Source organism: Parasteatoda tepidariorum, chromosome X1 (assembly GCF_043381705.1).
Source record: "Parasteatoda tepidariorum isolate YZ-2023 chromosome X1, CAS_Ptep_4.0, whole genome shotgun sequence".
In the NCBI taxonomy this organism is placed as follows: domain Eukaryota; kingdom Metazoa; phylum Arthropoda; class Arachnida; order Araneae; family Theridiidae; genus Parasteatoda; species Parasteatoda tepidariorum.
Window position 1 is genome coordinate 14218180 of NC_092214.1, and position 72089 is coordinate 14290268.

The following is a 72089-nucleotide window of genomic DNA, read 5'->3' on the forward strand; positions in this document are numbered from 1 at the left end:
AGTATCAAGAGTTCTAGGCAGTCATTAGAACTTCATATAAAATACTATAAATTAAAGCTCATTTTCTAATAAATATGATTGAAATTAAATTGGACCTATGTTTCTTTACAATTTTTACCCACATTCAAATTCTGGAACAAATCACTGAGGGTTGAAAACCCATAAATAGCTGTGAAGAAAATAAATTGGTAACCTAGGAATTGCAACATCCATATTCTTTACTATTTTTCATGGTCAATCTTTCATGTCAGAAGTACTGGTGACCTGTATATAGATGGCCTTTTAAAGCTATTTATTCTGCAAATTTTCCAAACAAATAATTTTTTTTCACTCGAACAATGGCATAACTGTTCCTGTCTCGACCCCTCTTTTCATTTTGTTATGAAAGATTCATTTCAGTTTGGCACGTTAAGATATCCTGAATTGTGCATAATGATTTCCTATGGTATGGTAGTTTAGTATGTTATAATGTAATGCCTGACCGAGTTTGAATATTATGCATAGGGCGTAGCGTTTTCAAAAAGTGCTTAAAGGTGCTTATTTTCGTTTTTTAAAATCCCATAATGGTGCTTTTTCCATTGGGTGTTTTTAAAAAGTGCTTATTTTTCCTTTTCCGAAAATAAGTTTGTTTTTCTTTTTGCCCTGTCGAGTTTCGCTGCGTATTATGCAAAAGCGTGGTTTTCACATTGTTCTATTCAACGTTTTCACAATTCATTCAACCATAATCCATTTCGGCGTACCATCGGTCAGTAACGTAGGATATCGCCAATCATGTTGCTTATTTGATGAAATACTTGGGAGTCCGCATGTGCGCCTAATGAACAGGATTCGGTGAGATTCTTGCACTCTCATGTGCAACTCTACTGCATTTTGCAAGATATTCTCAATTTTAGGTTTCATTTTCCACTCTCTGAAATCAAACCGAAAAACTCTTTCAGTCTTTTTATGGTAGCTAATATAATCAAGAAAAGAGTACTTTGCCAGAAACTAGTTATCTTATCATGAACACGTAAAGTCTTTGAAAATTGTTTTGCATTTTGTTCATGTATAAAGTGCTTAAAAACATTTTTTGAGTGATTAAAAAGTACTTTAAAGGTGTTTATATTTTCTTGAGAGATACGGCTACGCACCCTGTTATAGCTTGATATTAAGAAGAGATATGGGACAACACAACCCACACACACACACATATATATGTATAGTTAATAAGCAATACTTTCTTCATTTTAACGCTTTTATTGTATTACACACTTAAAAACCAAACTATGTTACATTGTATGATTATTTCCTTTAGTATTGTAGTATAGTATGTTATAATACAATACCTAACTCTTCAGGTAGAGTTTGAATATTGCAGGTTAATACTAAGGAGAGATATGGAACCATATATATGTACAGCTTTTATTGTGATGAGGCCTCCTCATTTTTCGTATTTCCTTTGATTCTTTGCCTCCCAATTTGTTTATAAATATTTCCTTCGGTATGGAAGTAGAGTATGTTATAATATAATGTTTGACAGAGTTTGAAAATTATAGGTAAATATTATTTCACCGCTATTATGTGCACTTAGAAATATATACTTACATATTACTTCACATTGTGGGCACCCTAATTTGCGTATTTTGATTTCCTTTGGTAAGGTAGAAGAGTATGTTATGATATAATACCTGACCGAGCATAAGCACTTAAGTTTCATATTAAGTGAAGATATGGTGCCATATATATGTACAGTATATGAGCAACAATTTCTTCCTTTTAACGCTAGTATAAGCACTTATATATGCCTCCATATTGTGCTACATTGTGACCTCCCTAATTTATCTATAATTATTTTCTTTCGAATGGTAGTTTAGTATAATATAGTAAATATCTGACAAAGTTTAAAAATTATAGGTTAATAATAAGGTCCTTACAAATACAATATATGAGCAGATATTTCTTCATTTTATCGCCATTATACGCACTTAGTGATTTACACACGCCTACATAAATTTTGTGCCACACTGTGGGCCCCCCTTATTCGTTTATAATTACTTCATTTGGTGTGGTAGTATAGCATCTGACCGAATTCGAAAATTATAGGTTAATATTAAAAGGAGATATGGGGCTATATACAGTTTATAAGCAATAATTTCTTTACTTTTAGCGCTTTCATTGTATTATACACTTAAAAAACATACTATGTTACATTGTGGGCCCCCTAAAATAATTTCCTTGGTTGGGCGCTATAGTTTGTTATAATATAATACCTAATAAGGAGAGATATAGAGCCATATTGTATAAGCAACAATTTCTAATTTAACGCGAATATACGCACTAGAAATAGATACTTACATATAGTGCCACCATGTGGGCCCCCTACTTTAAGCATAATTATTTTCTTTAGTATAGTATGTTATTATATAATACTTGACCGAGTTTGAATATTATAGGTTAATATTAGTTTTAGGTATGGGGCGTTGCATATGAGCAACAATTTCTTCACTTTAACGCTTTTATTGTATTAAACACTTGGACTGAATATTATAGGATCGCTATAAGGAGACAACCACTGCGTTATACGAATAGATGTTATTTAACGTTTTGATTGAAATGTTTTGTTATAGGAAGAAGTTTGCTGTTAGGAAACTTTATGGGACGCTACATATTTAGTTAGTTCATAATTTATGTACATTAATAATCACTATTTCCTACTTTTAGCTCGCGACAAGAGATTTTTCTAATAATTTGGATATAGAGCACCCTCGTTTACAGTGAAATTGATTTTGTGCTTCAGCTGTGGTGGAGTTGGACAGTATTTTTCGAATTTTTTTTTTTAAACAAGTAGTTTATTTATTAAATTTATTACATCAAACAACTATATTTTGCCTTAATGTGTTTGAAAATCAACTTGATGAAACTGATTGAATTTTTTTTATTTCTACATCAAGTTAGAAAAGAAATACAAAATGATGAATGTGCTTCTTCATATGGAATCGAAATAGAATGCCATCATCTGAATTTTCTGAAAAGATAAATAGGATAATTAATATTTCACTGTGTTATGTAGCCATTTTAATTTGTCTAAACTCAATTTATTCATGAAAAAAATACATCGATAAGCAATATTCATTGAAATTTTGACTTATTTCATAACATGTTTTAAAAATCAATCAACAGTAGCATTGAAAATGTTGATATGCTTTCGTATCTTTTTCGTTTTATATTAGCATTAATAAACTAATAATTTAAGCATAAGAAATGATACTTTAATAGACAAGACGCCTCTTAACTATTTGACTCATGAGCAACATATTGCAAGGAAAGAGCTTCTTTGTATATGTTTGAGAAAAGGTTTATATTCAGTACATTCATTATGGTTCCGTTAATTTAGCTAAGTCACAAAATAAAAATTTTATCTAGTTGTCCATTATCAGAAAAAAATATTACTATAGCAAAACAGTGTGTTATTCATTACTTTTTGCTTAGCCCCTTCTCGATTGGCGGAAATAACGCTTCACACGGTATCCGAGAGTATTCCCTCGAAAGAATATGTATACCTACTAATATGATATACGAGAGTACAGAATTTCATATCATTTATATTGATTTGCCTTATCTTGACCAATGATATTGTTTAAAAAAGTTCTTAGAGATTAACAAGTAGTTTTTAAAACCGGTATTTGTTTAGATTTCAGAATAAGGTACAGTTTAAGAACTCCTCTAGCCATTCGTCTGGACCCAAGGCGGTAACTATGGTAACGAGGATTAATTATTGCAAGTAGGGGTTTTCACTGTTTAGGACAGGTTTTGGCTCTGGTCGGTGAGAGAATGTGAATCGTTTTATTCAGTCAATTGTGTTAACCCTAGAATTAAGAGAAGCTACCCTCCTGAAATGCACTATTCTTGTTTCCATAGCAGCAGACAGCCTCAGACTTTGTGGTTGGAGTAGTTCTTACCGTAGACAAACTAGAAAGGCCCGTTTATAAAATCTAAGTTCTTAGACGAAGATTGACTGAAATTGATGGAAACTTGTTTTACTTGAAGCTTGAATCGTGTAAACAATCATCCAAGTTCTTGGTCCTCGTCCTGGGATGATAGTAGGATTCCCAGGTATCAAAAAGATATGATCTAATATTAGAAAGATGCAATATAATACTGCCGTGCTTGAAAACGCAAGACTCTTGAATCCTATCTTCTAATATTAGAACTAATATTATATAAAATTAAATAGTATTCGATCTAGCATTTGAACTTTCAAAATTATCATCTATTTCATTACTTTTGGTCCAGCGCCACATTTTTGCGAAAGGTTATCCCATATTATTAATAAATAAACATTTATTTATGAAAGAAAACGATAAATTAAATATTACTTAAAATATCATTTTCAGCCAATGTAATTTTATGGCACTCTAATATTAGTGGTAGTTTGCGAACGATTGAACTCGAAAAACTTTTTCAACTGTTGATGACCATCTTGTTTTCGCTCAGCAGCTTTCGTTTCAACTATTTAAGGTATTTATAATTTAGTAGTTTTTCGTAAACTTTATAAATTTCAATGATAGTTACATGATAAAGTAGTATCGTAAAAATTGTTTTTTCCTTGAGTTGAAAATCAGCTTGAAAAGTAATTTAAAGCACGATGTGTTTGAGATTGTAGATGTTGTAGAAACATTCAGTGTACTTAATAAACTTGACCGCTAAATTGAAACATTTAAGAATTAATTTATTGATCATGCATCCAATAAACTAAGTAAATATGTGATCATTATTGTTCACTCGTAGTAGTAGTTAACTTCTTTGTTGAAACGTATTGTCTGTAAACAAATTAGTTGCGTTAAATCAAATTATATATATANTTCTTCAAACAAATCACTTAGCTTACAAAATCCTTCAAATATTTATCCTTTAAAGAGATATATATATATATATATATATATATAATCTGCTACTTTAAGCGCAGATAAAATGATTATATTGTTGAATGTTTAAAGTTTAATACAAACAATATTGATAGCATATTAAAATGTCATGCTTAAAATATTGTACAACAATGAATTAAACATTTTTATTTAAATATAGACTGGTTTTTATTTGAATATAGATTAATCTGTATGTTTTTGATGCATCATTATTTATATTAATTTGTAAATGATTAAAAAATAAACAATAATATGGTCTATTCAAAATCATGATTATGGTGAATGTAGAGCTTTGATTAGATTATATTTTTCAAATAAATTCCCATTATAAATAATCTAATGCTGTAAAAATTTAGTTAAACTTTAAGAAAAAAAATATTTGACAAATGTTGGGTATGCATACTGACTTTTAAAGAATGCTATGTCAAAATATTTGGGGGAAGGGGTGAACTATATTTAATATATATTTACAACTTTGAAATCTGTGCATTGTTAGAGAATTTTCCTTCTACATGATATTTTCAACCATGAATTGATGATTTTGAATCCTCATAGCATCTTTTTACATTGATGTTCTTTTACATTAATCGAATTTTAAAATAAGTAATGGAAGAAAATAAGCAATTGTTTATTTAACACTTTTCGCCACTTTTTTATATATAAATAATAAGTAATGTAATTGGTTCAAAATATGCTCGTAAAACAATGTTTGCTAAGCAATTCGACCCTGACAAAGTTTTTCTGCAACAATGAAAAAGATAAAAATAATTGTCTGTAAATAAATTAGCCAAGTTAAAACAATTAGAAAATTAAATTAATGATCTGCTACTTTTAGCTCAGTTTAAACCATTACATTCTAGAATGTTTAACAGTCAATACAAACAATATTATCACCGTATTAAAATTCCATGACTAAAATATTGTTAAAAAAAAGAATTAAACAATTTTATTTAAATTTCTTGGGGATATTTCAGTATTGTGATCCGTCCCGCCAACTGCATTCGCCAAATAGATTTTAAACTTACAATTTTTTTTAAAAAATATGTATATGTTTGCCTGGGGTTATACCGTTCGAGTTTGTCCTATTCTGTAATGTTTCTTATAGTTTAATAAATATTTATTAAATAATTATTATAATAATAATTAGTCTAATAAATAATTATTGTTTAATAAAGTTTTTAAATAAATTTCTATTCGATATAATCTGAGAGTAAAAATTTAACTAAACAAAAAAAAAATAAAAATATTATGCATACTGACTTTTAAAGAACGTTGTGTAAACATATTTGGGAGGAGGGGCAAAATATAATTAATATATATATTACAACTTTGAAATATGTGAATTGTTAAAGAATTCTCCTACATGGTTTTTTCAACCATAAATGGATGAATTTGAATTCTTATAGTATCTTTTTATATTGATGTACTTATGCGAATTTTAAGATAAGTTTATTTAATATTTTTTGGCACTCTTTTTGTTGATTTGCCACATAGCGAGTAGTTATTTTCTGGTCTAATAAAAGAAAGTGAAATGTTTTGTGATTTGATTTTCTTTTTAAATATATGATAGATTTCTTGGGAGTGATTATGAGCTAAATTCTTTTAGTTGATCTCCTTCCCTCTGTGTTATTTTTTGTGTGACATTGACGAAATTTTTTTGACACTGGTATCGATACTGGAATATACCATTTAATTTTGTTGTAAAGGATATTACAATTTCTAAAAAACATTTTCAAATTAAATAATTAAAGTTTCAAATAAATATTCAATGTTTAATAGTTTTTTTTTTCACTGCAAAATCTAATTTATTTTCCTTTTAAATTTCAGTATAGCTTTTCATCTTCAAGGAAATCTACTATCAAGACACTACAAATGGAAATTGCACACTCTGATGGAGTTTTAAGTTCGATCCTTACTGCGAATGAATTAACAGTGATTATTCAGCAAGGACTACTTTAAATCTGCTGTGGCAGAAAGTCATCATGTTGAAGAAAGATGTTGTCATGTTGAAGTTTGGAGAAAGAGGGAAACTAGTGTGAAGTTCATCCTTGTTTTTTTGTGGTGCATTCAAAAACTGTTGCTGAATTATTCATAAAAGCATTTAACGACCACTTGGAAATATATTTTCAAGCAAATATAGACTAATAATTAGAACTCAAACTGTATCAAACAGTTTAAAGTTATGAAAAGAAAATGATTTTATTAATAACAATTAAGTATTTTTAACTTTTGTTTTACCACAAAGTTGTCGACGTTAATTTTGAACAATAAAGGTAATGTATTACATTTACAATTGGATGAAATTTATATTACAGTGTGTTTTGTTTTTAAATAAAAGTATTATGCTGTAAAATAGTTATATTCATTATGGATTTCTTTTTTCTTAATTACTGTATCAGTTGAATATTTAAATTTTGGTTATTTTTAATCTTTCGGTATGATATCGGAAGCAAATTTTTTTAACGCTGATTTTAAAGTATAACTGAAACTCTTGAGGATTTTCATGATCAACATTAAGTTTATTATTTTAATTTTGGAAATTTTCACATAATTATTCATTTGAAATCTGAGACAAAAATTTATGCTTTTTTATTTTTTCATGTTTAAAACCATATAATTGTAAAATAATTATAATCGCGAAAAGTTCTTTTGACTGAATAACATTTATATTATGATAAAAATTCTTAAATTTTCATCTTGAAGGTCTTGTATATTCTTTGTGAAAACGTGCACAATTGCATCTTTTTCTTTTTTTTCTTTTTAAAAAAAGTCCCATTCAGGACATTTGCCTATAATGTTATGTTTGTTTTCATTATGTTTATGATGCATAAACTCTTATCAGCGAAATACAAACAATGAATTGATTGATTTTAGAGAAAAATTTTGTGATAGCAAGGTTTTTAAAAAGTAACTGATGGTAGTCAAATTTGGATTAATACAAAAGCAACTTATAGTAAATAAGTATGTTATGTTTTTTCGTCTCATTCTTGTATGCAATTAAATGTTCGTGAAAATTTAATTCTGATAAAATACAATATTTACAACCTTTTTTTTTTTGATTCTGACATTTAAATGTTATCTAAACTTCAAGTAAATAAAAGTACATAGTACCTTTAACTAAATATTGAATCGTTAAAAATTTCGGATGTCCCAATGTAAAATTATTTTTACATTACAAAAAATAATTTCAAATTTTTTTAATTAAAATTCATAAAAGCTTTTTCTGTTTCCCCTCCCTGAAAATATTTCTACAGGTGCCTTTAGGTTTTGTTTCTAGTGTTTTGTAAGTAAAATTTCAGATTCTAAAAGGATAAAGTTACGTAAGTATTTCTCTATTTAATTTCGGTGATAGAAGTGAAATAATTTATGCAAATAAGTAATTTGAATATTTTTTAATTTTCTTTATTGTCTCAGTTATTACAAAAAATAACAATTTAAAAATTTGAGATATAATTTTATTTTAATATTTTTGGAAATGAATGACTTAGTTATATCGTAGAAAAAAAAGTTAAGGTAAATTTTCAACTCAATTCAAATTAAATTTAACTTAACAATTATGTAGTGTCGTTTTCTTAATTTACAATTTCAGAATATAAATAATGAATGATAATTGTAAAATTACAAATGGCTTGAATTACACATTTTAAAATATATATATATAGTATATTACAAACTAACAAATTCAGTTGAGATTTTGATAAAATAAGCTCATTTTTTTTAAAATTAAGACTATATTTTAAAATTAAAGACTTGAAAATAATTAATGATATAAAATTTGTTTGAAAATCCACTGTATGAAGAAAAGAAAAAAATATCAATAGAAGTTGTGATATAGTATTATTTCTTAAATAAATTTGAAATATTCAAAAAAATCAGCAGAACATAAGATATGCTTTGGAGTAAGAGGGAGGAAAATGGATGGTAGCAAAGTTCGCTAAAATAATTTTATTTAGCATTTCTGTATTGCTATGTAAATATTGCATGGAATGACATTATAAAACTATTGTTCTATGTTTTACTGCTTCACAGCAATACAGAAAATTAAGTAAAATTATATCGCCGAATTGTTCTACTACCATCCAAATCCTCCTTCTGCTTACTCCAAAAATAAAGAGCAAAGCAAAATAATATCAGAAAATACAAAATCTAATATTACATAGCGTTAAAACTAATGCAAAATAATATGACGACGAATGCTAGATAATATTAGTTTGCATAGAATCCAATATTATATAATGCAGAGCAAACAGCGACCTCTTGTATCTTTCTAATATTAGAAGTTATGCAAGATAACGTTAGATTTTACCGATTTTCTGATGTTAGGTGATTCGGTACTATTTGGGATGTTCTACTTTCCACCCAATTTTTTCCTCTTTTAACCAATCATCTTCTAAAGTTTTGTGACGTTAACAAGTAGGCATCAGATTATATTATTTTGTTGTCCGTTTTCATATATTTTAATCCAAATAAATTAATCTGTTAGGGTCTATTTGTGTTATTATGATTTCATTTGAATTTATTTACTAGTTTTAAATATATGTAAGTATGATTTTATAATGTTGAATATGAACAATGCGCATGCGCAGGTTTTTCATCCGACCAATTAGTGACACTCAAGAACTTGGATAGTATCAACGAATCATCCAATTTTTTGGAGAGAAAAATAGGCCTTAAGGAAACTATTATGTTTTGGATGCATCCTCGGTTGGTACAAAATAAATAGATGTCCATTGACCTCCGCGTGATATAGGGTCTCTAGAGTCAGAAAAGCTCTTTTCAGATAAGATACCGTGGAGTGAGAATTTTGGATCTCGGTCCTAAAAGTAAATGAAATGCTTGTGATTGTTTTCTTCTTTGCTAATTCTTCGATTCACGGAGTTACGCTTTCAAAGGTCAATTTTGACTTTTAATCCAGTTTTTGAAGTAACCTGCATGCCTCGAAGTTGAGTTGGCAAAAATAATATTTTATGCTTGGGAACCATTTTCCAAAAATTCCTCTTATTAGATTTCTCAACGGAGAATAACCAAAATCAATTTTCTGAAGATTCAAAAAGCAAATCATTTCCACCGTGAACAATAAAATATTTAGAGTTATTAATTTGGATATATTCACCGTATTCACCGTTAACTCTGATCTAACGCACAACTTCCAGTTCCGAAACCTCCGGTTGGGAAACTTTGACCGAGAGTTCAAAAGCGATTCCACCATTATTTTTTGACCGTCGGTTTCTTAACTGCGGGTTACTTGACTGGCAGTTAAAGGCATTTTCCTATTGGATAATTACTTGCATCCCGGCGGTAGATTTATAGCTGTATTGACAGTGTTTGTTTTCAATTTTCGTTGCTATTTTTTAAAAAAAATTTCAATTAAGAGAAGAAAAAAAAACATATTGCATTGAGTAATTAAATTTAAATCCCTCTTTTACTGGTCAAATGGAAAATACGTTTAGTTTTGTTTTCCTAACTGACTTGTATTGATGAGCAAAAGGATCCGAGCTTTATTATTATGAATTTAGATATTTTATTATTATGGATATCATAAAGCCGCAAGCAACCATAGAAATGTAACTGAAATTAATTAAAAATATTTTTATTTCACACAATTATTTAATACTTTTATTTTATACTATGATCAAGGGGATTATGCTAACATCATTATCATCCTTATTCGTGTTTTAATCTTTCTTTTTCTTCCCCTTCATAACTTTAAAATTTCCGATAACTTAAACCATTGAGAAGAATTTTTAAAATTTTTTTTAAATGAAATTGTATAAAATAAACTTCTTAGTTCAGATAAGTATAAATCAACACATTCATATTATTCAGAAGTTATAAATGACTATTACTGTACTGCCATCTGCCGATGATAAAAGAGAATCGCCGTCAGTGATATGGTGAATAAGATAACATTTTTTTTAAAGGAAAATGTCATAATCGGAACAAATATTCCAAAACTTTAAAATTTGAAAAAAATCATGCCTTCAAAAATTTAATTATTTAGATAATTGTACATGGAAATATATCAGTTGGTATGGTTGTGCCCATACCCAAGTAGCACAGGGATATTGTCTACATCGACACAGCTTTAGTCTACATTGACCACATNCTTCAAAATTTGAAAAAAATCATGCCTATAAAAATTTAATTATTTAGATAATTGTACATGGAAATATATCAGTTGGTATGGTTGTGCCCATACCCAAGTAGCACAGGGATATTGTCTACATCGACACAGCTTTAGTCTACATTGTCAACATTGACCGACATTGGCGAAAATCGACATTGTGTGTACGATATTGTACGACTCCCGTCGATTTCACATTAAAAGTCTGTTAGTAAAACTTTTCATTTTAAACTTTATTGTGTTCTTAAATCAAAATTAATCACTTAAAAGACAAAAAATGACGTCAAATTGTTGTAATTCCAAAAAATAAATTTAAAATATAAATTTAGAGATATCCGAACAACACCCGGACAATATTTGATATCAATATTGTAAACGTGTTTTTGACACGACATCGATCGTTTTTTCTAAATACTGAAATCTACGATATACCACTCAGAACAGTAACCCGTTAAGATGCTGATTATCATTGTCCGCCACGCTGTTGTTTATCATTGTCTATTTATCTTTTGTCTTCTTATATTTAAATCTAATTTCGTCTCATAAATTTTATATCTTATGCATAATGTAAGTGAATTGAAAGTTGTTTCGATTAAGCGAGCCCGAAAATTCAAACCAGCTGAAGATGAATTAATGCACCTTGTTGAAGTAAACGAATTCTCTGATCTTGGCAGGTATGTGCTGTTTTTAATATATATAATTATATATTGCAAGAATTACATCGATTTCCTCTTTTTACATGTCCAGGCTGCTTAACAATTTAATTATATCACATTATTCAATTCTCATATTCACAAGCAGTGACATAATTTTATAGTATGTTTGGAGGTGTTAAGCCTTCTGACATGCTTATGCTTATATTTTTTCACATCTGCCAACTTGTACGTTCGATGAAAATTATTTTTTTATGCTTAAACTAATTAAAAATGTAAGAGCTAAGTGAGCTAACAAATAGATCATATTTGCATATTTTTTAATTATTAGTTTGTCATCATTGAAATGTTTTTTTCGAAATTTTAAATTGAAGATTTAGTATGTCTACTAGATTGATTTAATATGTATACTGAAGATTTAATAAGATCTCTAATGTTGCTGCTAGTAAGAAGTTTTTTTCTCAACCATACAAGTTTGCAGATATACATATATATATATATATATACATGTCAGGGATGAGATTTTTCAGCTTTTTAGCGGATTTCCGCCGTTTTCGCTTTTGTCTCTCGAATTTCAGCCTTTTTATAAAAAATTTCGATTCTCTAAAAGTTTATATGTATATATATTCCCCTTTTTCTGAAAACTCAGCCATTGAAATAAAATAATTCTATCTATTTCCGATTTGATTTTAATATATCGAAAGATATATAGAAAATTCAAACTGCGTTGCTGCCAACCCTTCCGCATACTACTTGTTTCAGCTATTAGCTTTTAAGAGCAGAAAATAAGATTTTTCTCATTTTTACCCGTCCCCTAGATAGCTCGTATTTGCCTGATTTTTATTCACGCAATTTCAATATCGTTCATTGCAGTTCTTATTTACGAGATTTAAAAATCCAATATCGCGATTTGTATTGAGGCATTTTTAAAATTTTATGTAACGATTCGATTTAAAATCCAAAATCACTATTTGTATTCACGCAATTTTAAAATCCTTTGTCGCAATTCTTGTAAAAGGTAAGTTTTTTTTCTTGAATTAGTTATACTATAAATGCGGCAGTTTTTCTATCTATGCTGTTGCTGTTGTTAATTTACGTCGCACTAGAGCTGCACAATGGGCTATTGGCGACGGTCTGGGAAACATCCCGGAGGATGATCCGAAGACCTGCCATCACAATTTTGATCCTCTGCGGAGGGGATGGTACCTCCACTTTGGTAGCCCGACGACCTGCGCGCGAAGTCGAGCACTTTACGGTAGCACAGTTTAACGAGGACCAATACCGCACACCCTCGGTCCTTACGCAGACTGATCCAAGTGGTCACCCACCCGCACACTGACCGTAGCCAGTGATGCTTGACTTCGGTGATCTGCTGGGAACCGTGTCTTAACGATCAGTCCACTGCGGGACTTTTCTATCTATGATTCTTGCTATATATAGGCATTACAACATCAGCGAAACTGGATGAGAGTATGTTACTGATAGTTTTGCTATAAATCACGTATGATTTACTGGCGTGAAAATTTAGCTCTTTTGCCTTTTGGCCAATCTCATCCCTGATGTGTTTAATTATTATTTAATATTATATTTAATGTATTTAATTAATAGATAATGTTTAAATTACAAAAAAAAAAGAATTGAATCATGAAAGTTTTATATGTCTACATCTTACTTACTGAACCGAATAGCTCATTAATCAAGTAATGCATAATTTTGGAAGGGGTTTTGATATGTATATATATATTTGCCAGAATTATGCCAATTTCCTCTTTTTTTTAGTCCAAGTTTGTTAACTATTAAATTATATCACATTATTCAATTCTGATATTTCCAAAGATCTTGTTTACTTTTATTGGTTCTGTGCACTATGACAATTTGTCTGCTCCTCTCGCACTAAAAAAATGTCTGAAAGACTTGAAATATGACGAACTTGTTCAATGTTTCCCCCATATGCTCATGTTAAAGAATAGGGTATCTCTCCTGATACTATTCTTTGGGTACATACATGTATTTATTAGGGTACATATAGGGTATCTACACACCTAGAAAGTCATGGATTTCATTATTGAACAAAATTTGTCATGATCTTAACTATTTTTTTTTAAAAATTGCGGATTTAGGTAACTGAAAAATCTTAATTTTAAAAATGGAATCCCCCTAATTTCATAGCGTTCTGAATATCTGAATTTGTAACAAAATATCCAATCTTAATCGTATTTTATTAAAATATAAAATGTTTCGATTGTGTTCTTTAAAAAAATGAAGGAAAGAACATTCTTTCTAGAGCGAATAATCTTTTAAACTTCAGTGATTTCAGAATCTTATTAATTTTTTTATTTGTTTAATTTTTTTTAATTTCAGTCAATTTAAAATTCTTATTTAGGCTTTTTATGTTACACTTACTTTTAAGTAGAAAAAAAGCAGCTTTAAATAACTATATAAAAGTTATTTGCTTTTGTATTTTTTTCCCAGCTATTTAAATGCTTCAACTCTTTCTTTACTCAATTTATTAAGTTTAATATCAATAAAGGAGAAGATTCAGAGCCCCGTGACAGAAAAGCAGAGACACAGCAGCATTTTCGCTGAACGTTACAAAGATCTTGCAGAAAGATTTTTCATTTGAAAAGTAACAAAAAATTACCTTTATTTATTTTTTTAACAGAAATTTGCGAGCTATATTTGAATCATACATTTAAATAATAACTTTTTGACGTACTCAATATACGCCGATAGTGGCGTAAATTGATGTATTTTTTCTGTTGTGATGCGAAATCAACATCAGTTATTGATGTTGATTTTCACTTGGATTTTAAATATAAACAACCTGAAAAATTCAAATCTTGTATTTGGGTATTTACTTCTTAAGTCAATAATTCTGTCGAATTTTATCAGTTATTGATATTTATTTCTCCATAGTTTTTAAATCTGATATTTTTTATACTTTATTTTTATACAACAGCCTAATCAAGAAACGAAACACTCATTTGAGGTAACCGATTCGTGTGAATTTGTCGTAAATCTTTTTTTTTTCTCGCCAAGTACTACTGCGGATTTAATGATTTGCAATTTTTTTTATTGTGATGATTAGTTACAAAAGGCGAAGGAAATAATTTCTGTGTCCCCCCGCCTCCCAACAAAATGCAAAAATGTAATGTTATTATAAAAATTACACGTTCAATTTAAAAAAAGTTATATATAGTTTTTTTTTTTTTTTTTTACACACAGCCTTGNTTTTTTTTTTTGTAAACACAGCGCTTTTATTATTTTAAATTAGTAACATACGTGTTTATTATTATGAAAAGTATCTTACAGAAAGATATTAGTGCTAGAGAGTTTTGTTGCAGGTAGCTCGAAAAAATTCTGCCTCAAGGATTCAGAGTATAACAGCTTTGGTTATACCTATCATTTCAAGTAATGTTATTATAATGCTTTTTTAAATTTATTGTTGTGTTGTGTTTAATTGATGATGAAATATGAGATACATTTTGTAATGGTTATTTAAACATTTCATGCATATATATATATATATATTCAGATATGTTATTTTGAAACCATCTGTAAAGGCTATCTTATGCTCTTTTACTTCACCATCTTGGAACTGGCGATGACGTATTGTAAATTAGAATAAAAACGAAACAGTGTTTTGAAAGCCTCTCAGCGGTTACGAACGCCATCTTAGGTAATTTTATACACATAGAATTTTAAAGTTTGTAATAAGACTTTACTTTTTCATGAGTCATTATCTTGCACTAAAATGGATCAGTTATTCCTTAAATTAATTACCCTGGTCCTTCCTGTTTTATTTTGCTTAGTTTGTATTCTAAACTCTAATACTTTCACAGTATTTTATGTTTCAAAGTTCAACAGTTAGCCACTCTAAAAGTTTTGTAATGTTTTTCTCGGTGTTTTTTCTCAACTACTAGCTATCAGGGTCTGTTGATTTAAATCAACCTGATTTAAATCATGATAAGCTGTAAAATAAAAAGCTGTAAAATTAAAGCTGTAAAATAAAATAAAGTATTATAAAAATAGATTACTAACTATTTTGAACTAATTTAAATTACAAACAAAATAAAATAATGATCACTATGCACTTGAAGAATGTCACAAAAACATACATACACTACTAGTCAGAAAGAAAAAATTACAAAAATTTTCCTTATAATGTATTTTTAAATTTTGTAATTCTTTTGGCTAAAACAAAATGATCACCTCCTGTGATGCGTTGATGGTTATGACTCAAAAGTTTTTAAATCACTTGACAGATAATTTTTTAAAACTGATTTTAATTAATTTAAAAAATCAGAATGTTGTGAATGTTTTTTAATCTCAGAATATTTAGATTAATATTTTTTTAAACTCCAAAAGAGTATTATTTATCAAAGAATTTAGATAGTGTTGATACAATTGAATATAATTTAAAGGTTTTCAATGTTTTTCCCAAATACAGCAAAATCATTTCCCAATTGTCACTTTCATGCAAATGATGCATTAATCATTTAATGATATTTTTTTAATAGTTATGACTTGAACTCACCGATTTTAATGAAATAAAATTTAGGTAATATTACTAGTTTAGACTTCGTTTGTAGTTGTTTAACGTAGTTTTAAAAACATAATAATTTTTTTGGTTGCATTTTTTTTAAATAGTGCAATAGTTTTTATAAGCATCTTTTTGTGCAAAAAATGTTTAAGTATAGCATTAATTTATTTTTCTTTCATAGTGTAGCTGTAAACTAAGTAGTAACTTAAGTAGTTTTGAATTCTAAATTTATTTTCGGCTTTGTTAGAAACATAAACTCATAGTAAGAATTTGATAGGTTATTCTAATAATTATTGCAATAAATTTTACGTATATATTATATTATCAATATTCAGTTATTGCAATAAATTTTATTTTAGACAGTAACTTTTTTTAAGCAAATTATTTTTTTAATTATTAAGTTTTAAATGTAGCCTCTGAGTTGAACATGCCTTGAAATATTTTATTAGATTATCAGCTCTCATAAAAACTTTACAACTGACCAGGAGAAAATTAAATGCAACGAAAAGTAATCGAAAAATATGATTAGTTTTAATTTAGACAGTTTTTGATAGGACTTCCGTCACAGCAGAAGTGAGTGTTTGCAGTCGATTTGGCTGGCTACGTAATCTGCTCTCTAATTTGACCCAAAGGTGTTCTTTGGGCTCTGAAAAGGCAGTTTTTGAACACCCATTTCGTCGTCTGTGCAAGTCTCGATGTGTAAATGCTGGACGAGGCCTGCCATTACAGTGTCCACATACATCTCAGAGTTCCCACCACTGGAACTAACGGGCCACCACGAGAAACACACCACCACGTGTACGGATAGTAAATCCCTAGAAGCCCTCATTGAACCAATATTAACGGCTCAATAAGGGTTCAAAGGGCCGTTATTTTCCGACAAGGTATTTTAGAGCCACTTTTTAACCAATATTGGCCCTACATAGACTTTTCGGATTCACCCGATATTTTACATTAATTATTCAACAAATATAGTTTATATATTGGTTGAATTATGAATATTGGCTGTATATAGCCTATCTACACTATCTGACACCCGGTTGCTATGGTAGTGGAACTCTGAGCTGTCCATTCACACAGACTTCTCTCGATTCCATAGAACACGTTTCGGACTATTTAGAGTGCTGCTATCACGATTTAGAATGCTATCACTTCAGCTGTGATGAAAGTCCTATCAAAAACTGATATTCAGGCAGTCATCGAAACAAAAGGGGGACCAATATTATATTAACATGTGCCTCTCAGAACAGTCCATACCACTGGGTGTACGGATACATATGGCATTATTAGGATATAAGAAGATACTTACGATTAACTGGATCGTCAGGCTCCTTCTACATCTAAAATATGACAAAGAATGTTTTATATTAGTAATTTAAAATGCATGAAATATAAAAGGAATTAAAAATTACTTCAGTTTTTTACAATAAAACTAAGTAAATAAAACTACATGCATATTAACAACGTATCCACTGTTTACATTTAAAGTTGTACAGCACTATTGACCGAATACAGTATAAGCTTGCATTATTATTTTTCATGTTCTTTTCTATGTCACAACGACCACAAAAGTTGCTCAAAGAGTTTATATTCATTAAATGCATGCACTTTATATTTGTTTTTTTTCTAAATTTTTTGTTGTGTAAACCATCTGAATTTCTAAGCAATAGTCAATTGAATATAATATCTTCGATGTTAAACAACCAGTGTAAAATTAACATCAAATCTCGTATATAATTTAATGTTAAATCTAAACACCCAAACTGGAAAAAATCTACCGCATTTCGCATAACACATGAAATATTTTCAAAATGTTTTTGCACTTAGGATGTTTTCTATTTGTTGGGGTGAGTTTCTGTTGTTTTTCATATGAAGGTATTGCGGCGGCACAGCCAAATGGTGGTGCTGTCGTTAGTGAATGTCGCTGTGGATGTGCCGTACTCTACCATTTTGATGTTTATTACTAATTATTATGTAACCTTCTTTAAATATTAAATTAAACTTAAATATTATGGCTAGCTGGTGATTTTGCATTATTTTATTTAAAAACCTACTTTCTTTTTTTTGGGCACGATGTACCCCACGTGCCTCAGTATTTTATTTACGTCGTACTAGGGGCTATTGGCGAAGATCTGGGAAACTTCCCTAGGATGATCCGAAGACATTTTGATCCTGTGTAGAGGGGATCCGCTTTGGTAGTTCGAGGACCCGAAGTCGAGCACTTTACGGTTGAACAGTTAAACGAGGACCGGTTCCTACACAGGCTGATCAAAGTGTTCATCCACTTACTGACCTCGGCCAGTGATGCTTGAATACTGGGAACCATGTCTTCTCGATCATTCCACTGCGGGACTGTTTGTCATATGTACTATACATCTCCAGAAACAATTTTTTTTTTATTTGTGTAATAAGGCAATCTCTCTTACCGTGTTAAATAAGTTTATAATTATTATCCGCTTCTGTTCTGTTAAGCCTAGTTCGAGTTTGTCTTAATATTTGTGTTCGATTTACAATTTTAATTTAAGAATTAGTGAATCCTAAATTAATGATTCTTATTTTACAATGTTTCGACTGATTCTTTTCTTTTTGTAATTATAAATTTTAGACAATGGTGGCAGCTGCATTGCACCCTACTGATTCTTAGTGTCTCGCTGCATCAAGAACTATCCATTGTTCCTGTCGAACACCATTTTTGATGTTAAGATAAATTAAAATTTTTTAAATGGCAGAACTGGTTTCCTTCAAAATTTGTAAGCTCTGGGAAGTCCCTAAAAATAAACTTTCGCATTTAAACCCTAAAAATCCCATCTCTGTGAGCAATAATTCCTCAAACAAAATAAATCGATGAATGCCTGTTAATAACTTAAATAAAAATGAATATTTTTTTACAGAAGTATAGCAATTTCGTATTACCTTGACAGTTGCAAAAAAATCTTAATGTATTAAAAATTGGAGGAAAATTTTCCATAAAAAAATTAATAAAAACCAACTTGTCGGTGAGTTTTTAAATCTAAACACAGCCCGAAATGCATGTTTAAAAAATTCCTATATTGAAGGTTGTTCATTCTAATATTTGATTTCAAAGATACTATGATGGACATTTGTGACGATCCGTAATGGTTCCAACTATACATTTTTATAATGGTTTTATGGGAATTTTTGTTGGCTCTCAGGCCATCAAAGCGACTTGATTTTCCTTATGCTGGCCCATTAAAAATCACTCCGAATTCCTACATTGGGAAGATGGTTGTACATGATCGTTCCAACATTTGATTTTAAAGAAACTATGATGGAAATTTCTGATGGTTCGGCATGAACAAACCATCAAAACAAGTTGATATTCTTATGTTGGACCATCATAAATCAGTCCTACATTAAGGTTACTTGTGCTGGTTACTAGCAAAAAATATAATGGTTCATGATAGAATTATTGATGCTTGTCCATTAATGGAAAACCATAAAAAATGTTGGGTATAAAAGTGTATGCGCCTTAGTGGCTTTAAATTTATATTTTTTAGGTGTGTTTTCCGTTTTAGTTTAGTGTTGAAGTCCAGATATTTGCATGTGTTAGATCAGGTCATGTAAAATAGGAGAGTAGTTTGGCCCTTTACTCTGTGTTTATTTTTATCTCCATTTAATGAACCGTTCTTCAACAATGTCCATTATGATATAAAGTTAATCTATTAATGTGTTGTGAGCACGCCCTTCCTCAACATTTGGAAAATCAGGGTTTTGAGAAAATATTTTTGTTTTATTTCCACATCAAGAAAAACATCGTAAGAAATATTGTAGTTAGAGCTAAGTTAATTTGACGTGAGAATACCGTATGCATTATGTTTCACGCATTTATTGAAAAAAGTTTTGTCTGCATAAATATCTTTGATTTACAAGAGATTGAGAGATTCCATTATTATAGACAGAAAATGTGATTTTTGTTAAAAAATATGTAATAATGTTTGTTATTAATAATAATTTATAATAATTTGTTAATAACTGTATAATAATTTTTGTTTAGAGATATGTAATAATATTTATTAATAATAATAATTTATAATAATTTGTTAATAATTGTATAATTTTTGTTTAGAAATATGTAATAATATTTATTAATAATAATTTGTCATTAATTGTATAATAAATTTTATTTTGAAATATGTAATGATATTTGTTAATAATAATAATTTACATCAGTTTCTTAATAATTGTAAAATCGTTTTTGCTTAGAAATAAGTAATAATATTTATTATTAATAATAATTTTTCAATAATTGTATAATAATTTTTGTTTAAAAATATGTAATAAAATTTAATAATAATAATAATTTATAATAATTTTTTAATAACTGTATACTAATTTTTGTTTAGAAATATGTAAAATAATAGCTAAGAGCAGAAAATTATTTGCTTCAGTTAGAAAAAGAGTGCAAATACAGCCACTTCAAGAGATTTCTTTAAGGCATTAAATAAAAGTATTTTTAGATTGTTTTCTTACAGTGTTTATCAAAAAGTTAAATAAACATTTAGTTTTAAAAGCAATCAGGAAAAGCGTAGGTGTATTTTAAAAATAGTAAAACATCTGCATCTTTTAAAAAACGACTGACACTAGCAAGAATATTTGGGATATATGCCAATGCGAGCCCCCACCCAAAATAATCTTTTAAGAGAAGTTGAAAATATTTTTAATAGCGTAAAAAAGAAAGTCTTAAATTAAGATATCTAAATAGATTATAATGGTAATTTCGAGGAAAATCTGTTTCAAAATTATATTATCGATGTATGCTTTTTTTTAATTTTGGGTTAATTAAAAGAAACATTAATTTGTACTTTGAACTTAACAAACATGTAATGATAGAGTACTTTTGTGTGTCGCCAAATTTTAAAAATGATTTATAATGTATAAAGAGAGAGATCAAGAGATACTTTATTAAAATTATTAATTAGCAAAAAAGCAAGTTAACAAGGAATCACAAAAAATAACAATTAATGCAGAAAAACTAGCAATTAATTGATATAAAAACAAGCTAACAATAACATAAATAACAAGCAACAAAAAATAATATCGCTTCAAAAAATAATATCGCTTCAATAAAATGTGTCGCTTCAAATGAAAAAAAAAAAAACAGATTTAGAATCATGGTGATGGAGAGTCATTCGATAGCACTATACTTTTCAGAAAAAAGATTTAAAAAATTACTTTATTGGAATACGATAAATAGTGCTGTATAATTTTTAGAACTTTTACAGATTTTTTTTTCATAAATGCAAAGCAATAAAATGATGCAATTTGTAAGTAATTTAATGTAATTGTCTATTTTAATATACTTTTCAAAGCTTCATTTTATTTCACTTCAATAAAAATCGAATTAGATAATGGGGAAAAAAAATCTTAACGAAAAAATAAGCAAAGACATTTATCAAAAAACAGACAAATGTACGAAACTACCTTTTCTTAAAAACTTTTTTCGAAATTGTATGATTTTATGAGTAAAAAAATGAATTTGAAATATCTCAAATTTTGATCAGTCTTGATATGTTTCTAAAGATACTATTTAACCCTTTGCTTACGGTATACCATGTTGTACCTTCGTATTGATCCACATGTTGTACAAGAGGCAAGCAAAAGGTTTAGCAAACAAGTTCAGTAAGAAGGAGAAACTTATTCACTCAGTAAGTATATAAAATATTTGAACATTGCTTAAAACAAAACTCCTAAAATTTTGAAACTTTAGTTATTGTGGTCCCGCAGAGGACTAATCGTAAATGCACGGTTCCCAGTAGAACACCGACGTCAAGCATCACTGGCTGCGGTCAGTAAGCGGGTGGGTAACTACTTCGATCAGCCTGTGTAGGGACAGAGGGTGCGCGGTATCGGTCCTCGTTAAACTGTTCTATCGCAAAATGCTCACAGGCAGGTCATAACCTCTACAGAGGAACAAAATTGCGAGAACCTTGAAAATCACTACAGTAGACAGCGCTGTCTCTTAAAGAAAAAACATTGTAGAGAGTACCGGGCAAGACACTGCCGTTTTATTATCCAGGCGTACTGCTAAAAATTTATGATTTTCTTATTAAAAACTTTGATACCTTCAATTAATACAGATCTATACTAGTATTAATATTTGAGCCGTGATGTCCCAGAGGATAGAGCGTCGTCTTGCAATGAGGTGAATCGGGTTCGAATCTCACCGATTGCTGGTTAATACGAATTCCGCATCTGGTTTGCACGGAGAACAGTGCTGACGTAAAATATCGTCAGTGGTATCACGAGCCCCAAGCCCATGATCCTCAGTGGATCATGGGCTTGGGCCATGAAAAAGGGCCCCTTCCATCAGGGGCCCCTTGCCATCAGGCTAACCATGGGGTTCTTTCTCTCCATGTAAAGAAAATGCGTGTTAGTTCAATCATAAAGTCCTCTACGAAGTCAAAATTTGTCCCAATATCTCCCTCGCTTTCTAGATTGGGTTCAAAATTACAAGGCTGCGGAGTTGAACATTAGTAGTCGTAAACAAAAAAAATTGGGTCGGTTGCTTAACGACGGTTATAAAATAAAATAAAATACTTTGTATTATTTGTATATATAATACAGTAGTATTAGTATTAATTGCTGCGGAGTTGAACATTAGTAGTACAGTAGTATTAGTATTAATTGTATACATAATTTGTATATATATACTGGATACTTTTCAATTAATATAAATAAATCATAACGATAATAATTAAAAATATGAAATAATTACATTTCATATTTGTCATCGCATCCAATTTCTAGGCAATGTGAGAAATTTTTATTCATCTCATCGGTTAATTTTTGAAATTCTATACATTTCCATCAGATTCCCAACCCTGTAGTTATTAAAATAAACATTAGCTAATTATCAAAAATTGCTTAAGATTTTGTGACTCCTAGTTCTCTAGCAAGATTTGAATATTTTTGACATTCTAGGAAATGCTTTTTTGACTAAATTTAGAACTTCTTGTTTTGACATGTTTGATTACATGATTTCAAAAAATAATATCCTTTCAAGCCAAAACTAAATTGTATTTCTTTTCCAAGAAACATTTTAACATTCACATATTTCTTTTTTTTTCAAAAAAAAGATTTTAAGTTTAAATATTGGCTTATTAAAAATTGAAAAAAATATATTATATAAATCTTTATGTTCTTCTTTAAATTGATTTTGAACAAAAAGTAAAGAGTTTTTTAAACAAATATTTTAGGAATGAAATTGTGTAAAAGAAAAATAGTAAAAATGGTTCACCCAAAATAACTTTCGATCTAATGATCGCATTTTCACGTTTTAGGACTCAATCTCAATTGTTCGAGGGTGTGACACCAAATATGCTAATTAAAATTTGCAGACGATATTTTAAGTTAAGAAATCAGACACAGAAACTTACTTTCTCTTCTTAATAAACATACCTTTTTTTTTTGATGGATTTCTGAATCTCAAATTATAGGGGGTTGTCGCAATCTGGGAAATATGGTCCCAAAAGTTAGGTCAAAAGATCGTTCCAAAGTTTGGACCCTTTAATGTTAACTTTACTTTTTTGTGTATTTCGCTATGTCTCAAAAAATGTTTAGGCGAATTGAAAAATTTTTGCACACAGTTATAAAATTCGTTTATCCAAAGATAATTCCATGCAAAAAATAGCTTTTAGTAAATATTTATTATTTTATTTAATGGTGGTCGAAAATGTCTAAACGAATTTTATAATTGTGTGGAAAAATTTTTCAATTACCTAAAGAAGTTTTCGAGGCATAGCGAAATACGCAATAAGTAAAATTAACAATAAAGGGTCCAAACTTTGGAGTGTTCTCCTGACAGAACCATTGGAACCATATTTCCCAGAGTACGGCTACCCCCCACACTCTGGGGGTCAGAAATCCAAATTCGTTGCAAAAAAGATGTGTGTATTCAGAGAAAGTACGTTTTTGTGCTTGATTTCGTAACTTAAAATATCGTCTGCACTTATTTTTCAGCATATTGAGGTCACCCGCCTGAACCATTAAGATTGAGTCCTAGAGCATGAAGAGGCGGTCATTGTCAAAAGTTATTGAGGGTTTATTGCGTACTATACGTTCATGAGATAGTTCAAATAAAGAGACAAATTTGTAGCTAGCAATTTTCTTACTAAATATATATTCTCTTTAAATGTCATTAAATGATTTGAACTTTTCAGTTTTCAACTCCAATGATTTAAACCTTTCCGTCGATATCGATTTAAAACGCACGATCGACATAATCGACATAATCGATTTAAAACGCACTTAATTAATTTTAGGTGACGAAAATTTATTGTTATATAAGAATGCTTTATTTTACAGTCTGAAAGTTCACTTCACGAGAAATATTTTGTAAAATGGCCTTAAAAATCAACTTATATTTGAAAAAAAAAAACAATGGAATCTTGATTAATAAAGTTACTTCAGAAGACAACGAAATTAATGAAAATTTAAATATTATATAATTTACTTCATTAATTTTACACACCGAATTTCCCTAGTTATAATATATATATATATATATATATATATATATAACAAGCAAAATATAATTATTCATCTCAAAACTCCCTCTTATAAATATCTGTGTTCTCGAAAATCATTGAAACTACTGTGTTTAGAATAGAGTAACTATAGTCTTTTTAAATGAAAGGATTATTTTTAAAGTTTATTAATGCAATTAGTTTATGTTGATTTAGTCTTTTTGATTAAATTTTTATTTTGTTTCTAAATAAATTTTAAATATTCTCTCATTTTAAGTAATAATAAGTTGCAGTCAAAATAAGTTNAAGATTTATGAAAAGAGAAGGAGAAAATTATTAAAATAAAATATAATAAATTTAAGGAAAAATTTTAAAAATATTTAAGAAATATTAATTCAAAAGCCGGAGAACTAAAAAAAGGATCTAAACTCTTCATCAGCTAACATGATAATATCCGCAAAAATTTATTGTTTATTATATTTTATTTTTTTCAATTTCTTTCAATTTATTTTATTTTATTTTAATAATTTTTCTTCTTCTCGTTTCATTAATATTTAAAATTTTCTCTGTTTTCTCTAAATTTTTAACTTATTTTATGAGTTCTATATACTTACATCTTATGTACAGTAAATAAAACTTATTAAGTTTCCTAATTTCCTTCGTTTTTCTCTTTTTCCTTTTTATCCCTTTTGTCTCTACATTTTGAACTTATATCTTACAAATATTTTAATAGAAAAGTTATTTTGTATACTGTACTTAACGCTTTTTATTTTTAAATTAAGTGCACGTTTGCATTTGTTTTGATTAACAAGAACATAATTTTTCGTATAATATCCTTACAGATTATTCAAATCAGGATTATTTGCATTTCTTTTTTGCTCAATAAAAAATGTTAGTATGTAGATATCTATAGAAATTACTTACCCCTAGATATAAAACCCAAAGTATTAATAATAATAATATGAGTATAACATAATTCATAACCAAACTACTGGCTTCTTTATCTCCAAACATGATTTCACAAATCGAGTGATTCGAAGTTTGGAAGAAAAGTGAAGGAAATGGGATTTGTAAAAATAGAAAACATCACCCCCGCATCCAAACCTTGAACATTTGCTTCCTTGTTGATTTCTTCGGAGTATTTTGGACAGCGAAAAAATTATATTTATTCACGTTCCGCCGCTTACATTTATTTTTCCTTGAAATTAAATCTTAATGAATGAGGTTGGCAAATAACTTCTCCACCTTTAATTTTTTTACTTTATTAAAAAATTTGTAACGTTTCGCTTGTCATTAAATGTTTTTAGCATAATGTTTTAGGTAATTCAAAGGAGCCCGTTTTGATTTACCAAAATTTTTGTTTTGTTTTGTAACTATGCTTTTTTTTAATTCAAATTAATTTACTTTAATTTTCCAATCATTTAACAAAAATGTTTTATTTTATTTTATAACCGTCGTTGAACAGTCTACGAAATTTTTTGGATTTACGGCTACTAATGTTCAACTTCGTAGCTTTGTAATTTTGAACCCAATTTAGAAGACAAGGGAAATTCTGGGTGAAATTTTGCCATCGTGGATGACTTTTTGATGAAATTAATCATTTGCGTTACATGGAGAGAAAAACCACGTAAGTCAAAGGGATTCTGACACATGATCCGTCTACCACTGAGGATAATTTACGTCAGAACTGTGGACGGTGCAAGACGGATGCGAAATTCGTATTCGAATCAGCTTCACCGCATTGGAAGGTGAATAGAAAATTAAACATTTTCAGCACCATCTTCGTTTAACCTTTACTAAAGGTTCTATGGCTACAAAAGTTGCTCGTGATATTTGTGCTATATATGGAAAGGATGTCAAAGCCTGTGACTGCGGAGGTTTATTAAGACTCTCTCCCTCCCTGTATATATATATATATATATATATATATATATATATATGAATAAATAAAAGAATAATAATTAAAATTAAATTAAAATATTTAAATATTTTTTTTATTTATCTTAAAAAAATATTAAATATCCGGAAAACAAAATAAAGAAAATATTTAATATCTTCATCAGCGAAATCTGCGAAAAGGAGTGCTTTCTAATATGAAGAGATTATTCGAATGTTTAATAATTTTTTTAAGATAAATAAAAAATTTTTTTAAAATATTTTTAAAAACAATTTTATTTTAATAATTTTTCTTCTTCTCTTGTCATTAATCTCTATTATTTTCCATATTTTCTATCTTTTCTTTTTATCCTTTTTCTTGTTATTTTCCTATATATATATATGTAATGCAAAAGTTATAAAAATACTTTTGTATTAATAAGAGCACTGAAACTTTTTCGTGTTCATAAAATGCAGATATTCTATTTTGGGACTTTAAGGCTGAAAACATGCCAATGAATTATAATTAGATTTATGTTTCAAAAGAGGAGTTATTTTAAGATCTTTCACTTCCATATAAGGAAGGATTAAACGATTTTCTATGAGTAATAAATAATTTTGATGAAGCGTCAGAATACAGAGAAGGCAATATGACTGGCCTCTTCACACATTTTAATTATCGTATAAAACGGAGGAGCAATGGTTTTTACGTGTCTTTTTAGTGTATAATGTTTACCAACTAAACTCCGTCAGATTTGACTGTAACTCTGCCTATCCCCCTCTAATTGGGAGAGGGGCTCTGAGACTTCTGATTCACCATCGATTGCTAAATAAAAGCTTGTGCAGAATATGGCCTCGTTACTCATGAAATTTTGACTCATAATTAACTAAAAATATCGGGGTTTTTGCCCTGATATTGGATATATATATATTTGTATATAAGTTCAAAATGAAGATAAAACAAAAGAAAATTATAGACATATGAAAAAAAAGGGAGGGGGGGAATAATAATGAAAAAAAAAATAACGAACAACTGATTAAAAAAAAGGGGAAAAAAAGGATGACATTTTTTTAAAAAAACGGAAAATAAGAGACATAATCTTTTCATCAGCCCACACGATTATATCCGCAAAAAAGAGTGCTTTCTGATATTGTATTAATATAGCCAAAACAAAATATAAAAAATACAATAGTGTGAAGAGCACTCAAAAAAATTTTTTTACAAAAATTACAACAAATAAAATAGAACACAATAAGGATGACAAAAGGATGAAATTTTTTTAAAAAAACGGAAAATAAAAGACATAATCTTTTCATCAGCTCACACGATTATATCCGCAAAAAAGAGCGCTTTCTGATATTGTATTAATATAGCCAAAGCAAAATATAAAAAATACAATAGTGTGAAGAGCACTCAAAAAAATTTTTTTACAAAAATAAAATAGAACACAATAAGTAAAAATAACAAGTAAAAACAGAAAATAAAATAAAATAAAAAGAAAAAACAATATAAGACAAAATCTATAAAGCGAGTAGCGAAATCAGATGTACTTACATGAACGGAAAATTTTTCAAGAATGATTTAAAAATATTATCGCAACACGATTGCCAGATAACAAAATATGAAAACAAAAGCGCAAATTGAGTGTAACTAGAGGAATTTAAAGTGCCGNATAAAATGCAGATATTCTATTTTGGGACTTCAAGGCTGAAAACATGCCAATGAATTATAATTAGATTTATGTTTCAAAAGAGGAGTTAAGATCTTTCACTTCCATATAAGGAAGGTTTAAACGATTTTCTATGAGCAATAAATAATTTTGATGAAGCGTAAGAATACAGGGAAGGCAATATGACTGGCCTCTTCACACATTTTAGTTATCGTATAAAACGGAGGAGCAATGGTTTTTGCGTGTCTTTTTGGTGTATAATGTTTACCAACTAAACTCCGTCAGATTTGACTGTAACTCTGTCTCTCCCCCTCTAAATGGGAGGGGGGCTCTGAGACTTCTGATTCACCATCGATTACTAAATAAAAGCTTGTGCAGAATATGGCCTCGTTACTCATGAAATTTTGACTCATAATTAACTAAAAATATCAGGATTGTTGCCCTGATATTAGATATATATATATTTGTATATAAGTTCAAAATGAAGATAAAACAAAAGAAAATTATAGACATATGAAAAAAAAGGGAGGGGGGGAATAATAATGAAAAAAANCAAACAACTGATAAAAAAAAGGAAAAAAAAAGGATGACATTTTTTTAAAAAACCGGAAAATAAAAGATATAATCTTTTCATCAGCCCACACAAATAAAATAGAGCGCAATAAGTAAAAATGACACGTAAAAACAGAAAATAAAATAAAATAAAATAAAATAAAAAGAAAAAACAATATAAAACAAAATCTATAAAGCGAATAGCGAAATCAGATGTACTTACATGAACGGAAAATTTTTCAAGAATGATTTAAAAATATCGCAACAAGATTGCCAGATTACAAAATATGAAAACAAAAGCGTAAATTGAGTGTAACTAGAGGAATTTAAAGTGCCATTCTTACTCCATTGCTGAAGTGATTTTTTATGCTGTGCATTGATTTGTTAGTTACCAAGGATGGGCCCGTAATGGATGTGTGCAAGGTAATATTATACTGGATAATTTAAAAAGTAGACCGTAAATAATTTTAGAAAATAAATATTTATTTAAGAAAAAATATAAAATAGAAAATAGAAACATAAATTGCCTGTTGTGCAAATAATTTTAGCCACGGATTTGCCCGAAATGGATTCGCACATGGAAAAATTTTATAAATTATCAAAAAAAAAATTTTAGCAGATAATTTTAACACGAATTTGCCCGAAATGGATTTGCACATGGAAAAATTAATAAAGAAATTTTTGGTAAATAATTTTACCCTCGGCAAATCCGTGGCTATAATTATTTGCAAAACAGGCAATTTATGTTTCTCTTTTCTATTTTATATTTTTTCTTAAATAAATATTTATTTTTTAAAATTATTTATGGTCAACTTTTTAAATTATCCAGTATAGTATTACCTTGTGCACAACCATTTCTGGCCCATCCTTGGTAACTAACAAATCAATGCACAGCATAACAAATCACTTCAGCAAAGCAGTAAGAATTGCACTTTAAATTCCTCTAGTTACACTCAATTTGCGCTTTTGTTTTCATATTTTGTAATCTCGCAATCTTGTTGTGATAATATTTTTAAATCATTCTTGAAAAATTTCCCGTTCATATAAGTACATCTGATTTCGCTACTCGCTTTATTGATTTTATTTTATACTGTTTTTTCTTTTTATTTTCTTTTATTTTATTTCCTGATGTTTTTACGTGTTATTTTTACTTATTGTGTTCTATTTTATTTGCTGTAATATCCGTAAAAAATTTTTTTTGAGTGCTCCTCACACTACTGTATTAATATATTTTGCTTTGGCTATATTGATACAATATCAGAAAGCACTCTTTTTTGCGGATATATTCGTGTGGGCTGGTGAAAAGATTATATCTTTTATTTTCCAGCTTTTTTAAAAATGTCATCCTTTTTTTTTTAATCAGTTGTTTGTCATTTGTTTCATTATTATTCCCCCCCCCTTTTTTTCATATGTCTATAATTCTTCTTTGTTTTATCTTCATTTTGAACTTATCTAATGAGTTCTGCTTACTTGCAGCTTATACGTAATAAATGAAACTTATTGTTTTTCTTAACTTTCTTCGTGCTTTCTTGTATTTATTTATATTGTTNTATATATATAAAATATTCTTTGACTAAAACATATTTTACTCTCATCCCTATGACATTTGAAACCGATAATTTTCAATTGTTAAAAATCTCCGACTCATTTCCGACACTTTTTTGCCAAAATGAATACGCCACCAAGTGATTAAACCTTATGATAAATGAGGAGTAATTCTAAAAGCAAACTATGGACTTGTGTTCTGAGAAACCCAAATGAAATATTAAAAGCTTGGGGTTAATAAATTTCAAAACAAATTTATTGTTTTCTTCTCGCAATTATTTAAAATGAAATTTTAATTCTCGTAAAATAAAATAGTAAAAATTGGCTATTTTCAAAAATCTGAAAAAAAAAGAAAAAGAAAACTTAAAATCTGTCATAAAGTGAGTTTAATTAATGTTAATCCATCTAAAATTTTATTTTAGAAACGAAAAATAATTAAATATAACAATATCCGCTGAAAAATTCTAAAAATTGCAGCTGTCTTCGATATAGGACGATGGCAAAATACGGGTTAAAAACAAAATAAAAATAACTGCTTCATTCGCAATGATCCGGTATAAACGAGAGAGAAATTTTGTTGTTCTACTAAGAGTGTAGAGAAACAATTGTAGACTAAAGGGGAAGACTAGGCACGAAGGCAATAATGATATTTGGCTGATAAGCGGATAAGCAGAGAAAATCCTTTATGAAATGGAAGTTTTTTGATATTTTGTTAATGCAAAATATCTGTTAAATTAGCATATTTTTTTTCCTCGAGCGTATTGCAGTTATTTAAATTATAACTTTTCACTCATTTTATTTATCCCCTCTGAACTTATGGTTTTAATTATTTAGTTGATTGAATTATTACATGAAATAAACTATAACATTAAATAAAAAATTATTAATAAGTTATCTCTTTCGTAAATTTCCTAAACAAAGGAGTCGAGTTTAGAGAATAAGATGTTTTCCCATGTACGACTGCACATATTGATATACGTGTAATATATGTTGTTGATTTTGCTCAATTTCAATAGTTCGCTCAAATATATTTTTAAAATTTTATTTCTTCCACAGTGAACATTTAAAATTATTAAATGTCGGTGATGAAATTTCAGAAAAGTCAACTATAAACTCCAAATTTTTTATAGTTTTTCATTGATGGACCAACATAATCTTGATCGTAACCATCAATGATCATCACCCCAATGTAGGAATTCGGATAGATTTATGACTGCCCAACATAAGAATAGCAACTTATTTTAATGGTTTTTTCATGTTGAACCACCAGAAATTTCCATCATATTTTCTTAGCAATCAAATAGAATGATCATGAACTACCATCATCCCAATCTAAGAATTTGAACTGATTTATGATGGGTCAACATAAAAAAACTTAACTGTTTTGATGGTATATTCCTAAGAGCCAACAAGAATTCCCATTAAACCATCATGGAATTAATTGGAGCAATCATGGACCATCAAGGATCACCATAGATTGTTGGTCCAGGAGAATCAAACTTTTCTTGATGGTTAACCATCACAGTATTAAAGCAACATTTTCCATCATGGAATGATGGAAGTTTGTTGACATATCAAAAAATATGGACGAATAATTTAAAATGTGGGATGATGGTGACCATCATGAATCTCTTGATGAACAGATTCATGATGGTGACCATCATGAATCTGTTTTGATGGGATTATCAAGAATTTTCACTTGAATAATCGAATTCAGAGATAATGCCAAAAAATTTGACTTAGCCTGGTTGAAACATTTTGTTCAGTTAATCAGGTTGCTAATTTTAATATTGATTAAAATTTCAATCGTGTTAACGTCAATTTCTTTCAGTGGACAAAAACACGTGCTATTAAATATTTATTTTGTTCAAGTAATCATTTATTTACTAATCATAAATGAAAATATGTTACACAAAGAATTATATTTCGTTTTGAAATTAATAATATTCATAGAGGACAGCAATAGTCACACATCAAATTTTAATATTAGGTGGTAATCTCCGTGTCTTTTGATACGATATGCATCGTTTGAAACGTGTCTTTGAGAACAACCAATGACTGATAGTTTGGCATACCAATCACTAATAGTTTTTCTCAGCTGTGAGGCATTAGCCTCTTCTATAAATGAATAACTCAATATTTATGTAATTAAATTTAGAATTAAAAAAATAAATAATTTTTGTGTCTCTATTTCAAACAAGCTTTAACATTTCCTTGGTGATAACTGAAATGAAATCATCCCTTACTTATCCCCCTGCTGATAAAATATATGCCCTGATTGCTGACAGATGGGAATAATATTCTTGGTTTCATAGGGAGAAAAATAAAATGTCTTAGTCAAATAATATTATACGAGTATATACATACATATATATATAATATATATATATGTGTGTGTNTATATTTGAGCGAACTATTGAAATTGAGCAAAATCAACAACATATATTACACGTATATCAATATGTGCAGTCGTACATAGGAAAACATCTTATCCTCTAAACTTGACTCCTTTGGTTCGGAAATTTACGAAAGAGGTAACTTATTAATAATTTTTATTTAATGTTATAGTTTATTTCATGTAATTCAAGTTCAGATGGGATAAATAAAATTAGTGAAAAGTTATAATTTAAATAACTGCTATACGCTCTATGAAAAAAAAATGTTATTTCAACAGATATTTTGCATTAACAAAATATCAAAATACTTCCATTTCATAAAGGATTTTCTCTGCTTGTTAGCCAAAATATCACTACTGCCATCATGCCTAGAATCTTCCCTTTTGGTCTACAACTGTTTCTCTACACTCTTAGTCGAACAACAAAATTTCTCTATTGTTTATACCGGATCATTTCGAATGAAACAGTTATTTTTATTCTGTTTTATAGAAGACAGCTGCAATTCGTTGAATTTTTACAGCGGATTTTGTTATATTTAATTATTTTTCGCTTCTAAAATAAAATTTTAGATGGATTAACATTAATTAAATTCATTTTTTGATAGATTTTAAGCTTTTCATTTTTTTTCTTTTTTTGATTTTTGAAAATAGCTATTTTTTACTATTTTATTTGACGAGAATTAATATTTTATTTTAAATAATTGCAAGAAGAAAACAATAAATTTGTTTTGAAATGTATTAACCCCAATCTTTTAATATTTCATTTGAGAAAAAACTGAATAAAATAATGTATATTTAAACTGGTTTTACAAGTGATTCAGATGTTGTCCTATGTAGAGGACAATAGTAAAATTCCCTACTACAGGCGCCCACCTGAAAAATCTAGGTTTCTCAGAACATAAGTCCATAGTTTGCATTTAGAATTACTCTTCATTTATCATAAGGTTTAATCAATTGGTGGAGTATCCCTTTTGGCAAAAAAGTGTCGAAAATGAGTCGGAGATTTTTAACAATTGAAGAGGCTCATGACTATTTAATGCTATTGAGCATTGAATTTGATGATAGTGACATTAAAGTGGTAATACTGCCGCCTGATCTAGAAGTAGTCTCTGATGATTAAGGCATTGGTGATGATTCCTGTATTAGCATTGAGCATGGACATGCTATATTTAATGAAAAACCACAAGAAGAAACTGTAGTAACTATTGAAGTTATAAGGGAAAATCTACTGTGTGAAAATCTACTCTCAAATATTTTATCACCAAAATGGAAAAAATCGGAAATTTTCGTCAGCTCCTGAGTTATTTCATAGCGAACGTTTTCAAAAAATAGTAGTCATGATTTCAGGAATGATGGCTAAAAATAATATTGCAAAAATAATACACGAAAGTAATAAGTATGCTTGACAAAAAAAAAAAAANNAAAAAAAAAAAAAAAAAAAAAAAAAAAAAAAAAAAAAAAAAAAAAAAGGTTATCACATTTTGCGTAGAAAAAAAAATGTGCTGGTAAAATGCCCTTGATGTTGGAGCAGCACTCGTCAGTCAAAAAATGTCGAGTATATCAAGAGGTATTTACACTTCAATGATAGCTATTGATTCATCAGATTGCTATAACAAAGTTCGTCCAATTTATGAGCTGCTGAATGAAGAACAATTTAGTGGATTTTCGGAACACTTAAATACAGATGAACGGAAAACACGGTTGCAAAATGTTTATGAAAGGGAAATACGTGAAATTTGTATACAATCTCTGGATGCTCGCACCTTTCGATGTGAGCATCCCTCGTATCGAAAATTACGAGGTGATATCAATATCAATGACGAAATTCTAATAAAAGTTGTTAAACGTTTAAACAAAAAACATAAAGCATAATGCTTTTTTATTCACAGAAATTCTTTTAGTACATTTTACAATTCATTTGATGTCAGCTTTATATTTTCTGAAGTAAAACATTGAAAATTATGTTTTTCGCATTTTGTGTTTTATAATAATTCTTGCCGGTAGCTATCAGATGCTTGACTACAACTGTTAAATTTTTGCAATCAGATGGGAAGAAAATAACCTCAAAAAATAAATGAAAATATGGAAAACAATGAATGTAATGAAATAAGCTTTTAAAAAAAAGAATGCAAGTTACATGCGAACCAATTTATTTTTAGGGCGTGAAATTGATGCTGCACCTCCGTGACGCCACTGACTGAAATCAGAAGCTCAGAGTGGCACGAGTCTCTTCAAAAAAGTGACCTTTAATTCATTCTTCAAATTCATTCTTCAATTAATTCAAAATTTGCGTATCACGCGATTTCCACGGGGATGCATTTTTTCCGTCTATCTAACTGTGCAATCTGATCTTTTCCCGTTCATGGTTTCATTTTGGCTTTGATGTCATATTTAATTGTTTATTTAAGGCTACACAGTACCCTAAAATTCGTAAAAATATGCAAAAAAATATTTTTGCATTTTTGGGTGGCTAATGTGGTTGGGAAGCAAGTTGAAAAATTTCGCATCTGAGATCTAATTAGTTTTAGAGATATTAGGATTTTTCCGAGTCGTGTCAGACTCGCAATTTGACAAGCGAGGGGGCGTGGTTAGTTTCGTTTTCTTTTAAATCTAATTTTAAACCTTTTTTTTTTCAAAAAAAGACTTATTTTATTTCGATGATTATTAATTTTCACTTTCTCCAAAAGTTATCAAATTTCACTTTCACTTCTAGAAGCATTGTTGTTTATTTATGTTCGGTGTTTGATGGATGCGTTCTAAAGTTGTGTTTTTACTAAATTTTTATTTATAAAAAGTCTTTTTTAAGACTAATATTTTTTAATTTATAAATACATTCGNATGCAAGTTACATGCGAACCAATTTATTTTTAGGGCGTGAAATTGATGCTGCACCTGCACCTCCGTGACGCCACTGACTGAAATCAGCAGCTCAGAGTGGCACGAATCTCTTCAAAAAAGTGACCTTCAATTTATTCAAAATTTGCGTATCACGCGATTTCCACGGGGATGCATTTTTTCCGTTTATCTAACTGTGCAATCTGATCTTTTCCCGTTCATGGTTTCATTTTGGCTTTGATGTCATATTTAATTGTTTATTTAAATGTAGATTAGCTGGTAGCGTTAGTTGTTTATATTTCTGTTAAATATACAAGCATGTTTTACAACATTTTGCGCTCTCAACGATGTCTGGCAAGAAACATTTCGTGGGTGATATAACCTTCATTACAGATAATGCTTCACCGATAGTAAATCTGATACTGATTTCAAGAATATCGAAGACAGTTACAGCGAATTCCTCTGCGGCAAGTGTACGTAAATATTCTATAAGTAATTTGCATATTTTCGTTAGTATATACTTCTTACCTTTGTATTTCATAAATAACTATCAAAATTTTGCTTCAATTTTAATTTTTTTAAATATTTCTTTATAATCATATTTAAAAAAAAACAGCTTTACAATAAATTTTTGTCTATTTTAACTTTAAAATATGTGTAGATGTGAAGCATGTATTAAACAAAATACACAATTTTTGAACCTATTTTGATAAGAAAAAAAACCACCGCCATCTTTATCAGGAGTTTACATCCACTTTAAATGCCTTCGTAATAGTTTTTATACGAGCTGTGATGCCCTCTTTCCTTTATAACTTATGAATGTTATGTTTCTAACGCTATCACAGGTTAAAAACCTTTTTATCAACAAGAGATTAAATGATTTTGTAAAGAAAGATTTACTTGATGAAATGAAGTCTTCTTAATACTAGATGAGATACTGAAAAGAAAAGAAAAAAGATTATTTGTATAAAAGTTGATGAAATGAATATAAAAATAATGTTATAAAATAAATTTTAGAACATATTGAGCATTGCTGTAAACCATCACAAGTCAAATTTTTTAATGCTTTTCTATTGATGGACCAACATAATCTTGATGGTAATCATCAATAATTCCATCAGAACCATTATATTTTTGATGATAACCAACATAAGTAACCATCACACCATTGTAGGAATTCGGACTGATTTATGATGGTCAAACATAAGAACATCAACTTGTTTTGATGGTTTGTTCATGTTTAAACCATCAGAAATTTCCTTCACAGTTTCTTAGAAATCAAATGTTGAAATGATTATGAAAAACCACTATCGCAATGTAGGAAATCGGGCTGATTTATGATGGGCCAACATAAAAAGAGCCCAATTGTTTTGATGGTATATTCCTGAGAACCAACAAGAATTCCCATTAAACCATCAATGAAATGTATAGTTGAACCAACATGGCTGGTTCAATAGATAGCTGGTTCATAAGAATGACACTTTTCTTGGTGGTTAACCAGCATAGTATTAAAGTAGCATTTTCCTTCATGGAATGAGGGAAGTTTGCTGGCATATCAAAAAACATGAACTCATAATGGAAAATGTTGGAAGATTATGACCATCAAATGACGTTAGACCATCATGACTTGCACTGAAACCAGCATGAACCATTAAAATGATATAATAGAACCATCAAGAATTTTGACTTAGCATGTTATCGATCCTATTACTAATTTGATTAGTCTACTTCTATTGATTATGCTTTTAATGACAGTGATTATTTATAAATGACTCTAAGTTTTAAAAATAATAATTTTATTAATTTATTAAATTTCATGATATTTCGGCATGTTTTCCTTCCAGGGACAGAAAGTTAGGAATTTTAGTAAGTCTCTGAAATGAAGGTTTCCAACTGGGTAAAAATTGTGGGTAAAATGCCACCAGAAAAAAAAGTATTTGCAGTAAAAGTAATAAATCTTTGGATCAACAACAAGGAGTGTTATGATATCTAGTTATTTTATTAATCTGAAATAATTTGTTTTTAACCTTTTTTTTTGTTGGAAATTACCTATTTTAAAAGTATTTTCTGGAAAATGTTGATTTCGAGAAAATTTCTCTAAGCTTACTCACATAACAAAAAAGTTATTATAGAATTCATTGAAATTGCTTCTGTAAAATTTGTATTAAGTTAGATATGTTTTAAAATAAAGGATATGATTTAAGAACGAACTTATTATTTTTTTGATGGTTTAAAAAAGAATGCTTAGAATTTTCTTTAGAAAGTCAATATTGAACAGTATTTTGAGTTCTATTTCATTGTGTTTTTGATGTTTTTTAAGTATTTTAGTTCAAAACACTGACAAACATTTAATTGATTTAAGAAAAAATTATTTTGATATTTATGCATTATAATTTGTTTGTTGAACTTTTAGCATGAAATTAAAAACTTGTAGACCTTATTAAGAAAAAAACATTTTATAAATTTTTAAAGTTTAATTTAGATTTAACCTTCCCAAAAATAAAATTATGCCTGCTTTCCAAAAATAAAATTAAAATTTTAATTAAGGCCTTCGTGTATAAAACTGAGTCAGACACCTTCATTAAATCAGCCAATGTGGGGCTTTTTCTCATCCTATCAGCGACGTAACTATGGGTGGTTTGAAAAGAGGCAAAATGTTAGCAATTAATAGAAAGAAATGATATAAGGATGATTACAATTACATTGGAATGATTTATACATTTAGTAAGAATTTTTTTTAACTATATATAAAAAAAGAAATATATGCAAAGAAAGAAAAAAAAACGAAACGGCAAAGGAACTAAAGAGAGCTTCGCATGCTAGCATACTTCTTAAACCAATTTTGAAAACTTTGAGAGCTTTGCATCCTCACAGTAACTGAATTCGATGTCAACTGGGAGCTTTGTATTCTCACTATAACTGAATTCGATGTCAACTGAGAACTTTTTATTTATTTATTTCAAATTGCAGAGGTGAATTGACATGTTTAAAAGCAAAACTTTGTATCATCATATAAACTGAATTCGATGTCAACTGAAAATTTTGTATCGTCATATTAACTGAATTCGTTGTCAACTGAGAACTTTGTATTGTAGCATTAACTGAATTCGATATCAACTTGGAGCTTTGTATTGTCATTATAACTGAATTCGATGTCAACTGAGAACTTTGTATCATCATATAAACTGAATTCGATGTCAACTGAAAATTTTGTATCGTCATATTAACTGAATTCGATGTCAACTGAGAACTTTGTATTGTAGCATTAACTGAATTCGATATCAACTTGGAGCTTTGTATTGTCATTATAACTGAATTCAATGTCAACTGAGAGCTTTGTTTCGTCATGTTAACTGATTACAACTAAAAACAATGATTTCTATTAATTAAAATACAAAAGAATTTTCCTCTTTTAAAAATTTTATGGAAAGTGCAGCTTATAAATGAATAGGAACGTTCTTGAACGTTTCTTCAAGAAAACCTTATCGGGGTGCGAGAAAATCGGAGGTAATTTTACATCCCACTAAGTTCTAAGAAAAATTTGTTTTGTGAAAGAAGGCGCGTTTTTGTAAAGAAAATTAGAAAATTGCAAATATTGCTATAATATTCGCAAAAATCTCTGATACAAAATTCGTAAGAGTAGATGAAAAGGGATTTTGTCAGAACAAATTGCTTTGTTAGAAGAAGGGTCTTGAATTTCCTAATACACAATGCTTTTTAAGATATCTAAAATTTTTATTACTTTCTTAAATTGTATAAGTATATCAGAAATTCCAGGTTTTAGTTAATCTTAGATTCATGTTAAAAGTCAATACAATCTCCGTCAGTTATTGTAATATTAGTTTAAATGTTTTATAATTATTTTATTTTATCAGTACATAATTTCTTTAAAATGCTTTTATTTAATGTAAAAAATATTAAAAAACATACAATTGTTTTCCTTTTAATTAGTATAAAATAATGTGAACTTGTAAGGTTGTTATCGAGTGTTTTCGAAATGATTGTCGAATGATTTTCGAATTGATTGTTTTCTTTTGGGGATTTAAAATATTTCCAATTTAAATTAAAATCATTAGTAGATTATTCTTTAATTTTACACGCTAGATGACGTTACGTGTTGAAACGGACTTTAAAAAAATTATATATATATTTTTGTTACTAAATTTTCCTTGCTAATAATTTTTTCAGTATCAAAATTAGAATTATGTCAAATTTAAATAAATTAAAAATTATTGTATTGTTTGTTTCCTCTCCTCTCGGTAAATTGTAATCTAAGTATATGATAATCTTTTTTTTAAAAAAAAGAAAGGTTCAGAATGCCTTCTTTAAATTTTTCGTTTTTTGAATTTAGTGATTACATTTAGATTTTAGTTAGCTCATTTTCACTTTCTTGTTTTTTTTTCTAACAATAATTTTAAAATATCCTAAATATTGAAAAATTAAAAGTTGCAGCACTGTATTTAGTTTTTTTTAATAATATCGAGTCAAAATTTTTAAATATTTTTAGAATTCCAAGATTTTGTTTCAGTTTTTTAAGCATTAAACTTACATTTATTTTTAATTTTCAAGTTTGAGTAATTATCTGAATCTTTTTTACGAATATATTAAATGAAAAGGAAAACAATATCGTTTTCGCTATCTTAAATAATAAAATATATTTTAATAAGTGCTTTGTTTTAAACAATGATGTAAATATAAGCCGTGATGGCTCAGGGGATAGAGCGTTCGCCCTCCAATCGGGTTCGAATCCCACCGATGACTGGTCGATCCGAATTCCGCATCCGGCTTGCCCCGACGACAGTGCTGACGCAAAATATCCTCAGTGGTAGACGGATCATGGGTTAAAGTCCCCTTGCCATCAGGGTAACCGTGGGAGTGTTTCGTGTTATTCCTCGCTATGCAACACAAATGCGGATTAGTTCCATCAAAAAGTCTTCCACGAGGGCAAATTTTTCCCAATCCAGGAGTTCCCTTGTCTGCTGGGGATTAGGTTCAAAATTTCAAAGCTACGGAGTTGAACGTAAGTATTCATAAACCCAAACAAATTGGATCGGCTGTTCAACGGCGGTTATAAAATAAAATAAAATGATGTAAATATTTATGTCGAAATATGTAATAATATAACAGAATATTCAGAAACTTCTTGTTAAGAAATGTGCAAAGTTTAAATACCGGTTTGCTATACATCAGTTGTAGTTATGCGCAAATATCAGGATCAGGCATTTTCAAAATGTTATAGTGAATAGAAGAACTCTGATGGAGTAAGGTCGGACAATTACGAAGTGTGATTGAACTACATTTTATCCTTATATATCGCATTTGCTAATTCAAGACAGCATTGTGCAAGACAATCCCTGAAAAAAATTATGATTTGGGGTTCTCTGATCATTCACCATACTTACCCGACATTGCAGCATCAAATTTCTATATATTCTAATCGCTAAGACATTTTCAACAAATTTGAAAATATTTATAATATGCCTACAATAGATATTTTTCTCAATAAGCAATTGTTTTTATGGCATTTCTACGACAAAAGGTTTATGATAAGGCTATTTCTGAGCCGTTCGAAACTTTTTCGAAGAGAATGAATTTTTCAATCTTACTGATTCAGTTTTTTAAGATCATTTATTTAACTAACTAAATAAATCTCTCAATATCTATAAAGTATGTTGGAAGATACATATTTCTTTTGAACTTAGATTTCACAATTAAATGTACAATGATTTTTCTCTGTGAGAGAAATGTATTTATTTAATTTACAGAGTACAAAATATTAACGGACCACCCTTGCGTAACTTTTGATCTTATGATTGGATTTTTATGTTCTAGGACTCAATTTTAATGGATCGAGAGGGTAACCGCAAATATGCTAATTAATTAATGCAGACTATAATTTAAGTTACAAAATCAGACATAAAAACGTACTTTCTCTGAATAAACATAACTTTTTTCGATGGATTTGGATTTCTGACAAATATAGGGTAGCCGCAATTTGGGAAATATGGTCAGGATAGTTTGTTCAGGAGTGAGGACCAAAGTTTGGATCCATTGATATTTTACGTATTTCGATATATTTCAAGGAAATTTTAAGTAAATTGCAAAACTTTTGCACACAGCTATAAAATTTATTTATCCAAATATAATTCCATGCAAAATATATCTTTAAGTAAATATTCATTATTTTTTTTATTGTTTTATTTAATAATAGTCGATATTGTAAATTGAATTGTAAAGTATAAATTTTTTAAATAATTTTAAAGAATGCATTTTTAAATGGAAAAATGCAAAATTAGAAAGAAATCGAATTTTGAAAGAATCCTATTTTTGAATAGTCACTCCATTTGACCAAACTATTGGGACCGTCGGAACCATGAAATATTTATTCAGGTGACTGATTTCGAAACTTAAAATATCATTTGTATTTACTAAGTAGCATATTTGAGAACACCTCGTCTAAATATCAATATTTATTCCTAGAACGTCCCATCATCTAGCATTTTGGGTTACTTTATCTCTTCAGAGCGTGATAACTTTAACATTTAACTCTGTAGAATTTAAAACAAAACTATATTAGATAAGAAATTGACTTAATATGCATAATAATAAGTAATAAGCATATTTATGAAAATATAAAAACAGCAAATTTTGACTTATTTATTAAAATTGTAAGTAATATTGTTTTTACTCCGCTCCATATTTATTATTATCCTCAATGATAGCCAAAAATATTTCTGCTTGCACTTGAACATCAGCTCGGCCCTGCCCGGAATTTCTTAAAAATATTTAAAAAAAAGAACGATTTACGAGTTTTAATATAAATATTTAATGAGATGAATGAAATTGCGATTTCATTTTTAAAGCTTCCTTATATTGAGGTTCGACGTGAGATGTGCATATTTTAAGGAGCGAGGCTAAATGCTTCTCTGTTAGTCTACTTCTGAAATGAATTTTTCTAGGGCTCATAATTGAAAACACTTGTTCCCATATAAAAGATGAAGCAAACATTTTTACTTGAGATAAAATTTTTACTTGAGAGCGGTTATAAACTAAGCTCTAATCATTTTCCCTCTGTTACGTTTTTTGATTCTTGTGTGGGGATACCGAGATTGTTTGACGCAGGTATTGATACGAGAATCTTTTAACAGAAATTTATTATAAAGAATATCGCAATTTTTCAGAGACATTTTCAAATGAAATAATTAAAGATTTAAATGAATATTTAATGCTTAATAGTTTAAAATTTAGTGTTTCCAATGTAAAATTTTACTTTTCTCTCTTGTAATTTTAGCTTCGTCTGTTGAATTTACAAGCTATTCTACCTAAAACTAAACTCAGCGGTGCGACAGCCCTAGAGGGCCAAGGCCTACTGTGCCCATCTCAGTTTTCTTGACCTTGGGCTCTGGGGTGTTGAAGCAGATGTTCCGGTCAGGTGGTCAGCTGAACGCAAAACCCCCAGTGTTTAGTTCCCATACATGCTTGGTACTCATTTATCAACCCACTGAAGGGATGAAAGGCTGAGTCAGCCTTGCTCGGCCCGAGGATCGAACCAGGGACTTGTGGCACCACAGCGCAAAGCGCTACCGCTCAGCCACCGGGCGTCAAGCTAATCTACCAGAAAGGAACAATTCAATTTTGAGATGCAGTGCTGGACACTGCTAGTGGACACACTCTGGTAGGGGGCTGTAAGTTCGTTCCTGACGGAAACAAAACAAGGTGCTCTTGCAACTGAAGTCCTTTTATTTATTGTTGTGTTTAAAGAACGTTTTTATCTCTACTTTGTGTGATATTAACTGTGGCTGTCCTCGGTTAATCGCTCGGAAATATAATTACAAGTAAACAATAAATTGCAATTAAGGAAATAAAACTGCATGAAATGTCTTGGAAAGATTTTTTTCTTTAAAATAAAATAAAAGCACAATTGCTGCTTTTTATAATATAGAATAAAAATTATTTTTTTTAATACGAATATGTATTTTACCAAAAGATTATTGATTATATTAAGCAATGAAGGACAAATAATATAAGATTATATTAAACAATGACGGACAAATAATATAAGATTATATTAAACAATGACAGTAAGAATATATTGTTTTAATAATAGAAGTTTATATTGTGTTTTGTTTTAAAATAAAATATTTATATTGGTGAAATAATGTTTGTTAAGATATTTTTTTTATAACTACTGTAGTGTGTAATTTATTCTGAAACTTCATAATAAATCTTCAGAATTTTATAAAATGAAGGTTGGCTGATAAGATATGTTTTTTAATCAAACTTAATAAGATATAACACTTTAAAAAATTTTATTGTAATTCTTAAGTATTATGAAAACATTTAAAATTTGGTTACTTTTAAATTTTCAAGATATCGAAGGCAATATTATTTTTACTTTGTCTTTAAACATTAACTCTAGCTTATGAGTATTTATACTACTAGCATTGTATTTATTACTTTAATTTTGAGTTATTCGGTTGAAATTTTAGACAAGAAGTATATATATACATTTTATTTTAATCCTGTTTAAAATAATGTAATTCTAAAAATTTCTTTGACTTAATATTTACAATTTAGCTGAAGAACATTTACATTATTGTAAAAACAAAACACTTAAATCAATGTAGAAAAGAATCCTGTTCATATTTTCATCTGTAGGTTCTTGTATATTCTTTGCTAAAATAAGTTTTTTAAATGTATAATATAGATTTTTTATGGCTAATTCATTAATACCAGAAACTTGATTCTAACCTCTGATCATTTTTTAAAATTTTTCTTTTCATAAAAAGCTCTGCTTAAAATATTTATATATTGCACCAACTTTTTCTTAAACCTATTTATGTTCTTAACGTATAATCAGGGGAATGCAGGTAATGGAATTGTTTTAAGCAGAAATCTGTTTTGTTATAGCGACGTTCTCAAAAGATTAATTGATTGTAATCAAATTTTGATCATTCATACTAAAGGCAGCTTTTAAAAGATGATGTACAAAATGTTATATTTTTTCGTCTCATTCTCGTATGCATATTTGTGCAAATTTAATTTAGATAAAGCATAATATTTACTACTTCTTTCTGGTTCTCGACTTAAAATGCTTTTTAAATTTTTTGGCTAAGATTGTTGTTTTAGTTCATAGCCCCTTTAAATAATTATTAATAGCGAATTGTAGAAAATTTCTGAAATGCCCTTGTAAAGTTATATTTGCATTATAAAAAATTACTGTCAATTCTCATAATATTAGATGCTTTCCTGGTTTCACTCCCTGGAAAAGTTTCTACGTTGCGTTTGGGTTTTGTTTCAGGTGTTTTGTTAAGTAAAATTTCAGATACTAAGTAGAATAAAGTTACGTAAGTATTTCTCCATTTAATTTCAGTGAAAAAGGAAGTGGAAGAAAATATTTGCTGAAGTAAGTAATTTGAATATTTTTAAATTATTCTCTTTATTGTGTCAATTATTACAGAAAATGACAGTTTAAAATTCGAACAATTTTATTTTAGGATTTTAAGGGAAAAAAATTAAAGTTAAAATTTCCACTCGATTCAAATGCAAATTTAACTTTATAATTTGATAATGTGGTTTTATTATATAATTTCAGAATATGAATAATGTATGATAATTATGAAATTACAAATGGCTGGAGTAAAATGATAGATGACTGGAGATAATAAAATTGGACAGATTGACTAAATTGATTCATTTCCAAAAAATATTTGGAATACATTTAAAATTAAAAATAAGTACTTGGAAATGATTAATGACATAAAACTTATCAAAAAACTTATTGTATAAAAAACAGAAAAAATATCAATAAAAGTTTAGCAACTCAAGTATTATTTCTGAAATTAATTTGAAATATTTATTCCAAAGATTCAACTGGACACAAAATATACTTTGGAATAAGAGGGAGGAAAATGGATGGTAGCAAAATTCGTAAATATAATTTTATTTAATATTTCTGTATTGCTAAGTAATTAATGTGTGAAATGACATTATAAAACTATTGTTCTATGTTTTGCAGCTTCTCACCAATACAGAAAATTAAGTAAAATTATATCATTGAATTCTTCAACTACTATCCAAATCTTCCCCTTGCTTATTACGAAAAAAATGACGCAAGATAATAACAGAAAATATAAAATCTAATAATATATAGCATCAAAACCAATGCAAAGTAATATTACGGTGAACGCTAGATAATATTAGTTTGTATAGAATTTAACGTTACGTAATGCAGAGAAAATAGCGACCTTTTGCATCTTCCTAATATTAGAAATTTGTGAAAAATAACGTTATATTTTCTGGTTTTTTGATGGTATCTAATATTAGGTGTTACTTTGGATTGTTTAAAAAATTTTGTTACAAATTATATTAAAAAAATGCTTCGCTAAAGAAAACTTTTTACTTATTTCTTAGACTGTTGCTTGACATTTGATCTTTTGAAAATACTTAATGTCAGCAAATTTAAAATTTTAGGGAGAAAAAAAAAATCAATCAAATTTTTTTTCTCTGTTTTGAGATTCTTTTATAAAAATTAGCTAAGTATTTTTAATGTATTTCATTTCATTCATTGGTTATTATCGTTTTTTGGCTTTATTCAAGCAATATTTTAGGTTATACTGATTGTTGCAATTAATTTTAATTCAAAAAGTCTTTCACACATTTATAGGACACGTTAAAAAATATTTTTCCTAATGACTTTTTCATAATTTATTTACATATACAATGGTAAATGATAAGGCAAGAAATAAAATGCAGCTTCAAATATAAAAACAATTGAGGATAGTTTGAGATTGAAAATTTGTGTTATTGAAAGTATTAAAAATATTTGTATCGAGTTAAACTTCAAGCACGAGTTTCTCATATAAAATAATCACGAATAATCCTTATGGCTTGAACGACAACACTGAAATTGTGTAACTAAAAACTGTAGCATAAAATTCTTAAATGACAAATAAAATGCGACTACTTGACACCCTTGTCTTCGGAGTTGGGTTCAATGTAAGAGGGTAATTAAATACAAAAATATAATTGCAGAATTTTTTTTCTTCCAAATCTAGTTTAATAAGACACAACGATTAAAAATATCATTTTTTAAAAAGAGATAAATTATTAAATTTGAGAAAATATTGCATTGCTTGTGTTTGCGAACTGTGATTTATTACAAAAGAATATTAAAGAAACATTATAGAAGATAAGAAAAAGAATGTTCTTTTGAAAAACTAAAGTATAATTTTGTTTATTTTGAAAAATGTATAAGTTTGCAATTGCCAAAAAACAAATGAAAAGTTACAACAAACGAGAAAGAGAGAAATGGAAAAGCACTTTTTTTTTAATTGTAATGCAATTTTTTTTTCAGATTATTTAAACTAACAATTATTTAAAAAATGCTACTACGTAAATTAACAACTACTTGACAAAAAAATCTAAGTAAGCAAGTTTAAAGTTTATTAATGCATTCTACCTTTTTATTAAAGCTTAATTATTATACATTATTTTGCTACTTATCGTACCTTTAAAACTAAAAGATTTTAGTGACATAAAGTTACGCATTTTATCATTTGCAAACATAAAATATAATGATTATAAATAATAGAAAATAATAAAATAATCATAAATGTAATAAGATGTTTATAAACAATGATATGTTTATAAATAGAAAGTTATAAAATTTTGACAAATTCAGTAACCCTTATTACTATTAGTTCGTTAAAGCTAAAAACTCTCGATAATATATTTATAATTTCAAAATTTTGTAATCTTATGACAAAATTTCTGAATGAATAAATTACACTTATTTAAAAACATTCAAAGTATAATTTTTAGAAAATTTTACAAATAAAGATGTATTTTATTTTTAATCTGTCGTTATTTTTTTGTTTTAAGAATATTTCTTTTATTTCGTAAACTTAGTAAATATAATTATAAGTAAATCATTTAACTAATAATAAATACAATAATGCAAACAAATTTAATACAAATTAAATTCTCAAGGAAAGATCAAAATAATAGACATTTTATTTAAGACTACATAATTGACAAAATGAAAGGAGGATTCTTCTCTCTGAGGTCAGGCAGGAGCTCCTCTATACGATAGGAGCTCCTCTACACGATAGGAGCTCCTCTACACGATAGGAGCTCCTCTACACGATAGGAGCTCCTCTATACGATAGGAGCTCCTATCGATTTCCTAGGGGGAGGGTCCAAATCTTGGTTCAATCTTCAGGGGTTGCGAGTTTTGTTTTACTATTGAATAGACTTCTCCGGTGAATAGTGACGCTATTTATAATACAATCTAGGATTTACCTTTTTGTTGAAAATAAATCTATACATGTTTTGTGCATGTTTCAAACCTATTTGAAACATCCAGTTGATAGCTATAAAAGTGTCTGTTTAAAGAAACTTTTCTAAATGCTCGGATGATTACACTTATTTAAAAATATTTATGCATATTTATATATAATTTATGGCGTAACTACCACTACGATTATTAAACTTCAATTCACTCGTATATCCTCGTATACTCCTGCTCGTATACTCGATTCAATCCTGGGGAACCTTTTAATAAATAAAGGTTGTCGATCTCCCTTTATTGATGACCAGTGGACGTGACATGAACTGAAAGTAACTCCCACTTCGGAGAATGGTCCACATGGAACAGTTATTGACTTACTATTTGTGACTGCGTCTTCCTCACGCTATTACTTCTCTGTCTCATTTGCACCCACTCGACTGCTAATAGAGCAACATAGGGAAGATAACAGACACAACCGTGAACTTAGTACAGCTCTAAAGACAAACGATCAAAACTCGATGACTTTAATACAGCTCTCAAATCCGGTGAACTTAACACAGCTCTCTCGGGCTTTCGCAAATACGGCAACTAGTGGTATCCATTCATTGAATTCTATCCTTGATAAAATTCTGGGAATATTGTGCTACCACTACGATTAGTAAACATCAATTTACTAGTGTATAAGATATGCTAACTCGATTCAAATTTTTGATAGATGAAGGTTGGCATTATTGATAATTATCTCCCTCACAAATTCAACATTTGCGACGCAATATCAGACCCTTTGGAAAACAAACCTTAAACATGGCCGGTGAAGTCACGTCTCTATAGTGGGTGCACTATTTTGCCTCTGTCGGTTACTGCAGTTTTCTAGTTTTATTTATTATTATAACTTTTATTTATTTTCCAGGTTTTCGTTAGAAGGTTTTCTGTCTCAAAACTGTTTTACTTATATGATTCACGAGAATAGATTTCAATATTTGTGAATTATTATTGTTGGAAGAAAATCAAGTTTATCAAACAATAAAAGCAAAATTGTGTCAGCTAAAATAAATAAATTATCAGAAGTATTTTTACAAGTGTATTTACAGATAATATCATTAATGCGCCAACTTAAAATAAGAATTTATCAATTAATAAAAATGAGTGATTGTTGAGATCGCTTAGCGTTGCTTCGCGAGCTAGTCATAAAAAGGAAAGCAGAGTGCTACTTGGCGAGTAACAAGATTATACTGTTAAAAATTCCGAGCCACGTTGCACCAAAAATTGGTATTCATTTGTTGGATACATAAAACGGAGCTCAATTTAACCATGTTTTAGTATTTTTACTAGCTCCAAATATCAGTAGAACATTGCACCAAAAGTAGGTAGAAGGAAAAAAAACACCTATCTTCATTCTACCTTTTATAAAAATAGAGGCACCATTATTAGGTAAGAGTTCAAATGCAGGCTATTTACCGTAAGAAGTTATTTTATGACCTAACCATTTTATTCCGCCAACCAAATTTAAAAGGGTAACATAAAAGAAATGAATTCATGGAAATAATATAAATAAAATATTTTATTGCGAGTAATCAGAGGTCAATGGAATTTTAAGAAAAACATAGCATTTCAGAAAATATTTCTCCACAATGTTAACAGTCCGAATCACGTTGCACCAAAAATTTATATTCATTTGGTAGCTTCAATAAAATGGAGCTCGATTTTACCATATTTTGGTTATTTTACTTGCTCCCAATATATGTAGAAGATTGCACCAAAAGTAGGTGGTTTGAAGAAACAAAGCACATATTTTCATTATTTTTTTGTTGTTGCAAAAACAGAGGAAGGTTGCACCATTATTAGGTACTTTTAAAGCGCTCAAATGCTGGCCAAGGTGCCTATTTACCGTAGGAATTTATTTTATGACATACTTCTAACCATTTTATACCACCAACCAAATTTAAAAGGGCAACATAAAAGCAATGAATTCATGGAAATAAGCCATTTATCTAACTAAATAACTAGTAACTTTGAAACAAGTCACTAGTTATTTAGTCTTTGACGGGACGACTAATGCATATTTGATAACAATATGCATTAGTCGTCCCGATACAACAAGACCGAATTGTAAAGAAAACATGGCGTCGTAAACAAATATCCTTCAGTTCATAGTCACCGTCAAAGTTTTTTGTCTTTTATCAAATTTTGGTGCAGTCAGTTGCACAGTGGAAATATTTCTCGATCATACTTTACAATTTATAGTGTAATTGAAATAAAATTATCATTCATTTAACTAAACTTTGGGATAATAAGAAACTTTGCACCAAATACTGGTTAAAGATTTACCGGATTTTTTTGCAGTGTAGATTGGCGAATCTTGAATGGTTGGTCCAAGAATTTTTGCACACTTTTCCTATCAAAACTGTAATTTTACCCACAAACGTTTTTGCTTTTAATCCTTCCAAAAAATACTTCATTTCGACAAATACGTTAGCATGCAATCTTAGTTATTTAAGGCTTTATTTTTAAAATGCATTAAATAATTTTAAAAAATATCATACCATTAAAAATTACACATTGCATTAAGCGTGAAAAACATTAAAAAAGTGAAACAAAAAATTTCTATAGTTCCAAAAAAATGAAAAAACTAAATTCATTAAGAAAATTTAAGCATAAAATATTACTTACGTATTTATAATTAGAAACAACCGATGAGTTAACATCATCAAAATTTATATTAACTAAAAGCTCTTTATTTGTGTTATAATTGATAATAATAAATTTTATTAAAATAAATATAGAAAATTTCATAAAATTGACAGAACTGGAATTCTGTTTGCAAAACAAACATATAATTGGGTGATTTTATTTTTAGTCAAAAATGTGAATATGCGTGAAAAAAAATTTTTTTTTTGGGGTATGTATGAGGGTGATTTGGGATAACCTGAGAAATATTACACGGAAAAAAACATTCCAACTAATTTCATTCTGTCCATTGGCCAAATTATTTTCTTCCATACAAAATGTTTGCTATTTTTAAGAAGCCTTTTCTCGTCGACTTTTTTAACAGCTTATCAAACGCACTTTTTTTCTTGCTTTCAGTCCAGTTTACACTTTAAAAAAAACTTGATGAACCAGTATTTGCTGCAAAGTTTCTTACTATCCCAAAGTTTGATTAAATGGAAGATATTTCAATTACATCATAAATTGCGAAGTACGATCGAGAAATATTTCCGCGGTGCAACTGATTGCACCAAAATTTGGTAAAAAACACAAAACTTTGACGGTGACTGTGAACTCTTTACAGGTCGGTTTCTTTTTGTATTGGAACGACTAATGCATGTTGTCTCAAAGTTGCTACAGCACAGAACCCGTTATCCGGAAATCAGAAAACCGGGAAACCAAAAAACCGTAACGAAATTCGATAAATTTTCCCGCCATTTAAAAAAAAAGTTTTTTTTATCCTCACAAGATTTCAGGATTTTTCTTTCTTTTTTGAAAGATGTTCACCTTACCATCATTTTGGAAATAATCATTAGTGTTCATCGTTTTTTCTTCTTTTTAAGATTATTTCCAAAAAATTTTATTTTTTAGTTGGGTTTAACAATAAAAAAACGGCTTTTTGTAGCGATTCAGAAAACCGGAAAAATCAGTTATCCGGAATAGCGATGGTCCCGATCGTTCCGGATAATCGGTTCCCTACTGTACTTATTTAGTTAGGTAAATTGCTTATTTGCATAGATTAAAGTTATTTTTTTATGTTGCCTTTTTAAATTTGATTAGCGGAATAAAATGGTTAGACGTATGTCATAAAATAACTTCTTACGGTAAATAGTTTTGTTACGGTAAATAGCCTTAGCCTGCATTTGAGCGCTTTAAAATTACCTAACAATGGTGCAACCTTCTTCTGCTTTTATTACTGAAAACAAACAAAAAAAACAAAAAACGAAAGAAAGAATAAGATGGGTGTTTTGTACCTTCAAAACACCAACTTTTGGTGCAACCTTCTTGTGATATTTGGAGCTAGTGAAAATACCAAAATAAGGTAAAATTGAGCTCCATTTCATGTAGCCAGCAAATGAATTTTTGGTACAATCTGGATCAGAATTTTTAATACTGTTTCAACTTTCGTGTCTTAAAATTAAATGTGTTTACAATTCACTATAACGAGAATCATCGTTAACAATCATATGTAACCAAATGTGATCAAATTTAAGCTTCAAGAATGTGCATTTATTAAGCTTTAAGTAAAAATCACAGTATTTTTAGAGTAATAATTTAATTTTACAAGAGTAAAAATAGATTAAATAATTAATTTTATAATACTTCAATCATGGTTATTTTTATAAACAGTATGCAACCAATTGAGTTCATTCAATATGAAGATAAATGTTTTAGGAAACGTTCGTTAGATTTTCCTTTCACAAAATTCCCATAAAAACTGATTTGTGCCTATAACCAGAGCTCTTAATAAAATTTCAATAGTATTATGAATTAATATGCCGTTATTTCGAAACAAAAATTGTTTTAAAAAAATCACATTGTAGACCGTCATATGGCGTCCTTTAATAACCGAATTTTATATTTATTTTATTTTATAAACATCGTTGAACACCTAATTTTGAGTTTACGACTACCAATGTTCAACTCCGAAGCCTTGTAATTTTGAACTCAATCCAGAAGACAAGAGAACTTCTAAATCAAGTATTGGAAGAAATTTGTCTTCGTGGTGAACTTTTTGATGGAATTAACCCGTATTTACGCTACTTAAGGAGGGAAGTCACGAAAATCTCTCATGGTTAGCCAGACGGCATGGTTAATCAGATGGCAATTCGAACTCATGATTCGCCTACCACTGAGGATATTTTACGTCAGTTCTGTGGTCGGTGAAAGCCGGGTGTGGAAATAGTATCGACCAGATCCCTGGTCACTTCATTGAGAGGCTCTATTCCCTGAGCCATTACAGCTCAACCGAATGTATTTGATGAGATATTATGTATTCAAATTTTAGTTATGGTTAATTTGCGTTTGTTTTCATCGCAAATGTAATTCCAACTGCAAATAATGCCAACTTTTGCATATTTTATGTAAAATTCGTATGAATTTAATTTAAAATGACCACAATTACAGATGAAATTAACTTATACATTAAATTAATATTACATTAAATTAAGAATTAAATTAACTAATAAATCAAATGATAAATAAGAGAATTATACGACTATGTTTTTAACATTGAACAAGAAAACACAAAATAATATTAATATGCTTTAATAACTTATGAGTAAGGTTCATAATAAAGTTGTTTATATTCATATTATGAGGATTTTTTCACCTTCCGAAAAAATCGCGGGCCACAAGCAGCAGCTCTTACAAAAAATCCCCCCTCGACCTACAATATATTACAAACAGAAAAGGTCCTTTCTTTTTTTTGTTCTCCTTCCTATGAGGTGAACAGGGTTCGAATCTAAGCGATGGCTGGTTGATACGAATTCCGTATCCGGCTTGCACCGACCAATGTGCTGACGTAAAATATCCTCAGTGGTAGACAGATCATGGGTTAGAGTACCTTTGTCGTCAGGCTCACCGTGGGAGATTTTCGCGGTTTTCCTCTCCATGTAACGCAAATGCGGTTTGGTTTCATCAAAGAGTCCTCCACGAAGACAAAATTTCTCCCAGTACTTGATCCAGGAGTTCCCTTGTCTTCTGGATTGTATTCAAAATTACAAGGCTATGGAGTTGAACATTAGTGGTCGTAAACCCAAAAAGTGGGTCGGCTGTTTAACGAGGGTTATAAAATAAAATAAAATACACACCGGATATAATCTTGATAACCGTAAAAGGTGAAATATAGTATTGAATTTTCCTTCTAAAGAGTTCTACAAACTTGTCTCTTTTATCGCTCTGATTTTAATAGTATATTTTTGCATCTTTGAATGCTTTCCCTTTTTTAGAAAATTTTAGGTTTTTTCTTTCCCATTTTAAGATTTTTTAGACTTATCAAGTATACCTTCAGTAGACAGAAGCTTCTCCAGATATTTATTTTCAGACCCTCGTTTCAAAATTCATTCAATGATAACTAGCAGCATTTATTTATAAAGGGACACAATATATTTTATTTTATTCATATCACGATATATTTCAAACTTTAATTAGCATGTATTTTAGCATGAGTAAAAGTAATTTTAAAGTTTAATATTTTTGCATTAAGATATTAAAGCTCATTTTTAATATTTTTCAAGAGCATTAAAATCCGGGATTAATTATAGTACTTACCCCAAAATATAGTATCCATAGAATTCCTAGTAAAATAACTAGAATGAAATAATTAATTAATAAACTTTGAAACTCTTTGTCTACAATCATAGCTACTAATGCACTTTCTTCCACGTTTTTCATAGAAATGTGAAGCTTCCCTCTTATCTTAGTACCACATGGCGGAATCTGACGCACGTACCTAAGTTAAGGTGCCACTTAACATCCTATTTTCGACACAATCTTTACCAAACACATCTAACAAAGTTTAATTCACAATATTTTAAATTCTCAATTTCACAGTATAAATTATTAGAAACATTTTCTATCAATACCTTTAAAAACTACCGACATTTATGATGAGTAACATTTTTAAATAGAGTAGTTACAACTAAAAATAAGAATCAGCAATAGATATTTTGCTGTTCAAAAAAAAATTCCAGGGAAACTTTAACAAAAAATAAATTAAAAAGAGTATTTAAAACTTATCCTTAAAAGACAAATAGTTTATTATATTTTTAGAAATTTATCTATAACATTCTCTTAAATAAGATTGTTAAAATCATGTAACATTTTTTTTCATAAATTTATTATTTCAGATAACAGTCAATGAGAAAAGCTATTTAAATAGAAAAGAAAAACATGCGGTAGAATTTATCTGTCTACATTTTCAGAACTACTTATCTTACTCTTAAATATATAATATAATATAAAATATATAAAAATATATTTAAAAATGCTCAGAAATATAAAATTAATGCTGAGGATAAATTAAGGATATTCAATTCTATATTACTCAGATTATTTACTCAAATATTAAGAAAATCAATTCTTAACTTACCTTTTTTTTTATTGAAACAAATTAATAAGAACGAAAGTTTTAACGACTGGAATAGGTTAAGAAAAATACCTCCGAAAATTAATATAATGTTTTCGATATAATTACACATTTTCCTCTGGATCTGTTTTTAGATCTTCGTAAAACTCGTGTTTTTATTTCTTTCTTTAAGTAATAATAAATCAAAATAATTTGAAAACCAATTTTTCGTCCAATTTAACCATTTTCCTAAGCATATCCCAGCAATGACTAGTTGATTGTATACTACACAGAAAAAGAAAAGAAAAAAAATTGCTTATCAAAATATACAAAGTAAAAAATGAAATATCCTGAAAAACTTTTGATCTAATGGTCGCATTTTCACGTACTAGGACTCAATGTTTTGGGGGAGGTGACCTTAAATATGCTCATTATTCAGGGAAGATGATATTTAACAGTGCAGACGCTGAAATCGATCGAATAGTTCATGAGAAATTGAATTTTAAAAGAGACGGTTATTTAAAATTCGATTTCGCAGAAGCTAATCCAACGATTTCGTTCAAATGTTGTAATTTGCTATATAAAATTGCAGTCTTTAAGTATATGCAGAAATTTTTATATCTTAAAATTAAAAAAAAATTATTACTAAATAAAATAATAAATAATTAATAATTTTTTTGCTTTGGAAAACCTTGAAATAATAGAATCACATAATCGTGTGCAAAAATGTTTCAATTCGAGATATAAAGGCGAAATACACAAGGAGTAAAACAAACATTAAGGAGTTCAAACTTTCAAACTCTGCCCTGACAAAATTATTATGATTATATTTCGAGAAAATTCGATCATTAAATAAAAAGCTATTTAGGGTGATTCGTTGTTTTTTTTTCTTTGTGCAGTTTTACCTTACTGCTCACATCGACCTTACTACTGATCTAAAACTTCCCTTATGTTAGACGAAAACGAGGCCCTCTGACTAGCCAGGAGAGATTTTCGTAGATTCTTCCCATTCTAGCAGATGCTGGTTATCCTTACTCAAAAGGTTTGGCCGTAAAACATTTTACCAAATGGGGGTTTCATAAAAATCTTTAGGGGTCTTTAGGGGTTTCATAAAAATTACATTAGTTTCCGATTTGAATCAAAGTTAATTGTAATATAGATGCCAATATTCGTACCCTCTCCACATGTAAATTTTTATTAGACAATTAGACTGGCAATTATTTCTGGCAATTAGACTTTTAATAATAGTTGCTTATATTATGGTAACAACATTTGTACAGTTAAAGTGTTGATACAGGTTGCAGATATTCGATGTTTTCTATAACTCAAAAGTAAGTGTCATCATAAGAACGCCGGCATCAATGACTGTAACCACTTTGATCAGCATGCGTAGGGGTTTAACTGTTCTACCGAAAAAGTCATCAGGGGAGGGAGCCTTTGCAGAGGAATGGCATGGATCATCATGGTTTCCCAACCCATTTTGCAGCTCTAGTACGACTTAAATCACATTGAATTTCTTTTCATTCAGATTGATTCAAGTATAAATTAAGGTTTTCTGTTTAATTCTGACAAAATCACAATATTTATATGGTAATGACATATCTGGTGAAAGAAACTATAAGAATTAAACCAAAATGTACGCTATTTAAACCATTCATATGGTAATTTAACCACTCGCTGTAGTTACACAGGAAATTCTGTTTTTAAAAATTATAGTTCTTATAACAAAACATTTAGTTACAAAAACTAATCTCAAAAGTAAATGTAACCAAATTATTGATTTTTATGCCACTTTTTCGCGATAAAATTATCACAATATCATAATCATTGGTAATTTTATAGTTATCACGATATCATTATCACTGGCAATTTTATAGTTCGCACGATAAAATTACCAAACCGATCTTCAGAATTGTCACTCACTGTACCATTCATTTGTTATTTAAACCTTTTGACGTCCATGCCTTTTTTATCCAAATAGAATGATCTATTTACGCTTCTACGGTTTATTTAAAGTGACAGTTTATTTAATAGGTTGATAACTGACTTTTTCATATTTTCACATAATTTCTCAATTATAATAAGGGTTAAAGGAATGGTGCCTTAAAATGTTCAATAAAACTGCCGCTACTAATGTTTAATAAGATACTAAACTCAGATATTTAATCCATCTTTTATGATCCCGCAGTGGACTGATCGTAAAGACACCCCATCGTCCCAGTAGAACACCAAAGTCAAGCATCACTGGCTGCGGGTGAGTGATCAGTTTGATCAGTCTGCGTAGGGACCAGAGTGCACGGTATCTGTCCTCGTTACACTGTCGAGGGAATTACTGGGAGGGATTACTGGGAAACATCCTCGTCGAGGATGTTTCCGAGTAATTTTCTTTACCCTGATGTAGTATTTATTTAAGTTACTGATTTAGTTCAGCCTTGCCCAGCTATTACTACATTTACAAATACTTAATTTTTATAACTTATAGCTTACATAGGAAAATAAAGTAATAACCGACGAGAAGCTACATTAACAAATAATTGCTAAATGAAATACTTATCAAAATGAGCACTTTTGCGTTATTTCAAACTATGCTACAAGGACCACTTCAACGATCCTGATCTTACGATGAAAGGATAAAGGGCCACTTCGGCCTCTGGCAAACAAGGACTAGGATTTTGAGTCTTACTATAATAATAAAAAGTTCTTATTTTGAAATCCTGAAAGAGCAGCACAAAACTTTTGATCTGAATACACTCACAATTTAAAAAAAACAAAAAACTATTCAAACTAAACTAAACTCAGTGGTGCGACAGCTCATAGAGGGCCAAGGCCTACTGTGCCCATCTCAGTTTTCTTGACCTTGGGCTCTGGGGTGCAGGAGCAGACGCTCCGGTTAGGTGGTAAGCCGAACGCGGAACCCCCAGTGTTTAGTTCCTAAGCATGCTTGGTACTCATTTATCGACCAACTGAAGGGATGAAAGGCTGAGTCAATCTTGCCCGGCCCGAGGAATTCTAGCTATATTTATTCCTATTTAATGATACATGGTTGGTGTTAATTTAATATTTATGTTAAGTGTACACTTCTTGTCCTCAACTATTTACGAGAATATACAGGAAACTCGTTCATTTTACGAACATTTACTGCGCAATAATAATAATAAATAAATAAAGTAGTAATTGTAAATAAATAAAATAATAATATTAATAATAAACAAATAAAATAATAGCAATATTAAGTAAAAATGTTTTAAAAATCTAATGAAAACAAGTTTCAACGTTTGCCTTAGAATAAATAAATAAATAAAATAATAAATAATAAGTAAATATAGTAGTAATTGTAAATAAATAAAATAAAAATATTAATAATAAATGAATAAAATAATAATTTTTCAAAAAATGTTTTAAAAATAAAATAAAAGCAAGTTTTAACGTTTTCCGTCGAAAAAACTATTTTATAATTTTTTACTGTATATAAATCACTTATCTATATTTTTAAACAATTCTTGAAAATTCATCATATACTTTGTATATATTTGGAATAAAGAAAATTTTTTCAAATAAAAAATCACAACTATTCAAGTTCCCTTAGTTCCCGAGCATAAATCTAAATTTAAGTTTTATTTACTTAAGTTTGATGTTAATATAGTCAAATTGTTTTTGAATTTTGAAATGAAATATACAAATCCTAAATTCACAATTGCAAATTAAATACAATTACTTCTGTTTTTACAAAGTGAACAAAAAAAACCAAGTATATCAACAAACTGAAAACAATAAAACAAAAAGAGTGTTTACTAGTCAAGTCAAAATGTTTGATGTTTTTCTAATATAATATAATTGATGGGCCAATATAATTTTGATGGTAACTATCAATAATTCCATCTTATAGTTTTTGATGGTAAAGAACATAAGTAACCATCACCCAATACGGACTAATTTATGATGGTCCAACATAAAAATATCAACTTGTTTTTGATAATTTGTTCATGTTGAACCATCCGAAATTTCCATCACAGTTTCCTAGAAATCAAATGTTGGAACGATCATGAGACACCATCACCCTAATGTAGGAATTCGGACTGATTTATGATGGACCAATATTAAAAACAATTGTTTTGATGGTATATTCCTGCTGAACCAACAATAATTATTATTAAGTCATCATGAAAAAGCATTGTTGTACCATTATGAACAATCACGAATTCACGAATAAATCATAGTATCTTAAAAATCAAATGTTTAAACGATCATGAGCAACCATAATTCCAATGTAAGAATTCGGACTGATTTATGATGGTCTACATAAAAAATAAGACAAATTCTTTTGATAGTATATTCCTGAAAACCAACAAAAATTCCCAGTAAGCCATCATAGAAATGAACAGATGGAACCACCATGGACCATCACGGATCCACATGGATTGTTGGTCATTGAGAAGCAAACTTCTCTTGACGGTTAACCATCATAGTATTAAAGTATAATTTTCCATCATGGAATGATGGTAGTTTGTGAGCATATCAAAAACCTTGAATGCATAATGGAAAAAATGGATGATGGTAACCATCAAATGATGTTGGACCATCATGAATCCCACTGAATCCAACATAAATCATCAAAATATTTTGAAGGGACTATTCAGAATTTTGACTTGGATAGAAACACAAATTTCAACTTTTTATCTGATGTAAAGTAGCAAGTGTGTAATGATCACCAGCGGTAAAAATTAATGCATTATTGTGCATGACGGCAGTTTTTAGGACAATAATTTGTGGGGACTCAACTGAACTGTATTAAATATCAGAGGCCTACTCTTCATGTTTAACTTGAACTATCAACTTGAACATGTATCTTCAATTTTGTGTTGTTTCGATGGAGTGATTCATCTGGATCTGACTCAGGAGTACGAGTAATATACTGAAGTCAAAATTCCTGATGGTCCCATCAAAACATTTTGATGGTTTATGTTAGTTTCAATGCGATTCATGAAGGTCCAACATTTTTCATTATGCGTTCATGGTGTTTGATATGCCAGCAAACTTCCATCATTCCATGATGGAAAATGCTACGTTAATACTATTATTTTATACTATGATACTTTTAATACCTCATTTTAACTTTTTATTTAAATTTTATTTTCAACGACGTTATGGTGAATAAATTTCTATATGATACGAACTTCGTCAATGGTTGAACATTTAAATACTTTATTACATACTTACCAAATTTTAAGTTTTTTATGGAAAATTTTTAAATTGGTGGCAAAATGCATATTTTAATGCTTGGTTGTTAGTTTATTGGCAAGGGTAAAATCGTCAGCGAAAGCTTTCTTGGCATACTAATCGATAAAATCGTCAACGAACGCGTCCTTGACAGACTATTGAACGCGTACTTGCTATTTTATAACCTCAACGTACAAATAATTGAAACATATGTAAGAGGTGATAATTGAAAACACGAAATATTCAAAAGGCCTTTAATTTACATTATATATCTACAATATCAAAAACAGGAGCACTATACTCCAGAAGCACTTCTACAGGACTGCCACCTTAGAACCCAACTTAGAACATTTGGAATCTCTTTCTGTTGACCCGACGCGGATGCACCATCTGCCACATGGGTCATTTTATGTCACTACTAATCGTTGGGGCAGATCAAGAAGAGTACACGAGTCGTGTTAGATATTTATGATTTTTCCGGTATATAATTGAGTGAAATCCAATTAATTTGAGAAAATTATTTCCAAAACTTAAATTAATGTCTTTGAGAATATGTAGAGCGAGTTTTTTATAAATGTTTACGAAGTGTTTCGCGCAATTAATTTTAAAGAGATGAAGGTAACGTTTTAGAGCCTCCCCAATGTCATGTTGGTTTGGTACCAGCTTGTCTGGGAAGTAAAGGAGGTCGGTACGCAATGATATTTTCACCCTTATGCTATTGGTCATGAAATCGTGGAGTCTTAATTTCCATGATCCCTTTGTCTTATAATGGGCTGGAATTTTGCACAAAAACAAAATGAAATATATCGCTATTCTTTCTATATTTTAAATAAAAATGTCTTCTTGTGAATATTTTATTACTATATCGTAATAAGGTAGGGAAAAGAACGAGAATGCCCTAGCCATGTTAATTTCCATGATCCCTTTGGCTTATAATGGGTTTGAATTTTGCACAAAAACAAAATGAAATATTTCGCTATTCCTTCTATATTTTAAATAAAAATGTCTTCTTGTGAATATTTTATTACTATATCGTAATAAGGTAGAAAAAAGAACGAGAATGCCCTAGTCATGTTTTCAAAGGAGCTGCAACGCAAAAAATTCCTTAGGCGAAATTCGTGAAAAAAAATAAAAAACTTGTAAAAGAAATTGAAGATTTAGTTTAAAATTTTTAATAAATTTTACAATTTTTTTAAATAAAATTTCTCCAATGTAAGATTTTCTAAAAAAGAAAGAATGCTCGTATTTCTTGAGCCCACATTTTTTTCTAAAGTCAAAACTCATAAATTGATATACTGTCGTATGTTATTGCAGGTTGTCGGTTACGTGAATATCTCAAGAGAAGGTTTTCGCGTGGTATTTTCACAGAACTTTAGAAAATAATCAAGAAACTAAAAGCCTGTTTATACGATCCAAGTTCTTGGACGAAGGTTGTCTAAAATTGATGGAAACTTCTTTTGCTTGGATAGTGTATACGATCATCAAGTTCTTGTTCCAAGTACTTGGATCATAGTAGAGCATATTCTACTTTCCATTCAAGTTTTTCCTCCCTTAACCAATCAGCTTCTAAAATTTTGTGACAAGCATGCATCAGAATATGTCATATTGTTGTTTGTTTCCATATATTTTAATCCAAATAAATTAATCTGTTAGGGTCTATTTGTGTTATTATGATATTATTCAAATTTATTTATTAGTATTTACTAGTATTTTTGAATTCATGTATTATTTTATAATATTGAATAAGAACGATGAGCATGAGCAGGTTCTTCATCTGACCAATCAGCAACATTCAAGAAGTTGGATAGTTATACGATGAATCATCCAATTTCTTGGTGAAAGAAATACCTCCAAGTTCTTGGATTCAAGAACTTAGACCGTGTTAACAGGCCTTAAGTTTTACGATAGTTTCTTTGCTTTCCTTTGAATACACTATTTCGGGAAAAGTTGGCATGTGTCTTATTTCGTTTTCAAAACCATTTTCGCTTTGTATTTCTGAGTACCTTATCATGACAGCCAATAAAAAATTAAAAGTAGAAAAAGATTTACCATTTGTTTATTTTTAACCAAAGTAACAATTTTTAAAAGGCTTTGAAAATCAGTTATTTATCTTTTACGATAAAATCATTGAGTTATTGCGTATTAAATTCAATAAATGATATATTTACTTTAAAAACCTTTTAATTATCTAAATTGATATTTTTGTCATGTGCAAACACTATTCCGGCAATTCTTTGGCTAGAAATTTTGTATTTAACCAATAATCTCCTCCAATATTATTCAATAAATGTTAATTATTTTTTTAAAAAAATCATTAAATTAAAACGTATGAATAGGCCTTAAAATATATCCCACTACCCGGTACTTTAATTTCATATTTTAAAACCTCACAAGAGAAAGCTTGAAAATCCCCTTTAAATGAAATTAAAGAGCATGGTTGAAAACTTTGATTAAGGAAAAAATTTGCCTGCCTCTCGGGTAAAATATGCCCCATTAAAGTTTATTTACTTTTAAACTGCCCAAACTTTCTAGTGTGGTGCATTGTTATTATTGTGTACTAATAATAATGTTTATTTATTATTAGTTACGGACAACGATAGGACAAGTCTCACATATGAAATCCATTTTATTTACTTGTTAATCCATAAATTGTTTAATTAAATGAAACAAGTTTAAAAACATTTATATCAAACAAATTAATTTTTGCCGATAATAGCTTCGACAGAAAAGGCCATTTTTTTAGAAGGTCTTTTTACATTTTGATATAAATTAATATGAGAAGATGTCAAGAATAATTTCTGTTTTAGAAAAACTTCTTGAAGAGCTTCTTGAAAGCTTCCTGAATATAGACTTGAATTGATTCTTGCAAAAGGAGAATACAGCAACGCATCGAGTTCCTTGTCAGCAAAACATTTTCTTTTTCGAAGTCTTTCATTTATGGGGTTCATGGAATTGTTCTGTGACTGTTGCTCTGTAAAATTAAAATTATTATTAAAACTTGTATTGTTTTTCTACTGAAGAGCAAAAGGGAGATACTATCCTGTCTCCAGCAATTTACAACGTTTTAACCATTTTTTTAAAACATACTACTAGCAAAAACATGTTATGTAAGTTTTGAAACGATTTTAAAGAAACGAAACTTATTCATAGCAAACGATTTCCGAAATCAATTTGTTGTTCTGTGACTGTAAAATTTATTAAAAAAATCGAAACTTATTCAAAACATGCTAAACGATTTCCGAAATCAGTTCGTGGTTCTGTGACTGTAAAAGTTATTACAAAAAACTAAACTTATTCAAAACATGCTAAACGATTTCCGAAATCAGTTTGTATTTCTGTGACTGTAAAAATTATTACAAGAAACGAAACTTATTCATAACATACTAAACGATTTCCGAAATCAATTTGTGGTTCTTCGACTGTAAAAATTATTAAAAAAACTTGCGACACATAAACGACTTGCGACAATCACTCAATTGACTTTTTTTTATAACCATCATGGATACAGAATTTGAGTTTACGGCTACCAATGTTTAGCTCAGTAGCCTTGTAATTTTGAATCCAATCTAAAACACAAGGGAACTCATCGATCAGTACCCCCAGAGGTATTGATTTGTTTTGTGAACTTGGTGGATTTTGGGATCAGACATATTTAATATACACCAGTCACCATTTAAAACAATGGGATTCTCTTGATGTTGCTATAAATAGTTTTGCAAGTGTAAAGAGTTCTAGGGAAGTTAATTTTGTTGCCCAAATAACAGAAATTGAGAAAGAAACAAACAATACACTTGTTTTTATTTTTAAGCAGGGTCTGGTAAAATAAAAATTTTCAAATCTAATTACAAAGATGAAGCACAGGTTTCAATTATAGCAGTGCTGCCAACTCCAACTTCAAATAACCAAAGAGTCACTTTTAACAGAGGTATTTCCCTTTGACTTTTTGTCAAATTTGTAAGACATTCCATGTCCTCTCTGTTACGATGCATTAATTGGACTTAAAAAAAGGGGGTTTAAAAGTATTATAATAATTTATTTTACCTTGAAATGTGATGATTTAAAAAAAAAATACAATTCATGTTTAGGACAGTCCAAATCACAGAATTTAGCATAAATAACAGTGCATGTCAAAAATGTGGGATTTTATTTGTCCCTTCTGTTACAACTACATTTAATTAACGTGCAATTTAATTATGAGTCTTTTTTTATTATTTTATGCCAATTAGCTAAACATTGCACCCCAAAGTAATATAGTCTAGTTGAAATTTTGTTTTCAAAAATATTTAATATATTTCTTTGAATAAAATACTTGTGCGAGTTCCCCTATGTTACGCTTGAACTATATATATANTAGCTGCTGCAGGTGTGCGTGAAATACCAGGCATCTTTGAACGTGTACGCCAATCGCTCCACCGACGCTGTCAAGCATGTATCGCTTCTGGTGGACGCAATTTTGAACACTTACTGTAAACATGACACTTGTCAACAACGCTTTCAATAAAATCTTTGTTTTTCCTTTCGGCCGTTATTTCTCCAGTTTACGCCTCACCACGTCACTTGCGACTATACATTCCTATACAATAAATCATTGTTACAATGTCCTGTACCTACCATTAAAGTTTGTACCATGAATTCGGGACCACCCTGTATATATAAGAAACTGGAAAAAGAAAACTGGAAAGCAAAAAAATAAAAAGATATAATCTCTTCATCTTTTCACACGACTATATCCGCAAAGCGGAGTGCTTTCTAATATTGTATCAATATAGTTAAAGCAAAATATATCAATACAATAGTGTGAGGAGCACTGAAAAAATTGAAACGAAAATAGAACACATTAAGTAAAAAACATATACGAAACAAAACATATCAAGCAAAAACACAGAAAATAAAATGTAAGGAAATTACCGAACAAAACACGAAAGGAAATCTATATAGTGAGGAGCAAATTAAAATGAACTTACGCGTACCGGAATCTTTCCAGAATGTTTTAAAATATTTTCGTAATAAGATTGCCAGATTACCAAATATGAAAACAGAAGCATAAATAAAGTGATCGCTTATGGCACGTTCTTACTGCAATACTGAAGAGCGCTTAATTTGTTAGTTTCATTAGATGGGCCCGAAAATGGATGTGCGCAAGGTAATAATGTTATACTGAATAATTTTAAGTTCATAATCAATAAAGTTATAATTAATTATACAACTATACAATTTTAATAATTTTAGAAAATTAACAATTATTTAAAAAAAAGAAAGAGAATTTGCTCGTTTTGCACTGATTTTAAACAGGCGCCAAATTATTACTACTGTTGAAATCAAAAAAATAGGCTCAAGAAGCAACGCCCTAAACTCACGAAATTAGAAAACCGAATTAACGGAACGGAAACAAAATGAAAACGGAATTAAGGTAATAGTAGATAATATCAAGCGCTAAAGCTGTATTAAATATGATCACTAAAACATAGCACAATAAAGACAAAAAGAAAGGAGAGAAAAACGAAGAAAATTATTAACTGTGCATAAGCTGCAAGTATATAGAACTCATAAAATAAGTTAAAATATTGAGAAAATATGGAAATTAATAAAAAATAATGGCAAGAGAAGAAAAATTATTGAAGTTATTTTTTAAAAGTATTTTTAAAAAATGATTTTTTTTTGTATCTATATTTATCTTTAGCACTTGATATTATCTACTATTAACTTACTTTCGTTTTCATTTTGAATACGTTTATCTAACAGATCATCATGTTTTCTCTGCAAAGGTCGCACGCATTTTATTCGAGCTCATTCTAAACGCAAGAAGGAAAAAAAGAAGACTAGCTGTTTGAATCTCTTCTTCTATTTTAGTGTCCCCAACATGATTCAATATCAAATATGATGGTGAGTATGGCAGCTTATATTCTATCATTTGCGAATTTTCAATCTTGGGATCATTTAAAGAAGTGGTTTTTCTTGATTCCGTTGACTTACGAGATGTTTCGAAAGCAAATGTTCTGGAAGCTCTGATTTCTATATCGTTAGACAGTTTCAACTAGAATTCATTTTAAATGAATTTAATAATGCCTGAATTTAATAGTAATAATTTAATAATTTAATCCTTCCTGAATTTTTGTCTGCTCCCGATGATAGTGGTGAAAACGATGAAATATCGAAGAATCAAGAGTTCAAAACTCTGAAGCAAAATTTATTTGAAACCAAATTTGCAAATAATATGAAGCGTTGTGAGGGATATTGCTGTATCTAAAAACAAATAAAAGCAAGAATAGATTACTCAATTTTTCTAATTGTCATCTCGTTTGTGTCAATTTTTTAAAAAATATGCTTTTATTTTCTCCCCCAAATTTTACGTTTTCCTGCCTCGAGCATTTTTTAAAGCCCGTCCGACGGAAAACATAAAATAGGGGTTCCCCTGTAATACCACCCCGAGCCGTGGTAGCTCAGGGTATAGAGAATTCGCCTTCAATTGAGGTGAACCGGGTTCGAATCTCAACAATGGCTGGTCGATACGAATTCTGGACCCGGCTCGCACCGACCAGAGTGCTGACGTAAAATATCCTCAGTGGTAGATGGATCATAGGTTAGAGTCCTCTTATCGAAAGGCTAACCGTTGAAAACTTTCGAGTTTTTTTTCGACATGTAACTCAAATGCGGGTTAGTTCCATCAAAAAGTCTTCCACGAAATTTTTGTTACCACAATATTTGATCCAGAAGTTCCCTTGTCTTCTGTATTGGGTCGAAAATTACAAGAGTATGAACATTAGTAGTCATAAACCCAAAAAAAACTGCTCTTGAAGGACGGTTGTAACAATAAATAGAATAAATATATCATACTTCCTGTTATCTGCCGATAATAAATATTCCGATTTAGTAGTCGAAGTTGCCTTTGATATTTATTTTTCTGTTCTTGAATAAACTGAGAATTCTTTACTCTTGACGAACCATATCTGAAAATAAAAAAGAAAGAATAAGTGAAAAAACTGTATGTGTCACCTTCGAAAGTATTAGTTCAATTTGGAAATTATTTCATTAAAATAAAATAATTCGAACAATATTTAGTTTGTCTGAACAATATTTGCAGTCATTAATGTTAATCCTCGTATTATAATCGTTTTAAACCATAATCTTAAAATCATGAACTAACATTGCTAAAAACTTACACCAAGCTCATTTACGAATGAATGCAACTGAATAAAGGTTATAGAATGCATTTAATGGGATACCAGCAAGTGACGTAGTGTGGGTATCTCGATCCTGATTGGCTGTTGAAACGTGACATTAGCTTACGTTTGCAACTGTTCCTTCCATTTCATTTCGAGTAAGCAAAGCCAGTCAAGTATCAATTCTCAAAAGTGACCCATTCTAAATTTTTTCACAAAGATTTTTTCTCAATGATTTCAATTCTTGCAGTACATATTTACACAAAAATTTAACACAAAGACATTCACGTAACCATGTGGAACATAAACAACCTATTTATGCATCGAAGTTGCAGGACCACAAAACAAAAATATATCACGGTTACAATAAAATATATAAACAAATAATAAATCTAAGTTAAGTAAAAGAAGTAGACGAGAAAGAATTATATTTCAACTGATTCGATGCGCGATACGGTTCTGAATTTAATTAACTTAACGTTAATTAACAGTCTAACTTATGAAGACAAACTTAGCTCAAATTTAACACGCCATTTTGCTGATATAGATTAGCAGGCGTCATAGGTCACATGTGTGGGTATGCGAGGTCTTCTTCTTCTTGAAGTACCCAATTAAATGGATATTCTGTAAAGAAGAGAATCGATAAAAGAACACCAGGTGCATAAAAAATTTATGTTGGTCAAAAGTTGAGACAAATAGCAAAAAGCAATTAAGCATTCTTATAAGAAACTACGAATCGGGAAATTGAAGGAAGCTCATGATTTTTCGCTATTGTGATTAGTGCAGTATTGTAGCAGGGAAATAAAGTGTGCCTTTGAATTCAAGAACTACTTGAAATATCTCAAGAGGGACCCAATCACTCAAAAAATAATATTTTAAGATTTCACAAATTTCTTTGTAGGTATTTTATTTACTTCACACTAGAGTTGCACGGCGGAAACATCGCTGAGGATGAACCGAAGACGTCCCATCGCGATTTTAATCCTCCGCAGCTCTGCTTTGGTAGACCTGCACGCGAAATCGAGCACTTTACGGTTAGTCAGAATTTTTAATAACGACAAAAAATTATAAGAAGAACTTTGCTGTTGTCGTTATTGTTTTGAACGACAGTAGAAGGCTGTTGGCTTTGCGAATCAAATTAGGAAAAAGCGCCTTTCATATGACAAGAGAGCACCGCTAGGGTGAGACAGGATAGATGACTCAATTTAGACATACATCTGAAGGAGAAGAAAATTTTCTCCAGATCCCTGTACCCTTGGTATTGCTCAGCGACCGACGACAAAACATTCGATTCCACATGTTCTCACACTGCTCACGCATGTACTTAGCGATCGAAACCCGGTTCCTCCAATGCTCTATAATACTTACTGTACTCCAATACTCTATAGTACAGTGATTCTCAACTTCTTCTTTTTTTTTGTCGTGGCAAACACTTAACGATTTCGAAATTTGACAGCACACAAAGAAAAAATTTAATTTAAAAATTGTTTACTTACCTATAATACACTGTAAAATAGTTTACGATAATAATTTTAAATGTAAAATAAAATAATATGTACGACGAATACGAGTATTGAAAGATTAATTAGCTCCTTCGACTGGTGCAGTTCTTATATTGCTTTCTTTTCCTCGCATCTCTTGATAGTTTTTTTGGTTTTCTCTTTATTAGTCATTAACTGTTATCTATTTANGGGGATTTTGAAAATAATTCTTTCTAGTGGTAGCGAACCAAAGTAGAAATTTTTAAAGCAAATGGATCTTTCATAAAACTTTTATCAGAACTTAAGAATCTAGCCATATGGCCTGCACTTTTATAAGTAATAGTGGACAAGTTACGCTAAAATTATTTTTTTTTAAATATTAAGACATTAATTTTGCTACCGTCTGAAAAGAAGATTTCTGAAACTACGGAAATTCCGTAGCAGTTGGAGGGTATGTATGAGTGATTCTCATGAAACATGACAATTCGGACCAATACATTTCTTCAAATTTAAAGTTTTCAAAATAATCTAAAATTTTTTTGTATACTTCCTTAGTTACACTTATTAATATCTTACATACAGCAGTGTAGTTTATTGAAATTTGTTCGAGAAAAAAAATAAATAGAAATTCACCAAATCTTGAATACTAGGAAAATGACATATTAGCTTAGAAGTTTAAAAAACAGTCATTTTAAGTTAATAGTGAGTGACTCAAGCCTTTATGTTAGATGGACCATAAATTGCGTAAGTTAATTCTTTTTGTTCACTGTAGAAGGAATCAAAAAATTTTTGTTGCTGATATGTACAGAATAAAATTTTGTAAAATACTCAATCATTAAATAAATAAATAACTTTGATTACATCCAAGCATATTACAATCATACATAAACTTGGTATTAGGTTAATATTTGTTTTCCCTCCTAACAGTATTAGCAGTATAAAAACATTTCTGGTAACACTTCAATGTCCTGGCATTCATAAGCCAGGAAAATGACAGTCAGGATAATGACAAATTCGCCATTTTATAGCATATAACTTTATTTAAATATAATATTTTGGCCGAAGACGTTTATATTCTACAGAAAACAACAGGATTTCTTAAAATAACTCAGATAAATCTATGTAGTTTATGTTATTAATGATTTCAAGAAGCCAGGAAAATGACAACACAAAAACCTACTCACCCTGAAAAATTTTTTGAAATAGATTTTGACCCAGAAAAATTGGTTCTTTATTCATGCAACAAGACATGTTCATATAGGAGGGTATCTAATCAATCTATTTACGTAAGGTATTTATTGCTGACTCTATCTATTTTGGTTATAAACCACTAAATAAAAGTAGCCAGGAAAATGACAGATTTTCTTGGGACGAGCAGATTATTGACAGAAAAAAATTATTTTAAAGAAGTTTTTGTAAATAAAACCCTCTGCGTATATTCTAGAAATGCTTACACCGGTTGAGAAAAAAAAATTAGATATTGAAACGGTTTTGAAGTTTTGAAGCTGGTTATTATTGGAAACATTGTTTGGGACATGCCAGGAAAATGACATTTTGATATTCATTTAATTTTTTTAACTATACAAAACGGTCAATGCTAGTGTAAAGTCATTTTAAAATGCTAACAGCAATGCTACTTGTTAATTAAAAAAAAAAGTTTTTTTTGTATTATAGTATTAGATCTTGGAGCAAGGGACAGTGAATTGTCATGCTTCGTGAGAATCACCCATATATATATTCTTTCATTTAAACTTTACTCGTAATTAAAAAAAAGGCTTTTCAGTTTTTACTATTTCATTTCTGAAATTTGGCGGAGTACTTTAAGAATTTGGCTGCAGCACACGGACGTGCCGCTGCGTAGTTGTTGAAAATCACAGCTCTAACCACTGGGATACACGATAAGAGCTATTTCAAGTAACCCTTCGGTTAGACACATAATTATCTTATTGTTTGAGCCATGTGGAATATTTTTGTGACAAAAATACGAACACTATAAAAGTATACTACACTATTAAAAAAATGCTCAAATTTAAAATGTCTCATTTTTTATATAATTAAAAATAATTAAAAAAGATTTAATCAAATTTTATTAATAAAGTTTTAAAATTTTTTTAATCGCATTTATGAGTTTCTTTCATGCTATATACTGATACATGCCACTATTTAAATATTAGATAAGAGGGGACACAATTTTTTTGAAACTGAAGGTTTTCCTGTTAACTCGAATACTTTTTGAGTGCCTTATATGTATATTCAGTTTATAGTGACGTGACCTAAAAATACTTAAAATAATAATTAATCTGATTTATACAATTATGATATAACAATCATTCCCCGTCCCACAGATCGTGAAGACACGTTTCCCATTAGAACATCGAAGTCAAACAACACCGATCAGTAAGTGGGTGAGTGACCAGTTTGATCAGTCTTTGTAGGGACTGAGGGCGAACAGTTCTCGGTAAACTGTTCTACCGCAAAGTGCTCGTCTTCGCGCAAAGGTCGTCGGTATACCAAAGCAGAGGAGCTACGCCCTCTGCTGAGGATCAATTATTCATTATTTATTCTTTTTACTTGAATGTCATTTAAATCACATTTGAATTAAATTGATCCTTTTTCGATTATTCACTGAATCTTTTAATGCCTATCATAAATAAAAGGAAAAGAAAAATATTTTTAGTATGTGTAATAGAAATAATTTATCAGCATTCATTTCCTTTAACTTTTATCAATGGTTTGTTCGGTAATTAATAAGTTTTCTTTCATCTTAAAACTAAACAGTGATAGTTGATAAGAAAAAGTGAAAGCTTAGTAATCCTTCTGTATTTAACAATATGCAGTATATAATTGCAAGATATTACTCTTTAGAGATCGAAAGCTTTGTAACAGACTTAGGTACAAAATTTTCAGGATTTTTAACATTTTGCAATGAAATAAATTTTTTATTAACAGTTTACATAATTTTTCATTTAAGTGACTTTATTAGCACGTTAAATCGTACTTAACCATTACTAGTACTTAACCATTACTTAACCATTTACTAGTTCTTGGCTTGGGAACATAACTTTGATAATTCTTCTTCATTCCATTTTAATTGGATGATAACTTTTCTAGTCATTACTTTATTTATAAAAGGTTTGCTAAATTATGCCTAGAAACTTATTTTTACATATTGGTGAAAGCATAACGTCTTTTTAACAGGGTACTCACTCAATTTTAGAAAAAAATCCCTAACTTTTCCTGGTAAATTACAACTGAAATCAATACCACATTTTATCTATATCATTCAATTATTTATCAGAAAAA

The 72089-nt window shown here is 29.3% G+C and overlaps 1 protein-coding gene and 1 long non-coding RNA gene across 2 annotated transcripts in view; both read right to left on the minus strand.

Annotated features, from left to right (window-relative positions):
- Positions 1 to 2894: 2894 nt before the first annotated feature.
- On the minus strand, positions 2895 to 25838 carry LOC107452157 (uncharacterized). The gene is made up of 3 exons (XR_001585165.4): positions 25635 to 25838; positions 17534 to 17564; positions 2895 to 3004 (listed from the first exon to the last, which is right to left on the minus strand). It is a non-coding gene; the product is annotated as an uncharacterized lncRNA (long non-coding RNA).
- Positions 25839 to 62753: 36915 nt separating this feature from the next.
- The window catches only part of LOC139427045 (doublesex-Mab related 11E), a 52507-nt gene continuing 43171 nt past the window's right edge, over positions 62754 to 72089 (minus strand). The window contains exons 3-4 of the mRNA XM_071187528.1: positions 66980 to 67092; positions 62754 to 63116 (exon numbers count right to left, since the gene is read on the minus strand). Of these exons, the coding sequence (XP_071043629.1) occupies positions 62842 to 63116; positions 66980 to 67092 (388 nt within the window). The 3' untranslated portion in view covers positions 62754 to 62841. The remainder of the gene's footprint in view (positions 63117 to 66979; positions 67093 to 72089) is intronic.